This window comes from Tasmannia lanceolata, unplaced genomic scaffold, assembly GCF_043159265.1.
Source record: "Tasmannia lanceolata isolate RefF3 unplaced genomic scaffold, GAP_Taslan_0.1 ptg000011l, whole genome shotgun sequence".
NCBI classification, from domain to species: domain Eukaryota; kingdom Viridiplantae; phylum Streptophyta; class Magnoliopsida; order Canellales; family Winteraceae; genus Tasmannia; species Tasmannia lanceolata.
The window spans coordinates 3008796-3080884 of record NW_027518688.1 but is presented as its reverse complement, the minus strand read 5'-3'; the positions used below and the strand labels follow the sequence as shown (position 1 = coordinate 3080884).

The 72089-nt window shown below is 40.1% G+C and overlaps 1 protein-coding gene across 3 annotated transcripts; it reads left to right on the top strand.

Moving 5' to 3' along the window:
• The first annotated feature begins 20501 nt into the window (after window positions 1-20501).
• Window positions 20502-62727, top strand: LOC143886373 (protein FMP32, mitochondrial-like). Of its 3 annotated transcripts, XM_077390314.1 has the most exons (8): window positions 20505-21307; window positions 21404-21535; window positions 25374-25433; window positions 59996-60072; window positions 60153-60209; window positions 60581-60647; window positions 61090-61236; window positions 62201-62727. In XM_077390314.1, exons 1-7 carry the CDS (start codon window positions 21104-21106, stop codon window positions 61207-61209), a joined length of 717 nt encoding a protein of 238 aa, XP_077246429.1. In that variant the 5' UTR covers window positions 20505-21103; the 3' UTR covers window positions 61210-61236; window positions 62201-62727. The 3 variants fall into 3 exon arrangements, with proteins under 3 accessions (XP_077246430.1, XP_077246429.1, XP_077246428.1); XM_077390313.1 differs by lacking the exon at window positions 62201-62727 and having other exon boundaries at window positions 61090-61418; XM_077390315.1 differs by lacking the exons at window positions 25374-25433; window positions 62201-62727 and having other exon boundaries at window positions 20502-21307; window positions 61090-61418.
• The last annotated feature ends 9362 nt before the right edge of the window (window positions 62728-72089 follow it).

Below are 72089 nucleotides of genomic sequence, written 5' to 3'. Positions count from 1 at the left end.
TTTGCTTGGAAACTTGAACTTTCATCTTCCAGAGGCCAAAGGAACCCCCTAGAGACCTTCAGGATTGCGAATCAACTTCAAAACTCCCATAATGAAATGAAATCTACCCTAAAATGCATGGATGCCTAATCTAATGCTGAATACGGATTCAAAACTCGATGATACTACCAAATCTTTTTCTTTTTAAAGCGTAGCAAAATGGGGGTGTCTACAGTTACAAAGATCCATTTATGGATTAAAGCAATCATCCCGCAGTTGGAATCTTTATTTTGATCAAGCAGTCAAAGAGTTTGCCTATAAACAAAACGTAGATGAAGCTTGTGCTTATAAAAGGAAAGTGGGAGTGCTGTGTCATTTCTTATTTTGTATGTAGATGACATTCTACTCATTGGGAATGATGCTAGAATGTTGTCTAATACAAAAGTATGGCTATCTAGTATCTTTGCTAGGAAGGATTTGGGTGAAGCGTCTTATATCCTTGGCCTTAAATTATTTAGAGACCGTAAGACTTGACACTTGGACTATCACAGGAAGATTACATAGATAAGATATTGGCCAACTATCATATGACAGATTCTAAGAAAGGGTCAATATCTTTTAAGCATGGAATTAAGCTCTCTAAGAAGATGTATCCTAAGACATCAGAAGAGAAGGAAGAAATGAATAGAATTCCCTATGCTTCGGCAGTGGGAAGCTTGATGTATGCCATGCTGTGTACAAGGCCATATATTTGTTTCTTTGTAAGTGTGGTTAGTAAATATCAATCAAACCCAGGTCCAGAGCATTGGACAACAGTTAAGCATATCTTTAAGTACCTCAGAAGAACTAAACATTACTATTTAGTATTTGGAGAAGACGAATTAGTCATTTTTGGATATACTGATGTGGATTTTCAGTCAGATGTTGACGACATAAAATCCTCATTAGGTTTTGTCTTCACCTTAGCTAATGGAGCAGTTTCATGGAGGAGTTGCAAGCAAGACACCACGGCGGACTCCACAACTGAGGCAGAATATATCGTTCCGAGTGATGCGGCGAAGGAGGCGGTATGGCTACGGAAATTTATAGACGAACTTGGAGTCATGCCCTTTGTTGAGAGACCTATATTTTGTACTGTGATAACAGTGGGGCGATCACTCAAGCAAAGGAACCAAGGTCTCATCAGAAGTCAAAGGACGTCCTTCGTAGATATCATGTGACACGAGAGATTATCGACAGAGGGGATGTGACTATAGCTAAAGTAGCTTCAGTGGACAACGTGGCATATCCTTTGACCAAGTCCCTTAGTCAAAAGGTATTTGACAAGCATCTGGAGGGAATGGGTCTAAGATATATTCATGACTAGCTTTGAGGGCAAGTGGGAGATTATTAGAGTATATGCCCTGGAAAGCCAAGAGAATGACATTTTCTAATCAATACAGATTTATTTCATGACTTGAATGGGTATTTACATTTATGAATATGTGTGATGTGCTTATTTTATTGAGACATGTTCGTCCTGAGGTAGCATAGTAGAAATGCCATGCTTAAAGGATTCACAGATCTGAGGGAGCAAGGAGATATGGCATCTCGGTTCTATGCAAGCCTTAATAGTTCCTAGTTGGGAAAGAGACTGGACATTTCTTTCTGTATACAACTAGAACCAGTCTTGCCTGCATGCACGTGACGTGAGGTGACTTATCTTGGTCATCTGGGTAGTGGACCCTAAGCAAGAAGAGTGGGTGCGACGATTGGATCACGTAACCGAACCGGATCAAATAAAGAACAACTTGTGGACAAGAAAGTATAAAGTTGTTCTTCCAGACAGGACCCTTCACAAGTCCTTAGACCTGAGGGATCTTATTGGTCTGCCGGTCCGTTCTAAGGTCTTAGTCTATCTTATAGTGATTCTATCTTTAGAGTCACATTCAGATAAAGCTATATCTAAGAGCAAACCCTCGAGAGTAATAGTGATACTCAACAAGGGATTCTTCGCCCTAAAATTTAGGGATTGACATCTACAATTTTGTCAGAGCGGTAGGCCTATTAAATAGCCTGGCCAGGCGGATTTGATAAAATATTTATCGGAAAGTTTTATGAAATATTGAATTGTTTTCAAAGGATTTTACAAATGCATTTGGAGGCCGAATATCGCTTGACCAAAATATTAGAATATATACCCTGGAAGGCCAGTAGAATGATATTTTCTAATCAATAAAGATTTTTTCATGACTTGAATGGGTATTTACCTTTATGAATGTGTATGATGTGCTTATTTTATTTACACATGTTCGTCCTTAGGTAGCACAATAAAAATGCCATGCTCAAAGGATTCACAGATCTAAGGGAGCAAGGAGATATGGCATCTCGGTTCTATGCAAGCCCTAATAGTTTCTAGTTGGGAAAGAGACTGGACATCTCTTTCTGTATACAACTAGCACCAGTCATGCCTTCATGCACGTGACGTAAGGTGACTTATATCGGTCATCTGGGTAGTGGACCTAAGCAAGAAGAGTGGGTGCGACGATTGGATCGCGTAACCGAACCGGATCAAATAAAGAACAACTTGTGGACAAGAAAGTATAAAGTTGTTCTTCTAGACAGGACCCTTCACAAGTCCTTAGACCTGAGGGATCTTATTGGTCTGCCGGTACATTCGAGGGTCTTAGTCTATCTTATAGTGATTCTATTTTTAGAGTCGCATTCGGATAGAGCTATATCTTAGAGCGAACCCTAGAGACCAATAGTGATACTCAACAAGGGATTCTTCGCCCTAAAATTTAGGGATTGACATCTACGATTTTGTCAGAGCGGTAGGCCTATTAAATAGCCTGGCCAAGCGGATTTGATAAAATATTTATTGGAAGTTTTATGAAACATTGAACTGTTTTTAAAGGATTTTACAAATGCATTTAGAGGCCGAACACCGCTTGATAGAAATGGTATACCAAGAGTGGGCTAAGGAGGTAAATGGTGTCCACCTCTCGTATGACTCAACTCAGTAGATGTGGTTATGAAGAAAGGACTTGTACATACATGATGTGATTAGGGGTAAGATGATCTGATGGTCATCTTCAGGGTTACGTCTCGATGGAGGCCACTGACCTAATGCGAGTGTAGTTTAATTACAGAGCGATATCGCAGTGGGGCCCACCATAGGGTTCTGCAGGATTGACCATCGGATCCTTGCGACGACCCCACTCACAACTCGAATGACCCGATAACACCCAAATGGATCAAGGTTCCGCATTTTATGTAATTGTATGGACGGATATGATCCGTTAGATTAATGTGGATATTAATTAAATATATATATATATATATAAATATTTATTTTGATATATGTACATATACATGTCTTTGTTAAGTAAGTAACAAGAGACAGTAAGAGAATTTTTTGAAGACAAATTAGAGCCGTAATAACTCCCATTGAATGTGAGTTATTAATCAATTAAATTATTAATTAATTATTAAATTATTATACATTATTATGTATTATTAATTTGATTAATAATTAGCATAATAATGTGTAATCTAAATGATGATAGTTATTCCCAAACCGGTTTTGCAAAAGTTGCAGAATTAGAACGGAATTAAGAATTGGGAATTGGGATAGGACTACACATTTGGATAAGGTTTGTGGGGCCCACAGCGCTCCTCAATCAGTTGGAGAGCTGGGAAAAAGAGTCTCAATTGCTCAAGGACTTTGAGTTGCACTCAAACTCCTTGTTGGAAAAGAATTGCTAAATTGTAGGATCTACAAAGCAAGCAATTTGTTTCCAACACCAACTCTTATTAGATAAGGCCACATGGGCTGGAGGGAGGCCTTCATACACGTTCTCGCATGTATCTTTAGTGTCCCCACACGGCCTTGGAGGTTTGGGAGAGGCCCATTCACTCGAGGAGTCTCAATTCAAGTCGGTTTCTCATTTGGATTGGAATTGGGAGAGAGAAACAAGGATTTATCAAACCAAAACTCTACTTTATATATAAGAGAGAGGGGAGAACGAAATTTCAAGAGTGGAATACTCAAAAATTTGTTATCCCTTGTTCCCCCTTTGGAAAAATAGTTTTCCATCTTTCTCTCTCTCTCTCTTTATTTCTCTTCCAATTGAACAGTTTCAAAGAGAAAGGCCTCCAATCAATTTCTCTACTCTCTACAACAAAGGTACTGATTAGATCAGACCTTAAATAGGTGAATAAGAGTTATTCACATCCACAATACTCCGAGCAAAGAAAATGAATCCATCGGTTCAACTTGCGGGGTCCGCGGCGTTTAGAATGATCGCAACCGTTCGAGGAGTAGATCAAGCAACGTGATTACTTAATTTATTCTTCAAAGAAGTATTTATTAATGTTTGATTAAAATAATTAAGTAATATAGACTCTAGGATTTTGGGCAAAAGGAAGATCGAAAAGAAAATTTTAAAGTTCTATGCGATTTTTGTTCCACTGCGCATAGCGATCTTGCCGGAAGGGGATAACCTTCCTTCAAGTGGTATCAGAGAAACTGGGGCTCAGATTAGGGGATTAAATTAACCAAAGATAGATCATGCGGTATATCGCTGTGAGTCCGGACGTTCTATCCCAGCTATCTGAGGTTGTTAGTCTGTAGTGTTATTTAATCAACATATGGACTATTGTGTAAAGATCTATAATTTCGATCTACTCATTGTGATTTTTGATTTGATCAACCTTGATGGTTAAAAAGTATACTCGAATACGAGTCCAACGCATCAACAATCATCAAAATCCGATGAGAGGATTGGGTGATATGATTTTTACAAGTTAGGGCAAAAGTGCAGCCTTATGCTGATTTTTATTTCGAGAATTGCAAGTTTTATTTTGGAATGGCCCCAAAGTTGTGAGAAAAATTTATAGCCCAAGATAAAAAAAATTTCAAATATTAATTGGGTGTATTCTAAGCATAATCAGTAGCTAATATGGTAGTCCGAATATTTTTCTCCCACTTAAAATATTCGAAAATTTTGTTATTCTGAAAGGCATCCCAAAAACTACTGTTTTGATATTTTCTAGCTCAAACGGTTTCATTTTTAAACAAAAGTTTTTTGTGGTGACTTCTGACATCATAAGGAATGATTATATAAAGTTTATTTAGATGTCAGTAGTTTTTATGGCTGAATTAAAAATTATTTGATTTAATTTTAGCATGAGTGGATCTCTATTAGTGAAAAAATTAGGCAAATAGGATTACTCGACCTCTATCCATGATTGAGATGCATATGGATAATATTTGTGGATATTTATTATTTATTTTTATGGTTCGATATTGCTGGAATGTAGCCATTAAAAGTTCGCAATGTAATAATTAAAGGTTTTGTTGGTGTATGTACTCCCTCTGGGCAGTTGTACGGACAGCTGGTTTCCATGGAGAATTTCTTTTGATGTGCATGTTATATAGGCTAGTGTACGATACTAGGTAGTTTATTTTCATATTACATCAGAAGTAATGTAGAAAGAAAATCGCTCTTGAGGTGGTCAATAGAAGAATCAAAAGAAGGACTTAGACATGGTGATGCTTAGAGAAGGCTATAGATGATGGCGAACCTCGATTCTGTCTATTCAATGGAGGGCGGTCACATTCTTCATGATTTTTTACTGATCTAAGATACTTTATATGATGAAGTATATCAGTACTAATATCTTTGAAAAATCGCCTTGAGGTCGGCAGATTTTTCCTATTGTGAATAGCTAATAGTTGCCCAAATTTCACCCTTAATTTTGGTAGTATGGAATTATGGGGATTAACTAACTCTAAAATGGTTAGATAATTATAAAAAAAGGTTAGTGGGACAATCCCTATAAATCCAAGATGCCAAAATTAAGCTTATGGATGTGGTTGGTTTACTTTTCTGTGGTTTTGATGTGTGATGGATGATTGTATTTTCCTTTCTTTATGTATGTATTTCCATTTGATGGTTTGTTTTAGATGCATGCATAGGAATAAGTTTTTTCCACTTAAAAGAAACCCTCTTTATAAAATATTAAGTTGTAAATGGGGATTTAAATCGAAATGATTAATCTCCATGGCCTTCCATAACCTTCTATTGGTTGGCTAGTTTAGAGAATAAGACAGTCATATGCCAAAGCAGAAGCCGATCTTGATTTTCTATCTAGAGTAACTAATAGATTCCAATAAGGATACATGATACTTGCAAAATACATTAGTCATATGCCAAAGCAGAAGCTAGTATGTTTTGTAAAATGGTTCCGAGGCAATGGGTGTTAACTTAACCAAGCAAAGAGAGTTGATGCCCAAAGGATAGATACACTGCGATGCTTGGAGGCCAAAATCAAATCGGATATCATATTAATAACGGATAATTACATTTACACCCCCTCTAGTTTCTGACACATCCACTTCCACCCCTATAGTTTAAAAAGTGACAAATACACCCCTGTAGTTTCAATTTGTTTAAGGTTTGCCCCCTCAGCTGAAGGTTCGTCTATAGATTGAAGGGTTAGGATTATCCGATGGAGCTGATTTTTTTGGCACACTCTATCTATGTCAGGACCTATCAAATGAACGCTTTGGATCATCCAAATAATGTGGGCCCATACCCGAATCCAAACACTACCAAACGCTTTGGATTCGGATATGGGCCCACATTATTTGGATGATCCAAAGCATTCATTTGATGGGTCCTGACATAGATAGGGTGTGCCCAAAAAATCAGCTCCATCGGATCATCCTAACCCTTCAATCTATAGATGAACCTTCAGCTGAGGGGGCAAACCTTAAACAAATTGAAACTACAGGGGTGTATTTGTCACTTTTTAAACTATAGGGGTGGAAGTGGATTTGTCAGAAACTAGAGGGGGTGTAAATGTAATTATCCCTATTAATAATATGATGGATTAGATGAATCCACTCGTACTTAACAAAGTTGTTGTTAATGAGCATCTGATGCCTATTGGAGAAATCATGTTATTTCTCTTAATTTATGTATTTGAGGGGCACATAAATGTGATAAACAATGGGCAGTACCATTACAGCTAAAAAATCCAGATCTAATAGTTACATGTCATGATAAATATAAAATGGTTAGTCTTGCTAATTTTATGTCTCTTTCCTTTACAATAGACATTGCATCCTTCAATCCATTAGCTAGGATTTTTTAGGACAATAAACTTACTAGTCCAAATTACGTGGACTGGAAGAGGAACTTAACCCTAGTGCTCACAGCAGCGAAAGTTCATTGGGTCTTGACTACTGAGGCACCTAAGTTGCCTGGTCCCGATGCTCCCCAGGATGTCAGGGACAGAGCCACAAAATGGCATGAAGATGACCAAATGGCTAAGTGCTATATCCTTGGGTCGATGTCGAACGTGTTGCAACAACAGCATGTTGGAATGGCTTCATCCATGGATATTATGTACAATCTTAGGGAGATGTTTGGATAACAAAATCGCAGTGCCAGACATAGCGATTAAGGGCCTGGTTTTCACAAAAATGGTGGAAGGAACCCGAGTTAGAGATCATATGTTGAAGATGATGGGCAATCTAAATGAACTCGAAGTTTTGAGGGCCATGTTAGATGCTAAGTCACAAGCCGACATGGTGTTAGCATCCCTAGCACCATCATTCAATGACTTTGTCATGAATTACCATATGAACAAACTGTCAATGACGTTGATAGAATTGTTGAATCATCTTCAATCTACTGAGGATCTTCAGACAAAGAATAAAAAATCTTCTTTCTTAGTTGAAGCTAATGTAGTCTCAACTCCCAAACCGAAAGACAAGGAAAAAAGAAAGGGTAAAGGCAAAGGTTCCAAGGAAAATATTTCCAAAGTCAAGAACAAGAAAACTTTCAAGAAGTCAACTAAATCAAATGATGCATGCTTCCACTCTGAAAAAGTTGGTCACTGGAAGCGTAATTGCAGGGATTACTTTGCAACCAAAAAGAGCAACAAGACTTCTGAAGGTATGTTGCAAATCTTTGTTTCAGAAATCAATTTGATTGGTCCTACTTATTCCTGGTGTGCGGATACTGGTGCAACCTCACACGTACGCAATTTTTTGCAGGTGTACAGGAAAATCAGATGGTTAACTAAGGGCGAACTCTACCTACAGGTTGGAACGGATGCAATGGTTGCAGTCCAAGCTGTGGGTGATCTACTACTAGCATTTTCAGGAGAATATTTACGTTTAAATAATTGTCTTTATGTACCTTCCATTAGAAGGAATTTGATTTCAGTTTGTAAACTATTGATTGATGGTTATTCTACAAGTTTTAATAAAAGTAGTGTTTTTATCAAACATGGTAATTCCTTGATCACAGAAGGTACATTAGTTGACGGATTATTTATAGTAAATGCTTTAGAAAATGTAAGTAACATTGAGGATATTTCTATTCAGAATATTCCAAACCTATAAAGGGCAAGGAATACGACCAATCCTACACATCTATGGCATCTTCGATTAGGCCATATTAACCTAGATAGGATTACAAGATTGGTAAAAGACAGCCCATTGGATTCCATCCAAGTAGAACCTTTTCAAACTTGTGAACCATGTCTTCAAGGTAAAATGACCAAAATTCCCTTCAAGGGCAAGAGTGGAAGATCCCAAGATTTGTTGGAGATTATACATAGTGATGTATGTGGTCCCATTTCTCATCCGGCAAGAGGAGGGCTGATATACTTCGTAACTTTTACGGATGACCATTCAAGGTACGAATAATTGTACCTTATGCGACGTAAGTCAGAGACCTTTGAAAAGTTCAAAGAGTTCAAGAATGAAGTAGAGAATCAGTTAAATAAAAGAATAAAGACTCTTCGCTCTGATAGAGGTGGAGAGTATCTCTCGGATGAGTTTAGGGATTAGTTAAAGGAAAATGGAATCATCTCTTAATGGACCCCACCTGCAACACCAGAATTGAATGGTGTTTCATAACGTAGAAATAGGACATTGTTGGACATGGTCCGGTCTATGATGAGTTTTGCAAAAGCACCTCTGTTTCTATGGGGATATGCCCTAGAAACGGCGCTCTATGTCTTAAATCGTGTCCCAACTAAATTAGTATCATCTACTCCATATGAGATATGGACAGGAAGAAAACCGTCATTGAATCATATGAGGATATGAGGGTGTTCCGCACATGTTAAAAAGATAAGTGTTGATAAGTTAGAGATAAGAACCGAAAGGTGTATTTTCATTAGATATCCTAAGGAAACAAAGGGTTTTATATTTTATAACCCAAGTGAGCAAAACTATTTTGTAAGCAGGAATGCAGTATTTTTAGAAGATGAGTTCATCAAAGGGACAGGATTGCCTTGGAAGAGCAATCTAAAACACCAATGGAAAGAGAAAACACTGAGCAAGAGCCCACTATACCTATACAAACACTCCGACGTAGTAGAAGTGTAATCACACAACCAGATAGATTAGTCTACTTGGGTGAAAAACATGATATGATTTCGGATAAAAATGATAATGATCCCCTTAACTACAAAGAAGCGATGTTATACATCGATGCGGGAAAATGGATGGAAGCTACGAAATTCGAAATGGACTCCATGTACACTAACGAGGTCTGGACTTTAGTTGATCCACCAGAGGGCATTAAGCCCATTGGATGCAAATGGATCTTCAAGAGGAAGAAAGACCCTGACGGTAAGGTAGAGACCTACAAAGCACGGTTACTGGCGAAGGGATATAGTCAAAAGGCTAGAATTGACTATGAGGAAACCTTCTCACCAGTAGCCATGCTAAAGTCTTGTAAGCCCAAGGGTTCTCATGGGTTAATCACTCACCTTACCTTCTTATTTTGATGCTAGCAAACTAAATTGATTAGCATTTATGAACTAATGTGTTGCTTTGAGGTGTTGTGTCATATACGGGAATTTCATGTCATAATCGTCATTACACAACTCAACTCAACACATGGCTTGTGGATACATACACACATGATCAAAGAGCTTGCACCTACATCGGAGTCATCACCATTCGGAGATGACCAAGTTAAGAAGCTCAAGATAAAGATCTCTCAAGCTACCTAGCAAGTGTCAAGAAGAAACTTGGAGTTGAACAAGCCATTGGTGACACGTCATGCACCTTCCAACATGCATTGAAGATTGGAGGAGTCACAAGAGCCAAGACAAAGTTCAAGACGTTCATTCAAGCCGAAGAAGTCCAAGAGAGTACAAAAGAGCAAAGACATTCCAAGAAGACTCAATGGTATACACTTTGGAATGTAGTTTGGAGTTCTCTTGATTTTATGTTTAAATGCACCTTCAAGAGGTTTTCAAATTATTTTCATACTTAACTTTTTATGTTTGAAAACCTAGAACCTAAGCCCAAAGACCAAAGCCCAAAGCCCCTAGTTTTTAAAGTTAAAAATGAAATTTTACTCAGGGTCGGTCGACCGGGATATGCCGGGCGACCGCGGGATGCTACCTGGAATTCCATGACATCTCGAATTTTATCGAGCCCGGCGACCGGGCCAATCCGGTCGACTGTGGACTTGTTTTCTGAAAATCCAAAAAACATCCAGGTTGGGCTTCGCAGACGACTGCGATGGTCCGGTCGACTGCGATAGTGTTTTTTAGCCGAATTTTTATTCAAACATATTGCCCTCGCCTGGCGACTGCCCTAGGTCCGGTTGACCGCTACGGTATGAAATTTAAAATTTAAATAGAGAGCCCGATAGGGGCGGGCGACCACCGTGCCTCAGCCGACCGCCGCGGCCTGGAAATAGAGCCATTGGGGCTTGCGCAGGTTGACTTTTTCAACCCTGTATTTTACAGTTTTACCCCCAAACGGTCATATTTCCTTATGGGCTATATATAAACCTTTCTAAACAACCTTTTTGCAAGATCAAATCCTATCTTCTTGAACCCAAACTTTTATATAAAAGGTTAAACCTCTTTGAACTTGGATTTTTACATTCTATCAAGAGGAATTCCATAGCCTTTACATTTGTATCTATTTCTTGGAGAGTTTGTGAGCTTTTAAAGTTTGTAATCAACCTATTCTAAGAGGCATCAAGAGTTCTTTCATTTTATTTCTTCATTTGGATCCAACGGTCTCCGATTCGGCCCGTGAATGAAGGTGAATATCATCGTAAGAGGGTGTGATCCCTCAGCAAGGCTTCGTGCAGAAAGGGTGTGATCCCTTTGAAGGAGTTGGTGTACAGCTTTGAGATTCGCTCGTTGAATAATCTCATGTTTTAGTAGAGATCCCAAGGAGGTAAAACTTGGAAGAGTGGAGTAAGTCTTGTGATAGACCGAACTACTATAAAATCGTGTGCCTTGTGGATTGCTTCTTCTCATTTTCTCATTTGCACTTTGGTGATTGGTAATATCTACCCTTTACTTGTATTTATGTTTTATTGAACAAATGTTAGAGTATATAAATCTAAAGTAACAACTAAACCCTAGCTTTCAATACCCTGATTATTTGAACAAGGGTTAGACCATATATGCTTAATTAGTAACTTGATTTGAATAATTCATTTAATTATGTACAAAATTTTTAATTAACCAATTCACCCCCCTCTTGGGTTGTCACACCCGTATTTCATTTGGTATCAGAGCATAGGCTCTTAAAGAGATTTTTAAATTCAAAACCTACAAGAGATAAAGATCCGTAATAATCCAAATGGATTTTGAGTTAGGATAATCCTCTATAATTCCTCCATTCTTTGATGGAACAAATTATAGGAAAGTAAAAATGTTTGCCTATCTCAAATCCATAGATTTTGACGTCTTAGATGTCATTGAGAGGGAATTTTCTATTCCAAGGAAATGCACTAAAAATGATGCAAAATTATTTTTGTTCAATTAAAAAACCATTATTATAATATGTTGTAGACTGTGTCCCAATGCTTTTGATAAAATTTCATCATGTACAAATGCAAAAGATATTTGGACTAATCTTGAAAATTTATATGAGAAAAATAGTAGTCTCTCTTCAATTGATAAAAATATTGTTTCTGAACAAAAAGAGACCCTACAAAAATCTTTTACAAAGAAAAACTCTTTCCAACATTCAATTTTTTATTTGAAAAAATAAATTTAAAATTTAAAATCGGAGGTTAATGAAAGTTCGGAAAGAAATGAAAAATTAAATCATTTGAGCAAAATCTTAAAAAACAAAAATGATGACTTAATTAAACAGTACAATATCCTTGGAAAAGAAAAGGAAAGCCTTAAATTCGAGCCCTATTAGTTGCCTGGGGCTACCCCTCTACTGCAAAATACACTAACCAGACTACCCCCAGACTGGATAAACCACCCCCTTCTGCTACACTATTTATACACTATCTCACGAACTACGCTCGTTTGCTAGGCAAACAACGACGGATTTCAACAAAATTTTAAAGGGACCTAATTGGGATTTGGGATCCTAAACAACCCTAGGGACAAATTTGGGACTCTAGCTCACTAGTTTACTAGGGTTTCGATTTTAACAAGATGTTATTAGGGTTCTATCAAAATGGGGTGTCTACAGATGCCCCTCTTTGGTATAGCGTGCTTGTCACACGAATATCAAAGCTGAACAGACAACACATTTTGATCACCCCGAAAATGAAGTAAAATAAAATTTTTGGTTTTGACTCTAAAAAATGATACCACAAAGGTAAAACAACAAAAGGACTTTGCAAAGAGACTCAAAATCTAAAATCTTTAAGGAAATAACCTCTCACTAGCTCTCAACATGGCAACCATGACATCTGAATGAAATAGCCTCTCTCATCCCTTAACTATACAATCCATATCAGTCAACAATGGCTTTTATTAAAAATAAGTATACACACAAAAAACATTTTTTTATCAGTAAACCAAAACTTTATCAAAGCAAAATACAAAACAAATCACTCAAAGTGTAAAATCATACTCTAAACATTAACTTGTATCGATGAATAAGAGTTTCTACCGACAATCAGACCAAAAATAACTTGGCTAATTGTCAAAATTGATTTTATTGATTATGAGGCGAAATAAGAAAAGACCAGACTCCAAAACTTGGAGCTACTTCACCGAGAATTTCTTTCTTTATTAAATCTGTCTCTTTTAAAACCACTTCAAATGAGTAAAGAAAAGACCAGACTCCAAACACACGGAGCTACTTCACTGAAAATTTATTTCTCTAAAACCCTTCCATGATTAAAGAAAAAATCAGACTCCGAACACACGGAGCTACTTCACCGGAAATTTCTTTCTCTTTTAAAACCTCTTCAAATAAGCAAAGAAAAGACCAAACTCTAAACACACGGAGCCACTTCACCAGAAATTTCTTTCTCTATTAAAACCTTCCCATGATTAAAGAAAATACCAGATTCCAAACACATAGAGCTACTTCACTGGAAATTTCTGTCTGAAAACTTTTTCCTATAAAAACCTTTTCAAAGAAATGACCGGACTCCAAACACACGGAGCTGCTTCACCAGAAATTCCTTTCTGAAAATCTTTTCCTCTAAAAATCTTTTCAAAGAATGACCGGACTCCAAACACACAGAGCTGCTTCACTGGAAATTCCTTTCTGAAAACCTTTTTCCTCTAAAAATCCTTTTCAAAGGATGGCTGGACTCTAAACACACGGAGCTGCTTCACCGAAAATTCCTTTCTGAAAACCTTTTTCCTCTAAAAATATTTTTTCAAGAAATGGCCGGACTCCAAACACACAGAGCTGCTTCACCAGAAATTCGTTTCTAAAAATCTTTTTCCTCTAAAATCTTTTCAAAGATTGAAGAAATGATCAGAGTCCATACACACGGAGCTGCTTCACCGGAAATTTCTAACTCTAAAGCTTTTTTAAAATGGTGGAAGAAAAGACCAAACTCCAAAACACGGAGCCATTGGCAATTTCTTTCTTAAAAACTTAAAAAAAAAACAGTGAAAGGAAAAGACCAAACTCCAAAACACAAAACCATTGGCAAATTTATTTTTTTTAACTTTTCAAAAAGGGTAAAAGAAAAGATCAAATTCCAAAACACAGAGCCATTGGCGATTTTATTTTTAAAACTTTTCAAAATGGTGAAAGAAAATACCAAACTCCAAAATATGGAGCCATAGGCAATTTCTTACCTTAAAACTTTTTTTGTTTTATAAAAAGAAAACAGTGAAAGGAAAAGAGCAAACTCCAAAACACGGAGCCATTGGCAAAGAAAAAATTTAACTTTTCAAAAAGGGTGAAAGAAAAGACTAAACTCCAAAACATAGAGCCATTGGCGATTTTGTTTTTAAAACTTTTCAAAATGGTGAAAGAAAAGACCAAACTCCAAACATGGAGTCATTGACAATTTCTTACCTTATTAAAAAAAATTTACAAACTTTGATTGATCTCATTAGATGGATTGTCATCTCTTATCGAGAATAACTAGGAGTGTATGATCTTTGCTGAAAACCGGACTCAAGCAACTTGAAGGAATTTTTGAGTATTGACCTTTTAAAACGAGTGAAAAGCATTCTGCTGGGGTTTGATGATTGTAGGAGTAAATTCTAGACTCCGCTGGGGATTTGATTTTCTGAGAATTGACTTTGCATGACGTATAGATTTGGATAAGGAATTTGACTCGAAGAAATGTACTCAAATTTCTCTTATCTCTATTTGCTGAGAATAGCTATCTCAGTTATCTTTATGTGCTTAGTATCTTTTATGACCTGGTAAACTAGGTCATAAAAGATGCCCCTAATATGATGTACTTCCATGACAAAAGTCTTAAGAAAGCAGAACCAGGGTGATGGATGAAAATTTGAGTTTGCAGAGGTTCTTTCTTTGATATAGTGGGTAAAATATTCTCCACAAAGGCTGAATCTGAGAATTCTTTCTATCACTGCTCATGGCTTGAGGCTTGATGTCTTTGGCAGGTTTGAATAAGAAGTCTTTCGCCTTTCTTTGATTCCTAAGCTAGGATCTACTCTAGATTTTCTCCACATTTCGGAAGGTGTACTTTCGTTCTTCCAGTGCTAGACACTTTGGACTTTGAGAGAAAAACGGGTATTAACGAGGAACAGACTTCAAAGGATTCGATCAAAGAAAATTGACATTATTCAAGAGACTCAACTATTAAATGAAATTGACATTATTCAAGAGAAGTGACTCACTTTTGATTCACCCTTAGATCAAAAGTGTCATTTTTATGGTATGGTTAGCCACCATTGGACTAATCTTGAAAACCATGTCAAGAGGTTCTAATTTTCTCCATCAAGATTTCCGTCATGGTTATTACCCCCTTTGGATTGCTTAGTCTTAATGCCCCTCGTTTAAAAGGATATCAAAGTAAATCTCACCGACACTACTTGGATTCCAGGATCCTACCCTGTCCAGAAACTACTTCTCCATCTCATCGACTTCTCCCTTTGCAAGAAGTCACAACTAATGCTTTTCAGGTTTTCGGTCTAACAAACCACTTGTTTCAACCTTCGCCTCGAATAATCGCAACTCAAACTTTGGGATTCTTCATGACTGAAGAACTCCTTCTGTATCTCATCCGCTCACTCTTTATGTGAAGTCTTTGCCTCTGACTGGATTCATTTCTCAAGTTTTTCAATCCAACAGACCACTATCCTAACTTTTGTATAAGCCAACTCCATTAGTTGTCGACTTAGCAAATGCATGACTTTAGGCCGCCCTTTTGGGTTTTCAACGTAGTGGGTCTTCAGACTCTCGTTCTTTTCTTTTCTTTTTCGTTTGTCTTGAACCTTTGCTTGTTTCACCAGAAGGACTTTCTAGGTGGGCTTGGGCTAAAAAGGGTTGGATATTTCTAAAATTCTAAGGATTTGGACCGAATCTGGTCTTGTCAGATTGCCTACGTACCCAAAAAATGGAGGATCAGGTCCGCGTAGTTCTCTCTTTTGGGGTTTAGCAAAGAATGGTTTAGCTTTTAGCTTCAAAAAGATTGACAGGGAATAATTTTACTTTTATCCCAAAGGTTAACTGAACTTGGCATACCAAGCTGCCTACGTGCCCCTGAAAGTGGGGATCATGTCCGCGTAGTTCGGGTTCTTAAAAGAATGCCCTTGGTTTATAATGTGGTTGAAGGAATTGGTTTTAAACTTTTGGCTCAAAGGGTTCACAAAAGGATTTTAAAACGTTGGAATTTTGGCTATAACGGGTCAAACATCTAAGGATGGCCTCTTGATGCATTTGATTTACAAGCTCTTTTACTTAAGGTTCAAAGACTTTGAATATTTTTTTCGAGGAATCTAGCGATATTTTCAGGCAAGACTTCAATCTCGATGCTCCATTCTCATCTCAAGATCTTGAATTTATGCTCAAGACTCTACAACTCCTATTAGTCTCCAAATGGTGAAGATGGTTCTCATATGCTATCTCATTGACTCCCTCATCTGGGTCTTCGATATTCTTAAGAAATTATTTTAGGGACACATTCCCTTCTCCTGTTATTTTCTTTCTTTTGGATCTCTCCTTCCATTGGACATGAGAATTGTCCCAGCACTCTGAATACTATGACTTAAAATCCCAGCAAAATATACAACCCAAGTGTTCTTTTTAGGGATCAAGTCCTATGAATGTGACTTTGTATCTGAAAGTCCTCTCTCAATGACTTCATCAGCTTCACTTGATGCTTGATGTGTATCTCTCTCTCAAATTCTTGCTTTTCAACTTTATGTTTAAAATTGATGGAGCCTTGCTTTGCACGATGACAGGGCGTTCACCCGGTTTATCCTTAGAGGATAAAGCAAGACTACCCTGAACCCCTCTAAATAGGTTTATCAATTCTTTGCGCTCCTCGGAAAGTAAATGATCGAATTATAAACAATCATAAACTACAAAGTTGTAGAGATTTCAAAATTCTTCGAAATAAGTACTTACACATTAATTTTGGCCGAGAGATGAGTAAGTTATGTCTGTTTTAGTAAAATCAGTCTATAAGCTAAAGTTACAATTGTTTATTTATTTATTTAAATTAAATAAACATATTTCCTCCCATCCAATGGGATAAAAGCTCCATCCATATTTTCTATAATTCCCAAAATATCCTTATGGTTTATACTTAACCATTTTGGTATTCCCAATGTATCCCATAGTGCATATTCACTATATACAATATATACACTGTATATATCCTTTCAATGCATCCAATCCCACTAAACTAGTTCGTGTAAGCAACCAAATAAATGCAAAACCTCTATCTAATAGATTATAATAGATCAATCGAGTAGTAAGTGGGATCGTAGCAGGGATTTAACCGTATATCCTACAGAACCCACAAGGGGGGCCCACTGCGATTATTGCTCCGTAGCCAATGCTACAATCGCATTGAGTTAGTGGCCTCTATCGAGACGTAACCCTGAAAATAACCGTCAAATCATCATACCCCTAATCACATCAAATGTGCAAGTCTTTTCTCCAAGTCCACATCTACTGAGTTGAGTGCTATGGGGGGTGGACATTAACTACTCCGTGGGCTCACTCACGGTATACCTTTAAGTCAAGCAGTGTTGGCTCGCAAATGCATTTGCTAAAAATATTTTAAAACTTATTTTGTGAAATCCTTTTGATATACACTTTATCAAATCCACCTGGTCAGGTATTTTTCTAGGCCTACTGCTCTGACCAAAACGGTAAATGTTATCTTATAAAATAGGTGGAAAATTCCATGTCGGGTATCACTATTGACCTCGAAGGTTTGTCCAACACTCCAGTACTACCCCCTAGTGACTCCAACAGAATCACGGTTAGATAGACTAAGAATGAGAGACTCGCCAACAGACCAATATGACCTCTCAGGTCAAAGGACATATAAATGGTCCTCCTGTCTGGTAGAATAGCTCAACTGTCTCCTGTCCACAAGCTATTCTAATGTGATCCTATTCAGTATGCAATCTCATTCTCGAACCCATTCTATCTTGCTTAGAGTCCACAACCCAAGTGATTGAGATAAGTCACTCCACATCACGTGTATGTTGGCAAGATAGATGTTAGTTATATACAAGAGGAGGTGTCCAACCTCAACCCCAACTAGAAACTATAAAAGTCTGCAAAGTACCAGATTCTCATATCTCCTTGCTCCCTATGATCTGTGAATCCATGAGCATGAGTTTCCTACTTTACTACCTAAGGACAAATACGTGTCAATAACAAGTAGCATGTCACACATATTTAACTTTTACTTATCCATTAATTTTCATGAGAAGAAACTTTTATTGATTAACATGCGAAATATACTAGGTTTTAGGGCACCAACTCTAACAAACTGTATGTATTATGTGCAGCGATTTTCCTGCCCCCTATTCTCATTTTGAAAACGGATCATCAAACATTGTTAATGTACATGAGTAGTTCTACCAAATCATCATTCATCATATATTGTCATTCCGAGTCAATATTTTTCTATTACATGAAGGGATATTGTTAAGTGGTAGCAAATCACTAGCAAACACTCTTGTATACCATAAAAGTAACTCTACCCGCTCCATCTTCTTAACTCAGATTGTTAAGAGTCAATAGAATAAAAACAAGCAAAGACACAACAGTATTTGATCGGTGATAGACAACAACAAATATGCCAGTGATGTGTAGAGAACTGTGAAACTTAAACCCTTACTTTAACGCCAGCGTAAAGCATTCAAATTGAGCGTTTTGTTTGCTGGCCAACTTTACTAACAATATGCCGACATCCTTTATAAGATACCGGCATCTTCTAAAATACACCGGCGTCCCTACACCACTGGCATGTTTCTTTTTGCCGAATCATTTTCAACTTTTTTGTGTTATTTAAAAGAGCGAACGCCAACGGTATTTGATATTAAATTATCCAGTTAATCAATTTGGTTTGAGTTTTAGCCAATACTTATTGCATAATACTGTAAACTGCCGTTCGAAATGGAATTTACCCAGTCATTTTCTATGCAACCAAAAGTTCATATATAATATGAAATTAAACAAACAAGAAAGTTATATATACAATAGTCATCTATACACTGGCATTAGTCTCTAGAGGGACCGCGCCTTTGGACAAGCCTCAGAGTTGAGCCTTCAGAGCCCTGTTTTCCTCCTTGAGGGTGGCGACCCTCGTCTTAAGATCGGAGACCCTGGTCATTGGAGGAGGGAGAGGATTTGGATTGGAACTCTCCACCTTGAGGAGAGTTGCCTAGCGTGTCCTCTTGGCCACCGGCTCTCCAAGGTACTTCCGGAGGTATTTATTGTCCGGTAATGCTTCTGCATCTACAAAAGCGAATCCTTGCGAGAAGGAGAGATCGTATTACTTTCGAATCGTTCTTCAGACATTGTGTTGAGAGAAAAGAGTTGCAGACTTGCAATAGTTGGGAATGATTCGAATGGGATGGGAAAAAAGAACCTAAGGCACACTATAAATAGAAATAAGTTGGCGACGGTTCGAATTTACTGCCTCCTAGAACGATGCCTCATAATGATGGTGCCCTTTTCATCAGGTCATTATTCCTCTACAGGTACGCTACTGGTACAAGAGAGATATGCCACCGGTACGCTATGTGGACGCCACCAGTACAATCCAAGTACGCCACCGGTACAACATAGGTACACCATCAGTACGCCACCTGTGCGCCATCAGTACAATATAGATACACCACCGGTACAATACAGATACGCTAGCGGACTGCTGACCACAATGTGTCATTTAAGCCACCAAAAGGAACCTGGAAAGAGAATCATTAAAGTACAGTCTTGGACCAACATACGAGGATGATTGATATCATGTGAGAAGGGTATTGGGGTCCTTTTTCCACCCGTTTTTGAAGAATCACCGTGTTTGATGATTAATTTAAAAGATACCAAAATCCGTAATTACTCTCTCATTCCGTAGTTTTCGGGTCGAACACTAAAGAGGCCTAAAATAGAAAGAATCAGTGATTATCCAATGGCCCAATAGTAATTAAGTAGTACTAGCAAACGGGGGCGATGATTGTTAGACCTGGCAAACGCGACCCGTGCCCGCGGGTCGACCCGACCCACCTGCAAATTTGCGGGCATGGGTCTGAGTTTTAGTGACCTGTCAAAACTGACCCGCGGGTCATTTGGCTTTTTTAAGGGTAGTGATTTTGTCATGCTAATCTAGTTAGATAGGTTTTTTTTTTTCTAATGCAAAAGATGGTGATTTTATCATGCTAATATATTTTTTAAGGGTTTGATGCCTGAATAGGTTATGGCTGGCACCATAGGTTGATCCCAACCCTCCGATCTGAATGTTAGAGGGTTGATCACTTGATCCTAACCCTCTATGGATTGGAGGGTTAGGATCAACCTATTGAAATGATTTTTGGGGCACAACCTATTTAGGCTGTGGGCCATCTAATGGATGGTTTGGATCATCCCACGGTGCCGGCCATACTGCCCTCATCAAAATCCAGTGATAACATTTTCCAAAATAAACGACTGTTTGAATTTGCGGGTGACCCGCTGGTTGACCCGACCCACCCGCGGGCCACCTAAATTCTGACCCGCAAAAATGCGGGTCATTTCCTGACCCGACCTGAGTGACCCGCACCGGCGGGTTGACTCGGCCCGGCCCACCCGTTTGCCAGGTCTAATGGTTGTCGTCTCTGGCAACCAACTGTGTATTTGAGAAGGGCGTTTCAGTGTTGCCGTCAAAATCCACAAACCCACAAATATCCGATCCTTCAGCAGCGACTATCGGACCTGATTCGAATCCACTTATAAATCATTCATACCCATCACCAATCTTTCTTCTTCTTCCAAGGTCTCTTTTCATACATTCCTTTCTTTCTATTTATCCCCAGTTTCAATCCTATTTTTCCTACTTCTCTTGTTGCTCAAGACATCAACCCCACCACAATATCCCCTTTTACCGGAAATTTCCCCTTTCCGTGTTTTGACTGAATACCTTACCTTATGCCATGGAGGGGGTTGAATCCATGAAAATGATGAGACTACAATTAGATTTCCCTTCCATTCAATCCGACCTTCTTGATTTTCCTTTTTTTTTTTTTTTTTGCCTTCCTATAGCCATCGATTTAAAAAAATAAATAAAATCATATCAATCTCGTAGAACCCATTTCAGGTCTTGGATCATTCTCCAGATTTGACTAGGTTAGGGTGGCATATAATCAATTTTTTGGATTTTTGGAGAACGGAGACATTTTTTGATTGTCTTTAGTGCGTGGGTTTGATTATATCTTTTTGTTGTGAATGGTGGAAATGGCTGCTGCCGCATGTAAACGGATGGCATTGTTTGGGACAAAGTCAAGGGCTTGTACAGCGTTGAGGGATGGGGTCCTGCTCGATTCATCCATAAGGTTTTCTTCGAGTTATGACCAACGTTTTAGTAGGCAGATTTCTCAGCTTGTGAAACCTAATGGAAAACGGGCATTTCTCGTCGATACATTAGCTTTGGTAATAAGTTTTTATCACCATATTTATATTTGGATTGCATATTTTTTTGTAGTGATTTCTCATGTAAAATGCTTACAGACTTGTTTTCACTTGTAGGTTAGAAGATTAGAAGCACAAGGGGTTCCCTCGAAACAAGCAGAGGCGATAACTGCAGCCATAACCGAAGTTTTAAATGACAGCTTAGAAAATGTTGCTCAATCTTTTGTTTCAAAAGGAGAGATGCAGAAGGTAAGTGTTTCTGGTTCAGTTTTATTCCTTTCTGTTTTCCATATAATATTTGCTTGTCCGTTAGTTTTAAAACACCCCTGCTTCGTCTTGGACTTCCTCGAGTCAACTCCCTTGGCCGCGTTCTGCGTTTTGCCTTATCCGAGTCAATAAAAACTACTTTGACTCTCCCGAGTTATGACCGCGTCAACCGAGTATTCTATCCCTTGTCCGCGTCCACGCCGAGCGACAAGGATTTTCATAGCTGCATTTTGACCTACCTATGCATTTTTAAACACTTTCTTGTACTGCATATTGTCAAAATCCGTTGTTATTATTAGACATGTTTGAATGCACAATGTGTGATGGCCCTTTTCTTCAAAATGAATGGTGAGCCATCACCCACCTTGTTAACTACAAAAATGAATGGCCATTCACATAGACATTTCATCAAACAGTTCAATTGCATCAATTTACAGGGATTGTTTTGCACTTCTATGTCATTCCACTCACCAAAAATGGCTTTACACAAGAGAATAATAGAGCTATAGCTCTCATAAGAGAGATGATTGGGAAGGTACCAAATCAACAATGACAAAGTAGAGAATAAAAACATAACATTTGTGGAAGCTTGGGATAGACATCCAAGATGGGGAAGCTTGGCTGGATGGAGGGGGTGTTCTCTTGAATGATTGTGGAAGATGGGTGATCTCCAAGTGCACACTGCTGCAAGGAGGATGGGGGATAGAGGATAGATGGGATGCTCATTGCACCTTCACCAGGTAGGAGGTGCACTATCTCACAATCACGACTGATCGGCTACACTAGCCAACTTCACTTAGATACATGGAGATAATAAGCAAGCATAATCCCTTTTCCTTATCTAGCCAAGCTACTTATAACCAACATAAAAGGGGGTGCCCATATCAAATCAATGCCCAAGCAAAAATGTTCAAGATAGTGACTTTTGCACAAGAATGGACACAAGGGGTGCCCCTATCATTTCAATACAAGGATAGAAATTGTCCAAAGTGTGTCCAACTCATATCCTCTTTGAATGCTGGATGGGCCTTGCCCCACGCCCATTGGCCTCACAAGTGGACCACCTCCACATGATCCGATTCTACGGATGATATGCCCAATCACACAAAAGAGCTCCCACATGGCCCAATCCTTTCATTTCCATCCGATCCATAATACTTAATCAATGTTCCTAAAAAGGAACATTACAAATCTCCCCTTCCTGAATTGCTTGCCCCCAAGCAATTGGAAGAGAAATGATACTACAATATCATTGTGTCGTCCGCGATCGAATGGGAACCTCAGTGGTACATCGGGGCCATGCACTTGATGCTCTCCATGAGAATGGAGAAAATAGCGAAGATAGACCTTTCGATTGATGTTGGGGTCCCAAAGGTCCCACGATTGCTCTTCAAGACATGGAGCGATTATCAATTGAGCTCCTCTAGGTGGCATGCCCGTAGTGGCCCTTGGCAATGTGAGGGTCAACGAGAGTGGGACGTGCAAAGCAATATTCCTATCATGGAGCACTGACCGAATTGGTAAAACATGCACCTTGATTGCCTCCTCTACATATAGAGGAACATCAATAAGATGCACCTGAAGACTTGGTGAGTCATCCCTACTATCACTGTCATCATTAACAGACTCTGCACCATCGACCTTTGAATCAATGCTAACAATCTCGATATGCATTGGCATCTGTTGTATTGACGAAGGTGGTATTTGTGTAGGTGTGCAAGTCAACAAGGGTGGTGTTGGTGTAGGTGTGCAACCCAAGAGGGCAGTTGCTTCTCTCTCGACCGACGTTGTAATATCCTTTTGTAATATCTCTAGATTTGCATTGGCATCTGTTGTATAGGGTAAGGGTTGCAGAAATGGTGCTCTCAAAATCAGCATGCTCAGTTGCTGCTTTGAAATTTTCACCCCTCCTTGAGTGAGCTACCAACCGCTCCATTGCCTCGAGTAGGGTGCACCCAAGGCGGGCAAAACGTGTGTCGATAGCGGCGGCCAAACAAGCTACCACCCGCGCCTCTACATCATCATACTTTAGCTCCATTCCAAAGGGACTCCATCGGGGGTGCAAATCAGTCCTCTTATGGAGGATGCGGTCCCTCTAATAGCTCTAGCTTCCTCACTGGCCATCCAACAAACAGTTGGTGTGCAGCCCCGATTCAACAGTGTAGTCCCTCACAAACTACTTGACGAAGAGTTGGTGTGCATATTAAAAAACCTTGATAACTCCTTGTAGTTGCTCCTATACAACACTTGTGTTTGTAGAATCCAGCCCACACAATCACAACTTCATGGAGCAACGCTTGATGCCTCACAAACTTACCAACAAGCAATGGTTGTGCAAACTCCTTTATCCTCTCTCAAATCACCAAACAAACAATCGGCTAGCAAGTTTGAGCAAGAAGGGCGTGTTGATTGAGATGTATAGCTAGAGCTAGGCCAATTTGTAATATTCTTCATGTAGGCTTTTCTTCAAACACCTGGGGGTACCATGGTAAGTCATCCGTACAACCCACATGTGGCCAGTGTCACTAGCACATTTTGTCAAACAATTATTACTCTCACTGGCGCATTTCATCGAACAGCTTAGGGGTGTAGTTGACAGGGTGTTTCTACAGTCCAAAATCTGCCAGAACCATGTTCTTCTCTTGGGCCTTTCCTCAAACAGCTGGTGCCAAAGATGGAACGTCACTGCAGCTCAGAATTTGCCCATCTCAGTGGCGCATTTTGTCAAACACCTGGGCACTGTTGTTGGACAAGGTTCTATGGCAACACAAAGCTTACTGGATTTGGCTAGAATTCTTCGCAGCCTCTTTGTGACGTCCGAGGGCGACCAAGGATGGCAGGATGATGCTCTGATACCTCTGTGATGGCCCTTTTCTTCAAAAGGAATGGTGAGCCATCACCCACCTTGTTAACTACAAAAAGAATGGCCATTCACATAGACATTTCATCAAACAGTTCAATTGCATCAATTTATAGGGATTGTTTTGCACTTCTATGTCATTCCACCCACCAAAAATGGCTTTACATAAGAGAATAGAGCTATAGCTCTCATAAAAGAGATGATTGGGAAGCTACCAAATCAACAATGACAAAGTAGAGAATAAAAACATAACATTCGTGGAAGCTTAGGATGGACGTCCAAGATGGGGAAGCTTGGCTGGATGGAGGGGGTGTTCTCTTGAATGACTGTGGAAGATGGGTGATCTCCAAGTGCACACTGCTGCAAGGAGGATGGGGGATAGAGGATAGATGGGATGCTCACTGCACCTTCACCATGTGGGAGATGCACTATCTCACTACCACGGCTGATCGGCTACACTAGCCAACTTCGCTTCGATACATGGAGATAATAAGCATGCATAATCCCTTTTCCTTACCTAGCCAAGCTACTTATAACCAACATAAAAGGGGGTGCCCATATCCAATCAATGCCCAAGCAAAAATGTTCAAGATAGTGACTTTGCACAAGAATGGACACAAGGGGTGCCCCTATCTTTTCAATACAACGATAGAAATTGTCCAAAGTGTGTCCATCTCATATCCTCTTTGAATGCTAGATGGGCCTTGCCCAACGCCCATTGGCCTCACAAATGGACCACCTCCACATGATCCGATTCTACGGATGATATGCCCAATCACACAAAAGAGGCCCCACACGGCCCAATCCTTGCATTTCCCTCCGATCCATAGTACTTAATCAATGTTCCTAAAAAGGAACATTACACAATGCTTTTGGAAACATTGCGTTCTTAAATGATTGTACTACATGGATCAAACAATCTTTCCTATTTTTTTTAATCGTTACCCTTTATTGGTGTAGAGTGAAATGATTCAAGATGCCAACCTCTCTAAGTTCAAATCTAAAGTACAAAGCTCCCAGGTACTACTACACTTCTTATTCTGTATTCTTTTTCCTTTTCTCACATGGCATTATAAGCAATTTAATACTTTCAAAGCTTTTATATTGATGCATTCCTTTTCGCTGGAATGCACATCCATATCCTGTAGTTTCTTCATTGCTGATGACCAGTTCAGCTAAATTACAGAATAGTGATAATATGGATTCATACAGTTTAGATTCTTCATGAAGTTTTCCTTCTGCAATTCAACTGTAATGTAGATTTTGTTTGCACTAGTCATATATTAGGCAAGGCCAAGAATTCTGTTTATATGTCAAAGTATACTAAATCTTTCATTAATCATGACCAGCATAGACCATTTCAAAAAAGAAAAAAAATCATTAACAGCTTAGATATCTTTTTTTTTTGATGGGTGTTAACAGCTTAGATATCATCATTGCCTTCTTGGATTGCTTATTCAAAGAAGGTACCTTTAAAAATGAATAGGCAAATCCCAATCCATAAAGGAAATGCATACTTTTTCAAAAAGGTAAAGGAAATAAACAAGTGACTGAAAATCGGAATCGAATCGTAAATCGTAACAAGGTTCGAATCGTATCGAATCGTAGATCGGATCATAAATCGTAAGATTTTTTCAGATTTATATATAAAAATAAGAAAAAATATTAAAAATATAAAAAAGTAAAAATAAAGAATAAAATGAGTAATTATCTATTTTCCATTTGAAACTATTAAATTAAATATAAAATTCCATGATTAGTAATCCGAAGCACAAACCATATTCATCGCACAATAAATTACTAAACCAAGCACAAACTATATTCATCATATAATAAATTCATTATATAATTTATCACAAAAATAAACAAAGCAAATACTCAAATCTATAATAATCATCATACAAAGAAATGTCAGTAATAAACAAAGCATTTTGAAATGATTTTCATTTTGAAATCACAATCAGTTCTCAAAATTCAAAGCAGATAGAATGGTAAAAATCGTAAAAAGAAACGTAAAAATCGTAAAAATCGCATGATTCCAAGTCTAGTCGTACTTGAATTGTAAGATTTTTACGAAAAAGATTCTTCATCCGATTTGAATCGTTCAACCCACGAATCGATTTGAATCGTAAGATTTTAACAACAGAGGAAATGGACATATCCTCTGTTACCAGGTCTCAAAGAGTCAAAGACCAAAACCAAGATATGTGATATCACTTTTTAAGAAAAGCCATCTCTGATCCTCGATCGGGTGATGAATTTTTTAAATAAAACATGGAGGCTATGAAGCTCATGCCATTGTAAACTGCAAAGAAAAGAAAACAAATGGCTCCATAAATATGTGAGGTGTCTCCTCCCTAATGGATTAAGGATGTACTCTCTCTTAAGGCGTTTAGAAGTAGTATTCTAGCAGTTTAGACACTCCACTATTCTCACATTTGTCTTTCCTACCTGCCCAAGGGTTGGAATGCTACAAACACGACATGGATTAGACAACTCAAAGAATGATCTATATTGGTGATGTCACAATACATAAAGGTGTCGGGTTGTATATCAGATGATACAAGGTGAGTTTTTTGGTTAAATTAAAAAAAATTATAAGAATTTAGGGAACTTAAGAAGTAAGAAAAATATGTTTTGACTAAGGTGGTGTTGGCTCTAAAAGAAGGGAATTAAGTTTCTCACTTACTCTGTCTATGACCTCTTTATTATATATGTTGTTTCACTTCACATTATAAGGAGGATCCACATAGAGAAAGAGTACCAATGGTGTCTTGTAGATTCTGTTGAAGAATCAATAGATATTGCAACTGTTTTTTAGGTTTCGTTTCGACATTTGGGTAAATATGCAAACTCAAAAATGAATTCATTAGCCACATGAGGTGTTGGAAGTCCCTTATATCGACCGTGTACTTGCCCTTTTATGAGTCCAAAACTTTTCCAAAGTAAGGACTCCTGATCCTGACCACTGTCATAAACCAAAGGATTCCTAGTTATTTTGAGTATAGTTACAATTAAATATTGTTAGTTTCACATCTCCCAATCTCCTCACTCCTGCCCTCCCAATTATCACTCTCTCTCCCTACCCCTATCTCACCACTTGGTAAACCAATATTCCATGAAAAAAATTTCATGGTTGCCAAACATGGTCCTTGTTTGGGGAGATGACTATCCGAGACGTCTTCAGATGCCGTCGGCCTCCTCCTACGGTGGGCGTGGCATCTGGGTTTCCGATGGATTCTTTGATTTGCCCTTGTGGCTTCAACCTGGGCCTTACAGTGGTTCACTTCCAAAATTTCCTGGAAGCAGGATACCCTGCTCTAGAAGTATTTGAACCCTTGGGGATCCTTAATATTTGCTGTCGAAGAACTCTCAGCTTGTTTGGGCAAGGTGGCGACCTTAATAGATCCCAGTGGGCTCCTCCCAGATCACATTCAGGGTCACTGGGTAGTATTGAGGACAGGGAGACCAGAGCAAGACGTCTGGAATTTGGGGCCAGAACAAACCCTGGTCGAAGAGCCTCTGAATTTAACCGCCGGTTACCTTCCAATGGCAGTGACTGGATGTGTCCGAAATGCCAATACAGAAACTTCGGATCGTGAAATGCTCAGATCTCAAATCCAAATTGGCCTCAGTCATGGCTTGATGACCTAAACCCGGCCCCTCTCAGGCTGATAATCATGCCAACCCCTTACCCCATGAGGTCCCAATTACATTGGTGGAGGAACGAAAGAAGTACTTAAAGAGTTGTCTCATTGGGAGCTTGAAATTTGCATCCTGGTTGCTGGAAGACGTTTGGGAGTGGGCTAATAGATGCCGGGGCTTGCTGGAATTGCAGAAGCCCTTCTTTATCAATTCTGTTGATATCCTTTCTTGCTTTGTGTCAGAATCCCAGGCGATTGCAATCCTCAGGCGTGGAGGTGACCTTTTGGGAGGATTTCTCTCTTCCCTTTAGCCTTGGTTCCCGGCTTATAACACGGGAGCTAGAACTATTAGGATCAGATTTTATGATATCGCTCTTCACGCCTGGTCAATGTCAACTGTGGAATACCTTGGGCAGCATATGGGTCAGGTGATCCAAACCCAGCTCTTTGGTAATCACAATCACTGCATGTCCTTTGCATTAGCATTGGTCTTAACTCCCTTGTTGAAATCTTTACCCTCATCCATTAATCTAAGAGTGGAGTACTTCACTTATTGTATTGGAGTTAAGATGATTTCTGAGGATAGCATTAATAGTATGGCGGTATCGGTTATGTGAGAATCAAACAGTAAAGATAATTTGGACGTTAGTGAGAGCCTTGAACAGATTTTTGGTGTCCAGCTGCCGGCGATGGCTGGTTCACCGGAAAAGGCGAAAAGCACTAATCACGATACCTACGATCCTTACAGGGAGCCGTTGGTGGGACCTGGTTTGAATTTTGAATCTCCCAAGCTTACCGCCATCATCTCTTCTAGAATGTCAGAGAGCAGGAAAGCTGATGTGACTGGAAAGTGTGGTCAGGCCGAAAGTGGATCGACAAGGAAAACATTAAATGCATTGTCTCGTGGCGAAAAAAGAAAGGCCTCTCGAAAAGATGTTGCTGATAGTTGTATTTTAACCTCGGCAAAGGAGAAAAAGGCTCTAAAGATAAAAAAACTAGATTCAACAGTGACAATAATAAAAATTCTAAAGTCAAGCACCTACGTACAGGTAAAGCTAACGCACACCGTAAAAATTCTAATTCGGAAATACAGGTACTAGCTACTCGAGGCGGTCTTTCAGTTTTTACGAGAAAATTGAAGGTGTTGTTAGGAAAGAAAATCACAGGAGAAGGAGACTAATTGTTGAATCTCAAGAGCCCCTCCAAAATTTTGACGCCATTACTTCGTCAGCTATGTCTGGGAAGGAACCGGCCTAGGATGGAACTCTCAGCCCATTCAGGGCTTTTCGTTCGAGGATGGTGATATCGATCTGCTGAAAGACCTCCGTTATAATGAAAAGCTTGCTAGGAAGGAATCGGCCACCCCTTGTGAGATTTCTTTTAGCCCGCTAAAAAGGCGCTGGGCCCAGCTAAAGAAAAACTCATCCTCTATCAATAGTCTTGATCTTAATTTGGAATCGATCAGTGATAAGGATTTGCACGTTCCTCTCCTTGATCTCCCCATTTTCTGTAAAGTTTTAGAAGAAGAAAGACGTACCCGACGGCGTCTTTGGGAGGAGGAAAGAAAAAGTGTTATCGGAAACCTGGAAAACAATCGATCCAACCCGACTCCGAAGGTGGCGGCTGCCCCGACCATCTTAGGACGGATTGAAGATCTGCGAGCTGAGAAGCCCCAAGTCTCTAAGGACCCTAAAGGCAAGGCAAAGCAGGTTGATGATAACTCTGAAGATTCTAGGAGCAGGGGATCATTCTCGAAAGAGTTCAATGATTTATTGTCGGTGGGGGATGTTTTTGGGATTACATATGAGGAAGACTTGGGGGCAGCAATACTCTACTTGTTGGTGATTGCCTTAGTTGTTGGCTGATTTGTTCATGGAATTATTGAATGTAAGTGGTTGTCGAATTCATGCATGATACTTGGATTATTGTTGGTTGATTTGTGGTGGCTGATTAGGTGGTTAATTGGTCAATTTGGTGATTTGTGACTTCGTTTCTGATGTTAGTTTGCTTCATGTGTTCTCTCACACATATGATTGTCTTACTGGAATATTTCGTGGTTGTGGCTGTTTTTATGGTGGTGCTTAGTTGTTGGAGGTGTTGATTATTTCTTATTGGTGATTGGTTGTTGGATGTGTTGGTGCGTGGTTGGTGGAGGTTCCTACTGATTATTGTTGGTGTTCTTGTGGTTCTCGAGACGTTTGGTCGGTGATCAATTGGCAGATATTTGTGTTGCTGCTGCTGTTCGCTGATCTGCTGTTTTTTTGTTATTATTGGTGCTTTTCTTATGGATACTGTTGATCCATCGTTGGAGCCTACTACTACCCTCAAGGTTGTTGTGGGCCACTCTTCGTCATCTAGTTATTCCCATGTGGAACCTCCCATTCAGATGACTACTATAAAATTGGATGGGATGAATTACCCCCTGGAAAATGGTTGTTTACACGTATCTGCTTGGCCGTCGGAAGATCAGGTTTCTTAAGAAGCCACCTCCTGCTAGCACTGACTTGTCCTATGATCAGTGGTGTGAAGATGATGCTGTTATCCGCTCGTTTCTTTGGAGTTGTATGGAACCCCCTATTGCTACTTCCTTGATGTAGCTTCAGTCATCGAAAGGAAATCTGGGACCAGACCGCTACCATGTACTCTGGTACGGATAATCTGACTCGTATCTGTGATCATTTTTCTGAGTGGTTTCGTCTTGAGAGAGGCGACAAGCCGGTGGGGACTCACTATAGTGATTACCTTGCTCTGTGTCAGGAACTTGATTTATTGTTACCCTTTACTGTAGATCCTGTTGTTCTTAAAAAGCTCCAGAAGAGTTAAGGGTTGTTCGGTTTCTTGATTCCTTACGACCGGACTATCTTCAGCTTCGCCTGCATATTGTTGTTCGGTGTGGGGACTCACTATCACTGGATATGGCTTCTCTCGTGTGCAGCGTATGCGTGTGATTCAGTCTAGTGACCCACAGGTGGATGGGTCTGCTCATGTGACTTATGTTGGAGCTGATTGTGGTTGTGGGGGTGGTCGGATTGGCCGTGGGAGTGGCCGCGATGGTAGTGGTCGAGGTCGTTGAAATGGTCGTGTAGGTGGCCGTGAGTCAGGGGGAGGCCGAGATCGTGGTGGTGACGGCCGAGGATCCCGTTATTGCACGCATTGTTGTATGGATGGCCATAGTGTTGAGTATTGCTACGACTTACATCCTGAGCTTCGTCTCTACAGACCGTCGAGTGCTTCTGTTGCTATGTCTGATAGTCTATCTGCCTCTGCGACTTCCTCATTTACGCCTGATACTATGGTAGTATCTCGTGCAGAATATGATGAATTTGTGCGTCACAGAGACAAAGGGAAGCATCCTGTTGCCACGTTTGCCAATCAAGGTAGTCCCTCCTGTTTTCTCTCAGGTACTCTTTCGGATCATGGCTCATTGGTTCAGGAGCATCCCATCATATGACTGGTAATCCTAACATTGTCTCTTCCTTCCAGTCATTTCCTTCTATTGGACCTCGTACTGTTACTTTAACTGATGGAACTACTTCTCCTGTCTCTGGCATGGGTGTAGTCTCCACCTCAACGGGTTTTCAACTTTCTTCAGTTCTTTATGTCCCATCTTTTCCTGTTAACTTGTTGTCTGTTAGTCAATTAATAAAATCTCTGATTTGTTCTGTTTCTTTTTTTTTCTTCCTATTATGTTTTTCAGGACATGAAGACTGGGACGAAGATTGGCTTGGGCCGTGAGATCGATGGCCTATATTACCTTCACTAGGCTGGAGCTGGTGTCGCACTTTGTACTTCGGTTGATGCATATCAGTGGCATTGTCGTTTAGGACACCCACCTGCTGATATGCGTAGAAAATCTTCTTTTGTTTCAGATACTATTCTGTTGTTTCATTGCGAGTCGTGTGAGTTGGGGAAACACCATCGTGTGTCCTTCCCCTCTTTCTGGGTTATTCTCGTACCCAGAAAGGTTGTAAGTGTTGCAGCGTTCGCCTTAGGAAAACGTTTATCTCCGCTGATGTCACCTTTTTTGAGGACCAATCATATTCGTCTGACCCCCCTCTTCCTGTATTTGTGGACACACAAAGTGTTCCAGTCCCATTTGTGATGAGTTCTCCCCAATCTATCTCACTGGCAGCCCCTGATCCTCCTCTAGGTCCTTCAGAGAAACCTAAGGACCCTGAGGTGCTAACTTATATTAGGGGTTCTTGACAGGTGGTTTTCCCTATGAATGCGACATAATCTCCACCTGCTGCTACAAATGAGGCACCATCTCAGCCAGCTGATCCTCCTCCGCAGTCAGATTGTTCGGCTTCAGGTATTTGTTTTCTTCCTGATTCATCCATTGCCACTCGTACTAGATCTTGCACTGTTGCACATCCTATTTCCAAAATTGTTTCTTATGAGCATCTTTTACCTTCATTTCGTTCATTTGTCTCTAGCATGTCTTCTGTTACTTTGCCTAAGTCTGTTACAGATGCCCTCAATCATCTGGGTTGGAGGGCTGCCATGGAGGCAGAGATGGCTGCCCTTCATTCAAATAAAACGTGGCAGTTGGTTCCTTTCCCTTCTGGTGCACGACCTGTTGGGTGTCGTTGGGTCTTTGCTATAAAATATCTTCCAGATGGGTCTGTAGAGCGCCTCAAAGCTTGCCTTGTTGCAAAAGCTTATACTCAGACTTTTAGTGTTGACTATCAGGAGACGTTTTCTCCAGTGGCTAAAATTCTTTCAGTATGGGTACTGATGTCTTTGGCTGTTAATCGTGGATGGACTTGGATGTAAAAAATGCCTTCCTACACGGCGATCTTTCTGAGGAAGTTTATATGGAGCAACCTCCTGGGTATGTTGCTCAGCGGGAGATGTGCACCTCAGTATGCCGTCTTCAGAAGGCAATTTATGGTTTGAAGCAATTACCGAGGGCTTGGTTGGGTTGTTGGTTCAGTAGTGCAGTTCTGCGTTTTGGGCTGAAGCAGTGTGCCGTTGATCATTCCGTATTCAGTCGCAGATCAACAACTGGATATATCCTTCTGATAGTGTATGTTGATGATATTGTGATTACAGGAGATGATAGAGTGGGAATACAAAATTTGAATCCTTTCTTCAGAAGGAATTTTCCACTAATGATTTGGGTTAGCTCAGATATTTTCTTGGTATTGGGGTAGCTCGCTCTCGTCACGACCTTTCTCTATCGCAAAATAAATGTGTTAGACATTGTAGAGGAGACTGGATCAACGGGGGTGAACCTGCAGCTACTCCTATGGATCCAAATGTGAAACTTCTTCCTGATCAGGGTGAGTTGTTGGATGATCTTGGTAGATACAGAAGATTGGTTGGTAAGTTGATATATCTGATCGTCACCAGGCCAGACATAGCGTTTGTAGTGAGCATGGTTAGTCGTTTTAGGAGTGCTCCACGTACTTCCCACTGGGCAGCTGTCATTCAGATCATCAAGTATCTGAAGGGTACTCTAGGTAAAGGCTTATGTTTTAGAAAATATGGACATGAAAAGGTAGAAGGGTTCAGTGATGCAGACTAGGCAGGATCACCTGTAGACAGAAGATCAACCACAGGATATTGTACGTTTGTAGGAGGTAACTTGGTGTCATGAAGGAGTAAAAAGCAAGATGTTGTCTCTAAGTTAAGTGCTGAGGTTGAGTACAGGGCTATGTCTTATAGTAGTGGGGAGTGTCAGAAATTGGTTTTTCATTGACTTCTCCATCACAGTTGTATTGTGATAATAGAGCTGCAATTCATATTGCAACTAATCCAGTATTCCATGAGCGAACCAAGCATATTGAAGTAGACTGTCTCTTCATTCGTCATCGGATTCAGAGTGGTGAAATTTGCACTGTGTTTACTAGATCTACAGAGCAGCTTGCAGACATGTTTACCAAACCATTAGGATGTGCGAAGTTGATAGATTCTTATAACAAGCTTGGAATGTACGATATATACATTCCAACTTGAGGGGGAGTGTTAGAAGTAATAATAATAAAGGCAAATTGGGAATATGTAATATATTACATATATATATATATATTAATATGCATATGGGGGAGAGAACAATTAGCGTTCTCTCCCATTCACGCTTCCCCTTCTTCATCTCCCTCTCTTTCTCACATGTACACCACACACTCTTTCTCTATCAAGTAGTTTAACAAATTCTTCAAATTAAATAAATGATTCTCATCCAATGTGAATAAAGCTCCATCCTATAATACCCCTTTGATTAACACTTAACCAATTTGGTAATCCCAATGTGACATAGTATACATGCACTATGATATACGTTACCTTTGCATGAAGTGCAACAAAACAAGTTCGTCTGTGCAATCAAATAAATGCGGGACCATATCTAATAGATACAATTGATCATTCGAGTTGTGAGTGAGATCGTTGTAGTGGTTCAACGGTCGATCCTGCAGAACCCAATGATGGGCTCCACTGCGATCTTGTTCCATAGTAAAAAACTATCATCGCATTGGATCAGTGGCCTCCATCGAGACGTAATCCTGAAGATGACCGTCAAATCATCTTATCCCTAATCAATCACATCCAATATGTTCAAGTCCTTTCTCCGTTCTCCATTTACTGAGTTGAGTCCTAGGGGGCGTGGACATACACTACCCCCTGGGCCCACTTTTAGTCAAGCAGCTTAGGCCCGCAAATGCATTTGCTAAAACCATTCAAAATATTTTCGTAAAATCATTTGACAAAACAATTATCAAAACCACTTGACCAAGTATTTTATAGGCCTACTGTTTTAACCAAAACTGTAGATGGTACCCTCATGTATATGAGGCGGAGAATTCCTTGTTGGGTATCACTGTTAGTTTTATAGGTTCGTCCACGATTCCAATACCACCCTTAAATGATTCCTAAGAGAACCATTGTAAGATGGACCAAGATAACAGGACGGGCCCACAGACCAATAAGATTCCTCAGGTCAAAGGACGTGAAAGGGGTCCTGTCTGCTATAATAACCTTACTATCTCCTGTCCACAGGCTATTCCAATGAGATCCAGTTAAGAGCGCAACCCCTATCGTTGCTCCCACTCTTCTTTCTTAGGGTCCACTACCCAAGTGACTGAGATAAGTCACCCCACAACACATGCATGTCAGCAAGAGAAGATATCCAATCTCCACCCTAACCAGGAATTTTAAGGTTTGCAAAGAACCGGAATTCCATATTTTCCCGCTCCCTATGATCTGTGAATCTGGTATTCCTACTTTGCTACCTAAGGTATTATATGTGTAAAATCAAGCACATCTCACATATTAACAACCTAGCACCCAAAGATGTCATGAAATAATTCTTTATCAATGAAAAATGCAAGGTACACTAGAATTTAAAGTAATCTCTCACTGACTTTAGATCTAATCGTGCATATATCTAAGACCCATTCCCTCAAAAGGGACTTAGTGAAAGGGTTTGCCACGTTATCCGTTGAAGCCACCTTTGATATGGCAACATCTCCTCTGTCTATGATCTCCTGTATTACATGATACTTCCGAAGGACGTGCTTGGACTTCTGATGAGACCTTGGTTCCTTTGCTTGAGCAATAGCCTGCTGTTATCACAATACAGCGTAATTGGTCTCTCAATAGAGGGAACGACGCTAAGGTCATCCAAAAACTTCTGTAGCCATATTGCCTCTTTCGCCGCTTCACGGGCAACGATATATTCCGCTTCTGTGGTGTCTTGTTTACAACTCCTCGAAGATATCACTCCATTAGCCAAAGTAAAAAACAAAGCCTAAAGAAGACTTCATGTCATCAACGGTAGACTGAAAGTTCGCGTTGGTAAAGCTAGAAATGACTAACTCGTCTGCTCCATAAACCAAACAATAATGTTTGGTTCTCCTAAGATATTTAAAAATATGTTTAACCGTCGTTCAATGCTCAGGACCTGGTTTTGAGTGATATTTGCTAACCACACTTACAGAATGACAGATATCTGGCCCTGTACTATGGCGTACGTAAGACTTCCCACAGGCGAAGCATGGGGAACATTATTCATCATCTGCTTCTCCTCAGATGTCTTTGGAGACATCTTCTTGGATAGCCTGATTCCATGCCTGAAAGGGATTAATCCCTTCTTGGAATCTGCGATATTAAACCTTGCCAATATCTTGTCAATGTAATCCTCTAGTGATAGCCCAAGCTTCCTACTTTTTTGGTCCCTAAACAATTTAAGTCATAATATATAAGAAGCTTCACCTAGATCTTTCATTGCAAATGTATTGGAAAGCCATAACTTTGTGTTAGATAACATTCCTATATCATTCCCAATGAGTAGAATGTCATCCACGTATAGAATCAGAAAGGTTATAGCACTCCCATTGACCTTCTTGTATACACAAGTTTCATCAACATTTTGAGAGAAGCCAAATTCTTTGACCGCTTTATCAAAATGATGATTCCAACTGCGAGATGCTTGCTTTAATCCATAAATGGATCTCTGCAACTTGCACACTTTCTAATTATCCTCTCTAGCAGCCTCAAAATCCTCTGGCTGGACCATATAAATATCTTTCAGAACATTTCCATTCAAGAAGGCGGTTTTACTTCCATCTGCCAGATCTCATAATCATAATGTGCAGTGATAGCCAACAAAATCCGGATGGGCTTTAACATAGCTACAGGCGAGAAGGTGTCCTCATAATCAATTCCAGCCTTTTAAGTATAACCCTTTGCTACAAGCCGTGCCTTGTAGGTCTCCTCACCTTTCCATCAGGGCCCTTCTTCCTCTTGAAAATCCATTTGCATTCAATGGGCTTAATACCCTCTCGTGGATCGATTAAAGTCCAGACCTTGTTCCTACATAGAGTCCATTTCGGATTTCATAGCATCTAACCATTTGCTCACATCGATGTCTAACATTGCCTCTCTATAGTTAAGTGGATCCGTTTCTTCTATGTTTGGATTACCTTCCTCACCCACATGGAGATATCTACGGGGTCTTCTGATCTCCCTAATACTATGTCGAAGTGTCGGAGTAGGCTTATTAGATTCTTGCTCAGTTTCCACATATCTCTCTATTGGATTAACAGATTGCTCTTCCAAGGATATCCTCTCCATCTCACCTGCATCTTAGATGAACTCTTCTTCCAAGAATGTGGCATTCCGGCTTATAACACAAATTTGTTCGCCGGGTTATAAACTAATAACCCGTTGTTTCCTTAGGATAGCCAATAAAGAGACCTTTCGGTTCGTATATCTAACTTGTCAGCACTTATGTTTTTAACATGGGCAGGACAACCCCAGATCCTCATGTGATTCAATGAGGGTTTTCTACCTGTCCATAACTCATATGGAGTCCTTGTTATTGACTTAGTTGCGACTCGATTAGGATATAGAGCGTTGTTTCTAAGACATCCCCCCAAAGAAACAGTGGCACCTTTGCAAAACTCATCATGGAACGAACCATGTCTAACAGAGTTCGATTCCTTCTTTCTGACACACCGTTTAACTCGGGTGTGGAAGGTGGAGTCCATTGAGACGTAATTCCATGTTCTTTTAAGTAGTCCTTTTCAAGGGTCACAGACTTACGTCGCATTAGGTACAGATATCCGTACTTTGAATGGTCATCGGTGAAAGTCACAAAGTAGACAAACCCTCATCTCGCAGGATGAGAAAGAGGTTCACAAACATTTGTTTGTATTAACTCCAACACACTTTTCGCTTCTTCCACTCTTGTCTTTAAAAGAAATTTTGGTCATTTTGCCCTGTAGACACGATTCACAAGTTGGAAAGGGTTCCACTTGAATAGAATCTAATGGACAATCTTTCACTAACCTTGTAATCCGCTCTATGCCAATATGACCTAATCGAAGATGCTAAAGTTGAGTTGGAATTACCGTGTCCCTTGCCCTTTTAAGGTTCGGAACATCAACGCTTGGAATACTCTCAATGTTACTCACATTCTCTTTGGCGTTAATCAGATACAAACCATCTATTAATACACCTTCCACAATAATAGAATTTTCTCTTTTAATAAAAGCTGAAATTTTATTAAAATCTACTAAATATCCATCTGAAATAAGTTTAGAGACAGAAATCAAATTCCTTCTTATAAAAGGTACATAAAGACAATATTTTAATGGTAAGTATCCCCTAGAAAATGCCAAATAGTAATCACCCACAACGTGAACTGCAACAATTGCATCATTTCCAACCTGTAGGTTGAGTTGGCCATCAGTCAGCCTTCTGCTTATCCTTAACCCCTGCAAAACATTGCAGATGTGTGAGGTCGCACCAATATCTACACACCAAGAAAATGCAGGACCAATCATATTGGTTTCAGCAACAAAAACTTGCAATATACATTGAGAAGGCTTGTCGCCCTGCTTGTTAGCTAAGTAGCTCCTGCAGTTTCGCTTCCAATGTCCAGGTTTGCCATAATGGAAGCATGCATCGTTGCTCTTGGTTGACTTTTTCTTGAAAGTTTTCTTGTTTTTAGCCACTGGAGCCATATTCTTGGAGGCTTGGCTTTTCCTCTTCTTTTCCCCTTACCTTTCAGTTTGGAGACTAAAGGTACATTATCCTCAGCTATGAAGACACTCTTCTTGTTTACCTTCTACAGATCTTCAGTTGACTGGAGTTGTTTTAATAGCTCAGCCAACGTTATTGTTAACTTGTTCATCTGATAGGTCATTACAAACTCTTTGAATGACCCTGGTAGGGAAGCAAGAACAATTTCTATGTTCGTTTCTGCATCCATGATGGCCCCCAAGATGTCGAGTTCATTAAGAAAACCCGTCATCTTTAACATATGGTCCCTGACCGACCGGGGTTCCCTCTACCATCCTAGTGGATACAACTATACAAGGCTCTTTATCGCAATCAGTATAGTTGTGCGATTCTGCTCTCCAAATTATTCTTTTTGATTAAGCATTATTTCTGCTGTTGTAGCATTCCATCATGTTGCTATTGCAGCACATTGGACATGGAGCCAAGGATATATCACTTAGCCATTTCATTGTCATCAGCCCATTTCTGTCTCCTGTCCCTTTCAATCTCTTCAGGTTCAACAGTGGTAAGAACCTAGTAAACTTTTTCAGCTGTTAAAACCAGCATCAAATTCCTTTTCCAGTCAATGTAATTAGGGTCGGTTAACTTATTATCCTCTAGGATTTTAGCTAGTGGGTTGGAGGAAGCCATTGATCTACATTCAATGAAAAAGGAGAAGCACATATTAGCAAGACTACCAAGTTTAAGTTCATTAATTTCATGAAATATTTCCATCGGATTTGGGTTTTCAATCTACGATGGTACCACCCATTGTACGTCTCATTCACCGGTCCCTCAACCTCCTGAATCAAGAGAAATTTGTAATTTCTCCAATGGGTATCGGAAACCTATTCATAACTTTGAACAAGCGGATTCTTCTAATCCATTATGTCTCACATAATATTCGATTTTCCTTTTGGCTTCCAAGCATCTCGGTATGTTTATCCTTTGGGCTTTAATACCCTTTGCTTGGTTAAGTTAGACCCATTGTCTCGAAAAACAATGTAAATTTACAAAAGCTTCTGCTTTGGCATGTGACCTTTGCATTTTTGCATGTTTCCCTTATCCCATGGGAATCTAACGGTTACACTAGCTAAGGGAATGGAATCAGCTTTTGTTTTGGCATGTGACCGTTCTATTCTCTTGACTAGCCAACCACTAGATGGCTATGGAAGGCCATGGAGTTTAATTCTTTCATTCTGAACCCCATTTATCAACTTAATATCATAATGATGGTATTTTTATAGTGGGAGTGTGAATATACTTGCATGTTTTAGGCAAACAACAATCCAATGGAATAAAACATACATAAAACAAGCATAAAGCAATCATAAGGCATCCATCACATGAACACATCAATCCAAACCATAGGCTCAATTTGGTATTTGGGTTGTAGGGAACTCCCACTAACCTTATTATAATAAGGGTATCCCAATGACTCCACATTACCAAACCGAGGGTGAATTTTGGGCAACCAAGCGCTTTCGCACTAGGGAAATTCATTGACGTCAAGGCGAAACATCCTTAAATATCAAGATATATGCCTCAACAAAAATTGTAAATAAATCAACGACATTAGCGTGCATGTCAGTCCTTGGGCGAATAAAAAACCGCCATCATCCGCCAGACCATCTGAAGCATCTCCATGCCACGGTTGATTCGATCCGTCCCTTGGCCTCCAAGTCAATGATCCAATCATCAATTGAGCTTATTTGAATATGAAACAAACTACCCTAGTGTCCTACACTAACCTAGGTATTTTATACGTCATGATCAAATCTCCATGGGAAACTAGTTGTCCGCCCAATTGCCCAGAGGGAGTGAAACAATTAAATAAAATTATAAATAATACATTGCGAACAATATGTGGGACAAACCACGAATGATAAAATAAATTACTTGCACATCAGCACATAAAATCATAAATTAACTCATGCTTGCAGTGCACAAGTTGAGGTCCAAACTCCCTTTCTGCCCAATGTTCACCTTTAGCGATCATTTAACACTTTTAATGAGTTGATTAATTTTTAATTAATATACAACCATTCTGATTTCCATTAGAACCATCATAAAACACTTTTATATGATCTAAGAAATCACTATAAAAAATTTTGCGCGAAAATAAGATCGTTTGATGGGAAAAATAAAAATTTGTCCTGTACCGGGGACGTAATCCTGATTGCATGACCTTTCGATTAATTTTGAGTGGGATTCAATTATCCGAAAGACCTATAATGGTTCTGATCATGCTACAAATTCCCCAATACATTGTTTGGAAAGTCCATGTCTGGGTTACAGGTTTTTCAAACTTGTCTGGGGTGAATCAAAAACCCGTTTCAATTTTGGCACCAAAATTTCAGAAATTCTAGCAAATTACATGCAACTTTGAAAAATCGTATCTCCCAATCCGCCTGTCGGATTTCGATGATTCTTGATGCGCTGGACTCGTATTCGAGTGTTCTATCCAATCATGTAAAGCGATCATCCGAAAAAAAATCCAGCAAGCAGATCAGATTCGTTGTTTTCTCAAACTGTCTTATGTCTATTAAAATCACACATGACTAGGAACCTCGGATAGCCGGGATAAACCTTCCGGGCTCACAGCAGGTAACCGCATGATCTATCTTTGGTTCATTAGCCTCCTAATCTATTACCTAGTTTGCTTTGATACTACTTGTTAGAAGGGTCGTATAACCCCCGGGCAAAATCGCGATGCGCAACGGAATAAAATCGAATAGTATAAAAATTATTCTTCAATTTCTCCCTTAGCCCAGGATTTCTAAGAACTAGATTATATTTTGATGATAAAATAAATTGATAAAAAATACCTCTATAGAAATTACCATGAAGAAGATCGTCCGCTTGATCTACTCCCCGAATCGCCACGAATGAACTTTTTGTCGTGGTTACCGCAAGTTGATTCGATGGGATCCTTTGATCTTTACACAAAGGGATATAACAACTCTTGTTTTATTTACGGATCTGATCTAATTCAGATCTAATGGATGGGATTATCTCAATTGTAGATGGAGCTTTAATGGTGTTGAGTAGAAGTAATGGAGAGAGAGAGAGATGGAGATGGAGAGACATTTTTAACTTGTGGGAGGTTTTCCAAAAGCAATTCTCTTTTTTAAACAAACATCGACCCCTTTTTTTATTGGAATATCCAAAAGAATTTTGCTACTTACAATTCCTAATAAATCTCTAGTTTATTTTATCCAAAATTGCAAAGCAGCAAATATAATTTGATAAAATAAACTTCACTCTTCCTTGGACGTTTTACACGCCCAAGTTGGGCGTGTGAGAAGCTCATGGGATTTAGATAAAATCCCTATAATATCTCCAAAGTCATCTATTTGCTATATTTTCTGAAATTGGTTTCTAAATGTAACTAGGTTTCGTAATAACCATATGATCCTTGCAATTTTTCAAATCCTAAAAGATCTCAAATAAGATCTTCCCTCTTTATTTCCAAGGAAAGAAGTTTCCTCTTGCAACTAGTATTCCTTTTTAATTATATTAAGATTATAATAATAATAATATCTTCACAAAATTCCATTTTAGGGCACCTCGAATAACAACTTCTCAGTCCTTCCCCCCTTCCAGTGGGAAGCATACCATGCTCTACGTAGCAATAGATTACTTCACTAAGTGGATGGAGGTTAAAGCGTGGCCAAGATAGACTCCAAGGCAACAGAGAAGTTCTTCTACCATGATGTAGTATGCAGATTACTTCACCGAGTGGATGGAGGTTAAAGCCGTGGCCAAAACAGACTCCAAGGCAACGGAAAAGTTCTTTTACCATGTACTTTGCAGATTCAGAATACTCAAGGTCCTTGGTAAGAGATAACGGCAAGCAATTCGTCAGCGCTCAATTTAGAAACTTTTGTGAAAAACTCAACATCGAGCAATGCTTCACCTCGGTTAGGCATCCCCATGCAAACGACCAGGTTGAAGTTACGAACCAAACTCTCCTCTAAAGCATTAAGAAGCGCCTTGAGGGCGCCAAGAGATCCTGGGTGAACGAGCTTCCCAACGTACTCTATGCCTACCAAACTACACCTCGAACCGCCACAGGAGAGTCACCATTCATCTTAGCCTTCGGGTAGAATCTATAATCCTAGTGGAGATTGGCATCCCATCCTTCAGAGTTGAAAACTTTGATGAGCGTCATAATTGTAGACTCTTGAGGAACAGCCTCGACCTGATAGAAGAGAAAAGGGGAAAGAAAGGACCCTGAGGGCTGGAGACCTCGTCCTTCGGCGATCATAGGTCTCCAACCCTGGAACTTCTGAAAACATGCCCCAGGTGGGAAGGGCCCTATAAAGTCACCGGGGTTCTCCGACAAGGTGCCTACCAACTGAAATTTCTTGGTGGAACCCCGATCCCTCGCACTTGAAACCTGGGAAACTTGAGGAAATATTATCAGTAAGTGGTTTGTTCAAATTAAGGTAGGCTAGCCCTGCTCGTGTTTGTTTGCCTCTTTTTCTAATGTCCAAGAAGAGTCCTTATTTGATGTAACGAGGCCTCCGCCTTCTATTTTCTAAATAAATAAGAGTTTATCCGAGAAAATGCGTCCCCGATATCTCTCCCGAAGACCTCCACGAAAGCTAAATGGATAAAAGTGCCAAAGAACAAAGCTCGGATCCAGCCTCTTAAGGTCAGGTATTGCGAAGCTCTTCCTGTCTCCCGAAGATCTCCTAAGAAGCTCCACGGATAAAATCACCAAAGGAAGAAGCTCGGATCCGGCCTCTTATTTTTAAAAGTTCTAAAGGACGAAACTCGGATCCGGCCTCTTATTTTTAAAAGCGCCAAAGGATGAAGCTCGGATCCAGTCTCTTAAGGTCAGGTATGGTGAAGCTCTTCTTGTCTCCCGAAGATCTCCACGGGTAAAAGCGCCAAGGGACGAAGCTCGGATCCGGCCTCTTTAGGTCAGGTATCATGAAGCTCTTCCTGTCTCCCGAAGATCTCCACGGAAGCTCCACGGGTAAAAGCGCCAAATGATGAAGCTCAGATTCATCCTCTTAAGGTCAGGCATCTCGAAGCTCTTCCTGTCTCTCGAAGATCTCCACGGATAAAAGCACCAAAGGACGAAGCACGGATCCGGCCTCTTAAGGTTAGGAATCGTGAAGCTCTTCATGTCTCCCGAAGATCTCTACGGAAGCTCCACGGATAAAAGCGCCAAAGGACGAAACTCGGATTCGGCCCCTTAATGTCAGGTATTGCGAAGCGCTTCATGTCTCCCGAAGATCTTCACGAAAGCTCCATGGGTAAAAGCGCCAAAGGACTAAGCTCGGATCCGGCCTCTCTAGTTCAGGTATCTCGAAGCTCTTTTTGTCTTCCGAAGATCTCCACGGAAGCTCCATGGGTAAAAGTGCTAAAGGACGAAGCGCGGATCTGGCCTCTTAAGGTCAGGTATTGTGAAGCTCCTCCTGTTTACTGAAGGCCACAGAAGCTCAAAGTGAGGGGAAGAAAGTTCGGATCCTACCCACTAAGGTCAAAAGTCTGGAGACACACCTTAATAATCTCCGGGATAGGTCTCCTGGAGATTGCTAAATTATAGTTGAGCGCCAAAGAAAATAGACCATGACAGAAGAGAGATCACTTCATCTAAAAGATTAGTCTTACAAAGGGGGGCTTGAAGGCCGTTTTCATCGTTGTCAAATTCCACTAACTAAATACATCGAGTGAGAAAGGACAAACTACACAAATTACATCAAGTACGGACCACGGAAGGAATGATAAGAAAAGCCTCGGAAGACATCAAAATACATGAATGTTTGAGCTTTGTAGATCAGTCTGCCCTTGTGATGGGTGGGTCGAAGGTGAAGCTGACCCATTGGAGATTGCTATGAAGGAGCTCCGGGAGTGCAATATACCATTTACCCTCCACCAGAGCTAGTGATTGAGGAAGGAGCAGAAGAGGATGTGGAAAATAATATGGCCCCAAGGGGTTAGCTTGCACTCTAGTCCCTTCAGGAAGGTCTCCCTCTGCCGTTTTCTCCTCTCCTTTCACTGTCTGCTCCTCGTCCTCCAATTATGCACCGGGGGAGGACTTCACTCATTTACTGGGAACTTCAGATCAATCCTCAGAACTTGGTCCCGGCAAGTACTATAGCGCCGATCCTACATAGGCAGGCTTTGGTACGTGACGAAGATTTTGAAATCCTCCTATCTCTTGAACTTCTCGACCGTCCCAGCCCTGATCTCTTTGCTCTTCTACAAGGCCTTGGACAACTTTTCCTCAACCTCGTCCCTGAGCCTCTTGGCCATCTCGACCTCGAGCACCAAGGCCTTGATCCGGCCTTCGTCCTCTCCACCAAGGCCTGATTCTTTTTCTGCAAGTCTGCAATCTTCTCTCTCAGGCAGGTGTTCTCGGCACAGAACTCGAGCATGCGATCTGAAAGCCTGCCCCGCCCCGTAATCACCGACTTGCGAGAAACATGAATCAAATAAAAAATCCCGAAGTTTTACGCAGGGTAATAGACCTTGAATGAATAATATATACCTGTTTTGCTAGATGAAGGTACCCCTTGGCGAGACGACTAGGGAAAAGGCCGCGAACTTCGGTCGCGTCCATGGGAAGCACCCCCATGAAGGCCATCTCCGTGGCCGCCCTTAGATTATGAAGCACTGGTCATCAACCTCGACCTTCTAGTCAGGCTGAAAGACAGAGCCTTGCATTTGAAGCTCCTCCTCCTTCAACCTCTCCTTGACGAAGAGCAGTTGGGTTTTCTCGCACCCCTCGACTTTTGAGGATGAGCCCCCCGCCGAGCCTTTGATGAACTAGGGAAGGGCAGAAATCCCCTCTCCGGCCTTCACCTTCTTGCTGGGGGATGCCCCCCATCTGAAGGATGGCTGCTTGTGTCGGGAAGCCTCTACCCCTTGCCAGCGGTTTGCCCCACCATCATCTCCCTGGCTTTGGCCATTGCTGAAGCTAAAATTGTGGGGCTAGTGGCCTTCTTGGAGGCCAATCTTTGGCAGGCCTCATCAACGGCCGAGGGATCCAGAAGGGGAGCAACAATCTTCTTAGAGGGCATTCCTTCACCAGGGAAAAGATCAGACCTAAGAATGCCAAGACCATGAACAAAATGGAAGGTTAACTAAAAGATTACCACTATGATCACCTCCGATCTCCGACTCTTCGTCGGCATCAACAAGTACGTACCCAACTTTCTCTCATATTTGAACTTCGTACAGTCTATGGTAAAGCCCTTAGAAACTTCTTAAAACATTGCCGCCTCTTCGCCCATCAAATCTGGTAAGGACTTCAAATCCTCATCTACCGGTTTCTCCCATTTGGTTGGAAACGACCATGACACCCCTGAGGGAGGCTTCACAAAGAAAAATTCACTCTTCCATCGCTTTATGAAGAAGGGATTCCCGTCACCACTTTGATTACTCGGCAATGGGTCGAATACAACCATCTCTCCTCCTTGCTAAATTTGTTCACTGCGAAACAACTTTGGAGGACGTTCACAGACGCCCAGGTCTCGAGCTTCGATATTTTCGCCATGAACTCAAGTAAATTCCGCCATGCATTGGGGAGTAATTAGGTCAGAGCCACTCCGTAGAAAGACAGGGCCAGATCCACAATATCGAGAAGCGAAAAATCTAAGCCCTTCTCGGAAGACCTCCGCATAAAAGGCCACCTCCCCCTCTCTGGAACTCTCACAAACCTGCTCTTCGCTTGTAGGAAGACGGAGTTCATATTCTTCGGGAATCCGGTACTTTCTCCGAGTGTCATCGAGGTCTCCTTGTGTCAAAAGACAGTGGGAACTCATAGGGCCTTCCGGTCTATAAGACCGGCTCTCCCCGTCGCTCTCGACCTCATCAGAAGGCTCAGCCTTGACAACTTTGCAGCTAGCCACCCCGTGCCTAATGCGTGGAGTTATCATACATACCTCACACCACACTCATCGCATGCCGATGAAGCCCTCAAAATCCCTGGTTAAGACCCCGGGTTTGACCCCCCTTTTCCTATTCCTAATACGGTTGGCCATTGGCTCCAGATTATTTTCTCTACGCCCACCGCCACTCTCCAAACCCCCACCTTCGCTAACCATCGTCGTTGGAGAGGAATCTAATTCGATAACGGAGATGCTTGCCTCAGGCTGGTTCTCAAAGCCCGAAGAGATCGACATATCAGAAAAGCAAGAAAAAAGAAAAGCAAAGGGCGAACGAAAGGGGAAAAATACTCACCAACGAACAAGGCGGGCCCGGAGAAAAGTTGCAAAGATTCGCTGAGAAAATGGCCGAAGGAATGCTAACGCTGCTGCGGGAGATAACCAGAAACGACAAGGCTAGCCAGAGAAGAAAGAAAACTCGACGGGAAGTTCAGGGCTCTCTGACAATGACAAAATGCGAAGAATAGAAAGGTAATAACTCCCTTTATATAAAAGGAGACATCCTGCATGAGCGAATGGTCCCGTCGCTTCGGGATACTGGTGACCCACACGTTGCGCTACATGAGTCGCTTCTGAAAGCCATAACCATAACTCTACAACCGTGCCTTCATTAATAGGAAAATGCCATTTCACCGCCAACACCGTTAACGCTTCCTGAAAAGACACGTGTCTAAATATAACGCGCTGCAACGTTTCAAATTCTTGCCAAAAGAGATTGTCGAAAACATAAGTATTGGGATCTATTGACGGACCTTCTAGCTCTCTCTTAGTCCCGATTGTCCAAGGGTCGGAATTCAGACCTCACAAAGCTTGGAAGAATAATGGCTTGTAAAGAGTGCCGATCTAAGGTTGGCACTAGAGAACAGAGACCTCCCTTCGACCTTCGAACAAGAGTACTTTCCCGACCTTCAAAAAGGCTCGGAGTAGTGGGGGGCAATATGTTAGGGGTAAAATTGGGAATCCACCGAGACCTTGGCACGTAGCAAAGGCGTGCCTTCTGGTCCCCATGTCCCTGTCTGCTGCCCCCCTGACACACGCCGTCGCAAGATGTGAAAAGGGGACTTTCCATATGACGTAATGCAATCATCACCCGTCCACCAGCAAGACTACGACACTTAGCACTCATACCGAGTTATGGTATAGGAGCTCATCTTCCTATTAAAGCCGCCACGCTCAAAGGTACCAGTCTCCATTTTTTTGGACCACTACATCTTCAACATTGGAAAATCTTAGATAAGCTCACTCTCACTTGTTATTTCCGTCATTTGGTTTTAACCGTGGTGCCGATATCTGACTTGAGCGTCAGTGGCTTCCTGGAGACAAAGCTCCGGGACCCCTAACGCTTTCTCTATGAGTGTAGATCACAGATTGGAGCCCTACAAACCTTCTGATCGAAGGACCAGATTTCGGCATCATCAACCAGAAATCCATTCAGAGTGCTTTGTCCCCACTTCTTGTTCCGGACTACTTTCTGGAACAAATTTCATCCAAAATGGATTGGTGTTGAAAGCCATGAATCGATGTGACCATTTCTAGTTCGCTATAATGTCTGCGAGGATATTCCATAATCTAAAGATGGATGGTAACTTCCTAGTTCATTAGCTGATCCGGAGGATCATGAAAGTAGTAGTAGGATAATGTCCATGGTTACGTTGTTTAAGCGATATATCATAATAATCCTTGTTTCTTTTTCCATCTATCTCTATATTATCTGTTACTTTCGTTAAGGCGCATTTAGATGCCCCTATATAGTGACATGGTTAGCGATCATGTTTATGACTAGAAAGCTGCTGTCCAAAACCCAATCTAACATCACCACTCTTCTTAAGCCTCCCGTTCTTGCTGCTCTTCTGTTTTGCTTGGAAGCCATTGTGTTAATTCTGAAATGTTCCATTTGCTGCATTTTAAGTGTCACATAATAGAGACATACATTACTTGAAGAGATAACCATGCCCCTACATAGTGACATGGTTAGCAATCACGTTTATGACTAGAAAGCTGCTGTCCAAAACCCAATCTAACATCGCCACTCTTCTTAAGCCTCCCGTTCTTGCTGCTCTTCTGTTCTGCTTGGAAGCCATTTTGTTAATTCTGAAATGTTCCATTTGCTGCATTTTAAGTGTCACATAATAGAGACATACATTACTTGAAGAGATATTCATTGACTTCAAAATCTTCACTACATTTGCAACTTTGAGCCTTTGAACTTGCAGGATGGAGATTTTTTATTTAACCTAAAACTTCTGTTGCAAGGGTCTTTTACTTGTGGCGTCACTAGTTTAAGCCCTCTGATTCCATTGATTTATGGCATAACTCAGATTGATCTCTGAGTTTTTGGTTGTTTCTCTTGCCAAAGAACCCATTTGATTTTAAAGTTTATGCATGTTTCATTTAGTTTTCGGGGTCTTCCTATATCACGTAGCAACCTAGGGATGCATAATATACATGCAGCTAATATGATCCCTTGTGCATCAAACTTTGTTGGCTTCTAGTAAAGTAGCTGTCTAACTGGACGTAACTGATTGGCTGGGAAGGCCTTGGAGGGTTCTCCTTTAGGAAGGAGAGGTGTTGAGCATACAAAACAACTAATTGAATGGAAGGAGTTAAAAAATCAGGGAAGATTTGAGTTACTAGTATTGGTAATCAAAGAACGATAAGTGAAACTCTTAAGGGTAAATGGCTTTCGAGGTTCATTGAGGAGGCCTTATAGAGGAGAATGGTGGTAGAATACTAATGGGAAGGAGGTTTCATAAGTCAATGCAGTAGTATTTCTAAACGTGAATGCGGGACAAAACGCAGCCAATCTTAGTTGACTCGGTCTGGTGTGACCAAGTACTCTGTCAACTCGGACGAGTCAATGATTATAGCTCGGGTGAGTCAAAAGGAGTTTTTATTGATTTACTAGGGAAAACATGGACTCAAACAAGAACTCGACCAACGTAAATGGGAGTCGACTCTGGCGAGTTGACAATTGACACAAGGAGTTTTGAAATTGGGCATTGCCGGTTGAGGTTAGAAGTAGATGCTTGGGTGCTTGGAGTTCTATTAATAAAGTAGTCAATGTGTTCAAGAAGACTACAGGCAAAAATGATATCCCGGAGGTGTCTGCATGTATGTCATAAAAAAAATTAATCAGTGGCTAAAACGATACCTCGGTGGTGGCTACATGTACACTGTCTTGTGAATCCCCATATAGGAAGGCATTCTTCACATCTATCTGGACACGTGGGCACGACTAATTTGAGAGAAAGTAACAACCGGATGGAACTCATATTGGTTACATGAGCAATTGTTTTATTGTAGTCGATTCCATACGTTTGTGTATAACCTTTAGGTAGTAGTCTCACTTCATATCTGTTAACGGATCCATTAGCCTTGTGCTTCCATGTTCATTCCCTTCCTACTGGTTCTTTTCTTCCCAATGGACCAACCATTTCCTAGGTCTGATTTTTTTTTTTGCAACCTCTTCATTTCTTCTCACATTGCGTCCTTTTCCTTCAGTTGGGACATATTGCCTTTTCAACGTTGTTGAGAACGAACAAGAGGAAATAAAAGAAATATAGGCACAATATGTTGTGGAAAAAGAATCATACACAACAAAGTTAGAAAGCTTGTCGTCTCTCTCCTTGTAGCATTCCGCTTTTTGTTAGCCGGTAGTGCAGGGGAAATCAGTCTTTCAAGTTCCTCTTTCTAGTCCCGCTTTCGACAGCTAGGCACTCGTGATAGTCAGGCTTAGGTTAGGTGTTCTTTCGAGCAAGCTCATTACAAACGTATGATCATTACGCTTCAACCGGGTTATTCTATTCCACCTCTTATAGAGAAAAGAACTTAAATCAAACAAATTCCATTTTGAGAGATTTGAAAAAGCACTTTCTCGTTGAAAGGTTCGATACATCTGCCCTTTCTCAACGCATTTCTTTAGACAAAGACTCCGTTTTCTCCTCTTTCTGGATTGTGGATAAATAGATAAGTTTGTTTCTTTATTTCTTTACTTTATTTCCATTTCACTCAAATAGTGAGTTCGCCATTTTTAAGCGATATCTATTATATATATTTTATATATAAAGCTCTAGGATTGCGTAGGATTCTTCGGCTACCGCAGCGGCAGTCAAAGTAAAAGACCCAACCAACTCTAGCGCCTTGACGCCTGCCCAGTGCCAGAAGGTCAAGGAACTTGGTGACCTGATGACAGGGGAGCCGGCGACCGAAGCCCCGGTGAATGGCAGCCGTAACTATAACGGTCCTAAGGTAGCGAAATTCCTTGTCAGGTAAGTTCCGACCCGCACGAAAGGCGTAGGGAACGAAGTAACTAGAAGGATTTTTTAAAATCCCCTCTTCTAGAGGGATCATCTAGAAAGTGAGTTGTTTTGTATGCATTCATATTCATACAGAAAAACTGACATAGATGTTATGGATCGATTTTTTTTCTTTGAATTTGGATTTGCAATGACTCCCCTTTTTCCACACATCGTACCGTAAATATTTTCTCTTTTTTTTTAGTTTTGTTTACGCCTTTGAATGTGTTTCACAACTCAAACTCCTTCGGGGGAGGGGTCAATTTTGGATCCGGGAAATGTCGAATAGGTTCAAGAGATGAGAGAATTAAGGATAGCTACTAGAAAGACTAATCCAATCCATGTATGATGGAATCATCAAAGATTTTATCTTTTCTAACTCTGTCTGTAACTCACTAGAGGCTCGGGAAACAAAGACGAAATAGGATTTCCTTTTCGTGCCATATGCGCTTAGACTTTACCTTTTCCCCTTTATTCCTGGCTCGAAAGCGAAAGGAAGGCCCAAAGGCTTGATGCGCCTGTGAAGCAGGGGAAGGGGAAGCAAAAGCAGTTCTTATTTTTTGCCTTCACTTAACCTTCAGCTTGAAAAGCTTATACTTTATCCGTGGTGTTAGATGACTTACTCTACAAAGACAGCAGAGTATGTCGGGCAAAGAAAGGCGTCTCGCGGTCCTTCATGACATTGCAGCCATTAAAGTAAGGGAGGAGTATTTCACACAATTCTTCTGGTCATGCCTGATCCGAATATTGTAAATAAGGATGTCTTCGTTAATCGCTCAATTCCCTACCACACTTGACTCGAGTGGGATTGCCTTTATTAGCGACTTCTTTGAGGGTTGGATGTCGATACACCGCCCGGTAGCTGCTTTAAGAGAGGTGCCTTCCTTTGATAGATATACCGCTTCTTGGCTGTCGACCGCAGCTGCCCCTTATGTTAGAGCGCGGGGGGGGGGGGAGATCAAGTTCCTTGCCAACTATTGACCCCGATCTCTTTTCATTTGTTTTGGGTATTACCAAACCTAGCCTAGGGTACTTGTACCAGAAACCGACACAGGTGGGTAGGTAGAGAATACCTAGGGGCGCGAGACAACTCTCTAAGGAACTCGGCAAAATAGCCCCGTAACTTCGGGAGAAGGGGTGCCTCCTCACAAAGGGGGTCGAAGTGACATGGCCCGGGTATTTCTTTACAAAATTGTGCTCAATTTCATATGTGACAATTCTGCCAAGATCTCTTCGTTAGTTGGGGAAAGAATCAGCACGGATCAGATTTTTATGGATAATCGTACCGCTATAAAACAATCCATAGGAGGAAAGGCCTCCTCTACTTATTGCCCATTCGCCGTCCAAACCTCTTGATATATCAAGAAATTGGGTATTGCTCCTTCAACGCCTCATATACACTAACACCGAAGTATTATCCATTTGTAGATGGAGGCGAAGACCTTGGCTCTGGCAGAGATTCTGACTCTCTTGTTCCAGGATTCAGCCAATTGTCTCGATCGTGGGATATCATTGAGAAATAGGAATCAGTGTTATCAAAGGATTTCCGGAAGATCTAGAGGTAACTATCGAGACTTTGGACTATCCGGGCACATAATTCGCGAAAGGTTTCATGCATGTTTGTTGCCGGGGGCAACAAGGCCGGGATCGGCGAATGAAATATGCTGGATGTCAGAAAATTGGAAGCCGGTGAGGGGGAAGTCCGGATGGATGAAAGCAACGGGAACTAATCAATCAGTCTATTCTGTCCCATAAGCATCCGGATGGTCTACAATCAGTGTTATTCGTATACCCTATGCCTGATTTCGCAACTGAAACCCTTTCTTTACTATCCAATGGTCATAGCTGTAACTGTGCCTTATGGGCTTCGGTATTAACTCCGCAACTGCTTACACCCGGATCTGCTTAAACTCCATGGGTAAGGGCACCGGGGAGAGGGAGAGGTTCCCCTTAGGGGATACTCGACCCAACCTGGCTGCTCTAAACAGATAGGTAACGGGAGGGGAACGAACAAAGGACTAATAAATCCATCAAATGAATCGTAATAACAATTGAAATGATCGAAAAAGATATGTGAGTTAATATATGTTCTAAAGTCGCAAATATCATAAAAGAAGATGACTTACCAACTAGAGCAAGTAGTCACTAAAGACCACAAGCCCCGGGTTCCATGTTGCCGTGCGTATAGTAATGGGAGATGAAAGAAGACAGACCAGAAAAGGTGAATCACTGGTTCGTTTGATCAGGTGCAGTTCTGTACTGGGCAGGTGCTCGAGTCACTCCCTTTTGTCCGCAAAGAAGAATCCCTTGTCTTGGGCCGATGTTCCAGATCATTAACTTTCAGACAAGGAAATTTCGTACGAAAGACGTCTAGTTCGCTCAGTCAAAGGAAGAGGAATGGGACGATAGCCCAAACCAGCCCAACGTCACCACTACCCCTCGCCGAAGGCTAGCTACTGCTTTCACTCCAGAATAGATGTATTCGCCTAAAGTGGCTTTGATATGTTACTCACAACAATCGGATTTTCGTCGGGATCTAATCAAAGGATCCATGAATTATTTATCATATTACATGACTTTACCATGGGCGGATAGCGGGAATTGAACCCGCTCAACCTCGCTATCACATTGATTCTTTTCTTGCCGGCCCTTCCATCCTTCATTCCATCCATGATTGGTCAGATCAGTTCCATAAGATAGCTTGCCCGGACCGGACTTGAAGTCTTTGGTCGGGCTGCAAACTGCCAAACAAAGAGACCGATGAAACCGTTTCATCCCTACTAATCAAAGGCTTCTCACCATCGAATCCATTCCAAGAAGCAACTTCCTTAGGTATGGGATCGTCCCCTATTGATGAATCAAACATCCGTTATGTTCATCCCCGTCTACTAAAGGGAGGGGCCGATGCCTATACTGCTTTGGTTAAAAAAAAGCATCTATTAATTAAGGGCTTTCTTAGGATGCGATGAACTGTGGCATTTTTCTTTGCACAAGGCAATTGTAACGTCTAGATCACTAGGAGATTTGATTCAATAGGACTAGACTCAACAATAGGAGGAAGAAGAGTAGGATACATAACAGTAGGACTTAGTTCCAGTGTATTTTCTTAGAGTGGAGGATCTGCTGCTGCTTCCTGTCCTTTATGGCATTTCACATGCACTTGTAACTTGTCAGCTCCTTCAAATCCTTTTGGTTCAGCCCTAGGATCTGGGACAAGAAGTGGGAAACCTCTCTTCTATACATCTACTATTCCCATCTCCCGTAAAGAGAGGCAGGAGATGAATAACGTAAAAGGGAGGTTGCTCGCAACAATCCTTAAACCATTCATAGCTGCCAATATTTCAGCCTCTAATTGTCAAAGAATAAATGTCTGTTTCCTGTATAATATCCTTCATGTTATCAGATCTAAATACATACATTGACTTATAAAACGATTGATTTGCTATTTTATCATGCTAGTGCATCAAGTAAAGACAACTATCTTGGGAGAAATCATCCACAAATGAAATAAAACAACAATAACCATCTATAGCAACAGTGAGGGAAGGATCTACACATTAGTATGTACAGTATGGAAAAAGAAAACAATTTTAATTGCTTGATGGAAAGATTGATCTCCAATCATTGGACCATAGTTACCGGAAGCTGCCAAGTTGGATGGAAGCTCGCTTCAGAAGCTAAAGTCTTATCGCTTCCTAAATTTAGGGAAGCGCATTTTGCGCTCGCTTTGTACCCGTTTCCTCTTAATTAGGAGTATCCTACCTGTTTTTTTTTAATGGTATGATATTAATAAATAAAGCAAGAATTACAGAAGAAAAAACCAGCTGAGAGGGTCGACAAGATGAGAAGACATACATGAAAATACCACAAGGCAAAAAAAAAAAAAAACATCAACGAAAAGCATCACCGCAGCTTGGGGTTGGGGGGGGGAGATCAAACAACTCCAGCTCCTGCCTCCCCACTCCGCCTCTAGCAAGGCCGTCCACCTCAGAATTAGCCGAGCTCTTGACATGCTGAAATGCAACAACTATTCCTCCAATCTGGTCTCTAATCTCATTGATCCAACTGGCGAATCTCCAATGGGGAGATTTGCAACCCTTCAGCCATTGAATACATTATGCAAATTTCCCTCTACAAATAACTTTGCCAAGTCAAGAGACTCAGTGAGTCTACCACCCTGTAAAGCCTCTCTAATCTCTGTTTCATTAAAATCCGCTAACCCAGTCGGGCCTGAGAAAGCCCAAGTCACGCCTCCCATCTCGCCACTGAGAAGTCCACCAGGATTTCCGAGACTAGATCCATCAAAGTTGATTTTAAGGAAGCCTGACGTCAAGAGTATGCTTGCTGTTTAGGTGATAATCTTTTCTAAAAGAGTGCCTTCTCCTTATGATAATGCCCAATAGGCATATTTAAAAAAGAGTGTATTTAAGACTTAAAAGCTCATCGTTAGTTTCAAATGTAACTCATGTAGATCTTTTTCCAAAAAAAACATAACATTAAATCCACATGGATGAACCATTTGAAACTATAAATCACTAAAACTTGTAATTATAATCAACTGTGAAATATTAATCCTTCCTTCCTAACCTGCTATAACCCTACACTTTCTATACACTTGATAGCTTCCAATGAGGGTTATTTCATGCTTCATGTTGATTTTCAATGACGCTTCCCGCATGTTTCCTCATTGCTTCTTTAGAGCTTTTCACATCTCACATTTTCTTTTTTTTAGACCCGTCGCTTCTCGCACTTGCTTCCCACTATGGAAAGTGCAAAATATGGTCTAGACAATGAACAGACATCACACTACATACATGATGGAGAACTGAAGTAAACATCTTATGAAAGAAATTCTTAATGATTGAAATGATAGATGGTCCTACCAGATATGACGTATCTTTACCAGATATGACGTATCTTTATTCGATCTGTGTGTACATTGACCATGACACTAGGCTGAAAAGCTGAAGCCTGTGGTGGTGGAGAATCATGTAAAGAAAATTGGGTTCACGACTACTTCCAGTCATCTTCCTGTCATGGTTTTGAGCATCCACCAACACGTGTCCATTTTTAACTCCACAAATCGTAGGGTTGGGATGATCCTATGGAGCTGATTTTTTGGGCACACCCTATCTATATGAGGGCCTATCAAATAAATGCTTTGGATCATCCAAATAATGTGCCCCCCCCTCCCCCTATGCGCTGGATCTCTCTCTCTCTCTCTCTCTCTCTCTATATATATATATATATATATATATATATATATATATATATATATATATATATATGGGAAATGATATCTGCGCCAAGGTGTTTCGATAAACAAGCGCTCCACTTGTTTGTCGTGCAGTATTTAAAGGGATTTCAGAGGATATTACGGTTCTCAAAAAGCTCTTTAAACCCTTTAAATACTACACGACAAACAAGTGGAGCACATGTTTATCGAAACACTTGGCGCAGATATCATTTCCATATATATATATATATATATATAGAGGAATATGTTCGTGCGCTTGAGCGTTGGAACCAAATGGTGCGCTTGAGTGCACCATTCACATGGGTCCCACAATTTCTGTGAGGATCCAAACCATTCATTTGCAAGGCCCTATCATAGATAGGGTGTGTACCAAAAATCAGCTCCATTGAATCATCCTAACCCCTCCAAAAGTGGAGGGCAAAAATGGGCAGATTTGTGGTCTGTCCATTTTGACCTCCACAAATGGATGGGTTAGGATGATCCTATGGAGCTGATTTTTTGTACACACCCTATCTATGTAAGGCCCTTTCTAGTGAATGCTTTGGATCATCCTAACAATGTGGGCCTCATTGGTTTGAGAGCTCAAGCTCACCATAAGGTTCCAACGCTCAAGCTCACAATCCTTTTCCTCATATATATATATATATATATATATATATATATATATATATGAGAAAACGGTTCCTACACACTTGTGTAGATAAGTTATCTACACACTAGCTTAAAATATAGTGGGGGCCCACATTGTTTGAGTGATCCAAACCATTCATTTGAAAGGACCTCACATAGATAGGGTGTCCACAAAAAATCAGATCCATAGGATCATCCCAACCCTATGATTTGTGGAGGTAAAATGGATGTGTATAAGCCTTCACAAATTAGTCCATTTGTTTTGCCTCCACAGTTCGAATGGTTAGGATGATCCTATGGATCTGATTTTTTGTGGACACCCTATCTATGTGAGGGCCTTTCAAATGAATGAATGGCTTGGATCACCCAAACAATGTGGGCCCCACTGTATTTTAAGCTAGTGTGTAGATAACTTATCTACACAAGTGTGTAGGAACCCTTTTCTCTCTATATATAAAGAGTTCCTACACCCTAGTGTAGATAAGTTATCTACACCCTAGGCTTAAAATATAGTGAGGGCCACATTGTTTGGGTGCTCCAAAGCATTCATTTGGTGGGCCCTCACATAGATAGGGTGTGCCCAAAAAATCAGCTCAATAGGATAAGTGACTCGAAAAGTAAAAGAAATAATACGATCATCAGCCATCAAAACACATGAAATATCTATGTTTAAAATGAATCTTGTTATTTGAGACCTGTGAGATCATGTCACTAGGATTTTTAAAAACTTTTATGATTTTTACAAGATTTTCATCGCAAACTTGCACAAAGTATCGTCACTTCCATGGGAGGAAATCTGGCCCAAAACCGAAATTCTATTCCTTGCTCCATGTCACAAAGTTCTAAAATACAATGATCTGGAAAGTAGGTTCCACAACAACTCAAATATTTTGTTATGCTACGAATTGACAAAGAAATTGTAGATAAATGGGGAACATGAAAGGCGGACAAGATTTGTATCATTACTATTTTTAATATGACCCTTTCCTGCTATGGAGGAGAGCGATCTATTTGCAATTTTCACTGTCTCTCGTTGATCACATGGAGTATGTAGAGAATAGAGTGAACATTAACTCTCATGTGGGAGGCTCCTAAGTCAATAACTCCGAATGGATCTGAGGAAGAAAGACAAACACGATGGGTTGAAGCTTGGGTCGATAAGTGAACAAAAGAATTGAAAGCCGAGGCACTTCAAGTTAATAAAGTAAAGATGATGTTCAGTTTCATCCTGGGCAGCAGATGCTGCATCCGAAGAGGTGGCGGCTGCTGTCCGGAAATCTGAATAGCACCAACAGAAGAGAACTAAGGTAGCCATCACATTGGTCATCGAATTGGATTGCTTTTCACCTAACAAAGTCATATCATCTCCCTCGAATGATAGCTTTTCCCACAATAGTCACATTTCAGCTTGCTTTCATCATTCGGAGCTCCATTGGATTTTTTATTTCCTCCCTTATTTCCAATTTGGAAACATAGGGAGAATGCTTGAATATCATGCTCTGAAGAAGGGATTGGTTGAGGTTGCGTCACGTTCTTCCTACTGGCTTCACTTTGAACAAATGAATAAACTATATGTAGGCCTGGAAGTTCATCACTTCCCAATATTTGTAGATGAGTTATCTCATCTTCAATATTTAGCGCAGCTCAAAAATCAAATATCCTATTTTACTCAACCTGTTTTCAATGCTTTTCTCTATTTATTGGAGGATCTCAACCCAACAACTCATAGTGGTTTAACTCTTTCCACAATCCATAAAGAATAATGACTGGCAAGTCTCATCTCCCCCCTTGAAGAGGTGTTTAAATCTCCTGCCTAAGCTGATATTTATGCAATATTTTCCCTCTAGAAATAGGTTCTATCTGCCTTATCCCTAACTTCCTTTGTGCTCTGGAGAAATAAATATCCACGACTGATATGAGGCCACATTGAATGTAAGAACCAAGGCATTACTATCAACTTTTCATACTCACTTATCAATCATCCTCCTTTTGTACCTTTGTTCGACCAATAACATATACCAATTTACCTCATCTGTTGATATGCATATTAGGGTACTGAGACCATTCGAGATAATTTGTGCTATCCAACTTTATTGTTGTGGTTTTGAGCTTCTGGGAATTATCTTCATAGCTGCCCATGGCAGGATTAGTTCCCGGGGCTCCGCTACTACAAAGGTGGTCTTTAAATTACTGCTAGGTGATATCCTTTCTAGAAGATTTATTCTATGTCTTATATAGTGCAAGATTTATCCATCTTCGTTAGGGTATCTCTCCTGGTCATTTATTCTAGTATGCGGAAACCCGACCTGACCTACAAACCTGCTGACCTGATCGGGAAAATAAAATCCCCAATCTCAATAAAAAACTCCAGATTTCTCAATTATTATGTCTCTCCCCATTTCCAAAAAGAAAAAAGAAAAAGAAAAACTCCAGATCTGATCACAAAAGATGCAAATCTACACAAATAACTCCATATCTGATCTTTTTACCATTTTCTGTCTTCAAATAGTCATCAACTAAAGAAAAGCACGACGGCATTCTTGAAGGGAATTTATAGTATAAATCTGGAAGGAATAAAGAAACACAGTTTCCTACTTGGCCATACGGCTGCTGACTTCAGCCATACGTCCTGATGACATCTTGGGAGAATTGTAGCAGCCAAAGCAAAGGGAAAAATGGCGGATTCCCGCTCTGATACCTTGCCGTGATTCTTTGATGGCGTAGAAAAGAAGAGAAGGGAAGGGAAGAGACAAGAGAAGAGTCTCACAAGAAAAACACGAACTGAAAAATCTCTCCGCCCTATTCTCGACTTTCATTAAACTTAAGTCATACTTATCATAATGACAAGTATGACCCTGAGATTACAATATGATGTAACTCATCGTAACATTGCTATTCATTAGAAAAGAGAATACTCTTACAGATGTTGCAGATTTTTGGAGAACCATTTTCCTTCGTGCTTGTGAAAACTGGCATAATAGCACGTATCTGTGGATATTTTGTGTTTCACGTTCCTCTAAAAGGAAATGACATCTTCACTGTTGTTTTAGTAATGATACTCTTTATTGGCCTTATCTCATTACCTGTTAGAATCTGCTACAGTTCCCAAAAAGTTATCTAGTGTCTACAACCAATCAGATTGTGTTCAATAAAGTTACTAGTGCTATCTTCAAAAGTGCAGATGCCATTTTCCTTTCAATAGCCCTCAAAAACTTTGCTTTGGTTTCCTCTTAACAGGTGATGTTTTTTGTATATAAATGTGCTTCCATTGAGAATATACATCGATGAAATCTGTCATCTGCCAAATCTTGGTTTCCAATGATGTTACTTCTTCTCGATGCAGGAGCATCATTTTTCATTGTTGCAACGTGAGACAGAGAAACTCCGAAGCGATATAGAAAAGATGCGGAGCGAATTGAGGTAAGAAAATGAAATTCATGTCTTCGATACGTGTTGATTACAAAGTTCTGATTTGATAAAACCTTTATTTTCTCGCATAGGTATGAGATTGACAAAGTTACTGCTGGACAACGCTTGGATCTAAACCTTGAACGAGGGTAAGAAAATGAATGTCTCTTCCTTTTTTTTCATGGTTATAACTTTCATGGCGTAGCCTCACCATTGCCATAATTGAGCAAAAGCCTTCTTTTAGTTGGCAGCAACTTCAGGCTGTCATGTATAGCGTAATCATTCTATAGCATTGTTTGGCCACTTAATACAAAAATGTGTTGGCAAATGAAATTGAGAATGAAAAAGAAAACACAAACTCCTATCTGAATTTGGACTAATTAGAGCACACCCCATGTAGAGTTAAAGCATGAAAGTGTGATATGACCATCAGATTCAGAATATTGCTTGAAACCATTCAAGTTCTTTGATTTCTCACTAGTTTATTTTGTTCTTAACTACTGTTAACCGCTGAGTTCAGGCGCATTCGAGATGAACTTGCCAATCAGAGTGCAGAAACCTCCAGCCTCACCAACAAGCTTGACAGAGTGAGTTTTCTTTTCTTTTTCTGTTTGGTATGGGAAATGATATCACCACTACCGTATTTTGATGATTGCACTCGTCACATTATTAAATAATACAGTGTGGCCCGTACCATAGGATGATCCAAGCCGTCCATTAGATGGGCCACAGCCTAAATAGGTTGTGCCCCAAAAATCATTTCCATAGGTTGATCCTTAGATCGGAGGGTTAGGATCAACCTATGGAAATGATTTTTGGGTAGGATGTGGCCCATCTAATGGACGGTTTTGATCATCCTATGGTGCGGGCCATAGCGTACTTTTTAATAATGTGAGGAGTGCGAATCATCTAAATACGGTAGTGGTGATATCATTTCCAAGTGGTAATTACGATAGATAAAAATTACTTGTAATTACATAATTCGGACATGTTGCATCTAATTTGGGTATTACTGAATCTAATCCACAGGAAATCCATTCATTGAGGGCCCAACTTGAAGCGGCAAAATACGATGTGATAAAGTACTGCATTGGTACTCTTGTCTCCATCTCTGCTGTTGGGCTTGCTGTAATCCGCATTCTGATGTAGAAACATTCTTCAATTCCAAGATTAAAGGTGACAACCAAAAGATATTATAAATATGTTCATTTTTTACTGCGGACACTAGAAGCTGAAAATTTTAGATCCGTTTGGCGATCCACCCCTCGGAATTATTCCAACGAGTCCGGAAATTATCTTTTATACAATTTTTTGTAGTCCCATTGAGTGTTCATCTATTTGCTTGTTATTTCCTCCGATTTTCTATACATTCACTTCACATTTGTTCATGGCAGCATTACTCAATTTTTTTCCTTGTGATAAAATCTAGAATTGACGGGCTATCAGGAGATGATTAGGAGCTTTTGAGGGGGATTTGTGGGAGTTAATATGATTAAATTTGGTGACGTTGAATAAGTTTTCTTTGGAGGGTCAGTTCCACTAAAATCAGTCATTCACTTTTTGGTAACGGCTGAGATTTACAAACGGATGGGATACCGAAACATGCAAAATTGGGCCAACGAATTTTCCATGGAATATTTTTATGGTTGCCAAACATGCCCTAAGATTTGAGATTCATCCTTGGATTTCATTATTTCCACCTTTTCCTTCTCTCTTCCCAGTTGTCACTATCCGTTTGCTTCCCTTACTTTCTCTGCCATCCTTGCATGACTCGAAAGCGGAGTAGCGAAGGGATGGCACATGTATTACTTGGAAACAGTCATTATAGATTTGCTGACTTGAAAACTTCATTCCTATGGTACCTTAGGTCTTAGTGGGTTAAAAATTATGCTGTGGGTGATCCTTGTGTGCTAGTTGCTCGATTGGTCTAGGAATAATTATCAAAGTTAATGGTGATTTTCGTTAAAAGGCTAACTTTTGTTGAATGGACTTTTCTTTCCCTAAATTGTTAACTATGCGTTAGGAAGAAAAACTCTTTTTCGGTTTCATTTGTAGTGTAATGAAAGTGATTTTGCTTCGACAATATGACTTTTGAGGGGACTAGTTTGAAAAACGCCCCTTACCTGGTATTTTTTGACAGGAGATATCACTTTGTTGAGGGTAAACTTGGTCCTACATTCTATGATTTCGACACGTGGCAGAATATGATCCGACGACCTAAAACAAATCATCCATCGCTCTCCGTTCATAACAAACCACGTGGTTCTTTTGAGCCACGTCAGCTGAAGTCGTTACAGATCTAATTCAACGATCACTTGATAGCGACCGATGGCTTTATTTCGGAATATACGGCAAGAATGGTCTAGATGGCAAAGGACGAAAAAAGAGATGCCACGTAGGTGATACACTGAAGTGAAGATGTATGATCCCTTCTAGTATAGAAGGGGACTCTCCCGCTCATTTGAGAGGGAGTACAACAAGGAGAAGGAGAACATTCTACTCAAAAGAAAAACTTCATCTTCTTCAATAAGCTTTACGATCTGAGATCTGATTATGGAGAGATAGGTACTCTGATTAGTTTTCTCTTCATGTGTATTTGATCATTTTGCTTTGAATCTCAAATGTATTCTTTAGATTTCTGCTCTACTAATAAGAGAATTTTGTGCATGAGATCTTAGTTATTTAATGGATCATTGTTAAAATTTTCTTTAAACCGTTCGATCTATAGGCAGGAATTTGACGATAACATTTTGGCGCCATCCGTGGGGCTCATCATCATTCTCCAGAGCAATCTCCGACGATGAAGAAACCTAATTCAAAGCAGACTGATAAGATGATCAGTAGGAGTCAGGCTAATCAAGGTTCATCAAGCAATGTACCTCATATGGAGGAATCTCCGGCCGAATCTACTTGAGAGAAAGATCTTCCGACTAAAGAAATGTATGAAGATCTCTCTCGCCAGGTTGCTGAGATCCTTCGACGATTACCGCCGTTGCAAGATCCTGTAAAGGAAACTCATATTCCAGAACATCGATCTCCATCAAAAGCAAATCTGGATGACAGTGAGGATTCTCAAGAAGATCGACATCCTCGTCGGAAGCGCCAGAAGGAGCGTTCACCTTCCGTCTCCATTACAAGTCTGATCCGGACAGATTGTGAGGCTGATTCACCAAGTTACCGCCGACGAACACAACAAAAGCATCATTCTTCGCCAGTCCTCGAGATCCTTTGCCTGCTGTTGCGAATCGCCAGATCATGAAGGATCTGCCTATTCCGGTATCAGATCCGAATTTTGATCATATAGCTAGGCTAGAAAACCATATATACGAGGTGCGCTAAGAGCTCAAGGCTCCATATAACGTAGATCTCCTTGACGAATGGGAGAAAGCGACAATTACACCGTTCACGACAGAGGTGATGTCAACGTCGGTAGATCCGACATTTGATCTTGCTCGTTTCACGTCTTATGATGGAACGACCGATCGACGAGTGATGTATTTACGAGGAGCTTCTGACGGCTTCATGTTCAAGGCATTCTCCTCACTTCTGAAAGGTAACGCTAGCACCTGGTACTCCAGTCTGAAACCTAATTCTATTGGATCTTTCCATGAATTATGAAACAATTTGCTTTCTATTTTGCAAACAATAGACCTCATCGTAGGCCAGCGGATGCTTTGATAGCATTGCGTCAATCGAAAGAAGAAACTCTACGGAGTTTTATGAGTCGATTCAATGCACAGGTGGTGCAGATCACGAACCTTGATCTTGATATAGAGATCGCCATGCTGAAATTCGCAACTCATAACTGAGATTTAAAGCTTTTGCTTCATGTCGAACCTCTACACACTTTGCAAGATTTAAGGACAAGAGCAAACAGGTTCGTCGATGCGGAAGAGTCACTGGAGTTAGATAAAACTACGAATGATAAAAAACCGCAGGATAAATGAAACACGGGTGTGACAACCCAAAAGGGGGGGTGAATTGGTTAATTAAAAATTTGAGCTTAATTAAATAGATTATTAAAATTAAATTACTAATTAAGCATTTATATTCTAACCCTTGTTCAGATATTCAAGATAATGAAAGCTAGGGTTTGGATGTTACTTTAAGCCTATATGCTCTAATCCTTATTCAATAAAACATAAGTGCACGTAAATGGTAGAGATTACCAATCACCAAAGTGCAAAGAGAAGGAGAAGAGAAAGAATCCACAAGACACACAATTTATAGTGGTTCGGTCTATCACAAGACCTACTCCACTTTTCCATGTTTACCTCCTTGGGATCTCCATTAAAAATATGAGATTCTTCAACGGGTGAATTTCCAAGCTGTACACCAACTTCTTCAACTCCAAAGGGGCACACCCTTTCTGCACGAAGCCCTTCCGAGGGATCACACCCTTTTATAGCGATTCACCTTTGTTAATGGGCCGAATCGAAGACCCTTTGATAGAAATGAGGAAATAAAAGATAAGAACTCTCAATGCCTTTTAATAGGAGGATTACAAACTTTGAAAGCTCACAAACTCTCCAAGGAATAGATATAAATGTAAAGCCTATGGAGATCCTCTTGATAAAATGTAAAAATACAAGTTCAAAGAGGTTTCACATTTCAAATAAAAGTTTAGGTTCAAGAAGATAGGATTTAATCTTGCAAAAGGTTGTTTAGAAAGGTTTTGATAGTGTATATATAGCCCACAAGGAAATATGACCATTTGGGGGTAAAACTGCAAAAAACAGGGTTGAAAAAGTCAACCTGCGCAAGCCCCAACGGCTAGTTTATCAAGCCGCGGCGGTCGACCGAGGCACTATGGTCGCCCGCCCTTATCGAGCTCTTCTTTTTAATTTCAAATTTCATATCGGCGTGGTCGACCGGCCCTTGGCGGTCGCCCGCCAAGACCAACCTGGAATGGTTCTGTTTCGACAGAACCATTTTCGTGGTCACCGGGCTCACCCAGGTCGACCGGCCCGGTAAATTTCGAGTTGTCCTGGAATTCCAGGTTCCATCCCGTCGTCGCCCGGCATAACCCGGTCGACCTGGCCTGTGAAATTCCATTTTTTAACTTTAAAATCCAGGGGCTTTTGAGCTTTGGTCTTTGGGCTTAAGTCATAGGTTTTCAAACACATTTTTGGGTATGTTGATGGTTTTCAAAGATGTAAAATGTTAAGTATAAAATCCATTTGAAAACCTTTTGAAAGTGCATTTAAACATAAAATCAAGAGGACTCTAAATACATTCTAAAAATGATACCGTTGAGTCTTCTCGGAATGTATCGGCTCCTTCACACTTTCTTGGACTTTTTTGGCTTGAGAGAACATCTCGAACTCTGTCTTGGCTCTTGTGACTTTCTCTAATCTTCAAATCATGTTGAAAGGTGCACGAAGAGTCACCATGACATGTTCATCTTCAAGTTCCTTCTTGACACTTGTTGGGAACTTGTAGGACCTTCATGTTGAGCTTCTTGACTTGAATATCTTCAAATGAGTATGCCTCCAATGTAGGTGCAAGCTCTTGGTTCCTTTGCTTTCTTGATCCACAAGCCATGTGTTGAGATGAGTTGTGTAATGGCGATTATGACATGAAAATCCTGTATACAACACTACATCTCAAGGCAACACATTAGTTTATAGATGCTAATCAATTTGAGTTTGCTAGTCATCAAAATAAGAAGGTAAGGTGAATGATTAACCCATGGGAACCCTTGGGCTTACATTCTCCACCTTTTTTATGATGGCAAACAAATTGATTAGGAAGGTAGGAGATATCAAGATAATAATTAAGACATTACGCATAAATATGATATAAACAATGGAGTAATTGAAATACAGGTGTGACAATCCAAGAGCGGGGTGAATTGGTCAATTAGAAGTTTTAGGCTTAATTAAGAGAAGATTAAAAATTAATTTTTTAATTAAGCACTAATCAATTTAACCCTTGTTCAAATAATCATATTAGTGAAATCTAGGGATTAGACATTCTAATCATGCACATTTGCTAACCCTTGTTCAAATAGATATTATAATGCAATTTGGGGTTTAGACATTCAACTTAAGTGCATTTACTAACCCTTGTTCAATTAAAGCATAAACGTAAGTAAGGTTAGAGATTACCAATCACCACACGTGCAAGAGAAGGAAAGGAAGAGAGAGAGAGCGAGAGAGACATTGAACACAAGATTTATAGTGGTTCGGTCTATCACAAGACCTAATCCACTCTTCACGTCCATGCGTGAGTTCCACTATCTCGATCCTCCTTCAAGGCCGGATCAATGAGCCATTACATTACAAAGCTTTTCCATTCTCAAGGGCCAAAGCGAAGCCCATCTGCACGAAGCCTTCGGCGAGGGGACACACCCTCATATGCCGTCTTCACGATTCTTAACGGGCCGAAGAGGAGACCCTAAATGAAGGACAAATAAAATGAAAAACACTTAATGCCTCTTAAATAGGCGGATTATAACTTTGTAAGCTCACATTCACTCCAAAAGAATAAGCAAAGAAAAGCCCTACGGAGTGCTTCTTGAAAGAATGTAGAAATGAAAGCTCAAAGAGGTTTTGCTTTTGATTTTCAAAATGAAGCACAAAGAGAAATGGGATATTTTCTTTCTCAAATGTTCAAAAGCTTATAGAGATAGGTTTTAATCATGTATATATAGTCTATTTGGAAATATGACCATTTGGGGTAAAACTGTAAATAACTGGCTTAAAAAAGTCAAGCAGAAAACACCCCAACGGCTAGTTTGCCCGACCGTCGTAGTCGATCGAGCCACCGCGGTCGCCCGCCCCTATCGGGCACCCTTTTATATTTTCAAATTTCTTATCATTGCGGTCAACCAGCCCCATGGCGGTCGTCCGGCGAGGCTAACTTGTTAGCTCAAAAATTCGGCTAAAAACCTATCTCGGTCGACCGACCAACGGCGGTCGCCCGCCCAAACCTATGACGGATTGTTCCTGGATGTCCAGGGACACCTCCGTGGTCGCCCGGCATGCCAATATCCGGCAAGTGCTGGATTTCCAGCTACCTTGGCGCGGTCGCCCGGGAGACCCCCGGTCGATCAGCCCTAGTTAAAATTCCATTTTTACGTTAAAGCTTAGGGGCTTTTGGGTCATGGTCTTTGGGCTAAAGTCCTAGGTTTTCAAATACATTTTAGGGTATGTTAATAGTTTTCAAAGATGTAAAAAGTTAAGTATGAAAGCCATTTGAAAACCTTTTAAAAGTGCATTTTTACATAAAATTAAGAGGATTCCAAATATATTCTAAAATGGTACCGTTGAGTCTTTTTGGAATGTATTCCCTCCTTTGCACTTCTTCTGCTTGGGTGAACATCTTGACCTTGTCTTGTCTCTTGTGACATGTCCTCCAATCTTCAATGCATGTTGAATGGTACATGAGGTGTCACCATGGCATGTTCAACTCGAAGCTCCTTCTTGACACTTGCTTGGAACTTATGGAATCTTCATGTTGAGCTTCTTGACTTGATCATCTCCAAATGATGATGTCTCCAATGTAGGTGCAAGCTCTTGGTTCCTTTGCTCCTTGATCCACAAGCCATGTGTTGTGAAGAGTTGTGTAATGACGATTATGACATGAAATTTTTATATACAACACAACACCTCAAAGCAACACATTAGTCCATAAATGCTAATCAATTTTGTTTGCTAGCATCAAAACAAGAAGTTAAGGTGAATGTCTGAATGATTAACCCATGGGAATCCTTGGGCTTACATTCTCCCCCTTTTTTATGATGGCAAACAAATTGATTAGGGAGGCAGGAGATATTAAACAAATATATGAGTAAGCATTTAAATACAATAAATAATGAAGCAATGATCTCCCTCACTATATGCACAAGTATAATAAATGAATGTAAAGCATATGGTGCGTACACAGTTGGACTACCTAATCAATTTCCAAAATTCTCTCCGTTTTTGGCAGCAGCAAAAAGGTAGGGATATGCAAGTGAAAGTGCAGGTGGGGTGTCAAGATGAATGATAGCTTATATAATCTATCTATATGGTAGATGATATGACATTTAAGCTCTTATGATGCTTATCAAAAGATAAAACAAATTAAAATGCATGATAAGCAAGATTTTTTTTTGTTCTAAAGATTTGCAATTTTGGCACAACTGTGGGGGCAATAGATCATTTGAACATATCATAATGATCTATATAATCATGAGTATATAACTATTTAGCTCACCCCCTATGTATTTGTTAGAGGCCCCAGGTGAAACCTATGTTAGGGCATGACAAGGTAGAATTGTTGGAAAGGTGATGGGTTTTAACTTTGAACTCTTGGGTAATGAGTAGACAAGTCTCTTCCAGAGCATGGATATACTCTGAACTTATAAAATAACTTTAAGCACAAGTTTCTTACCCTAGAGATTTGAAATTAAAGCTCCCCCTGACTATGTGCAATAGACTAAAAGTAATAGTTCAAGCATAGAGGGCAATTGAGCTGCCACTTTACACCTTTAACCATTCATTATTAATCCATTCAAAAGATTTTTTCATTTAAAATGTGAATGGAGGAATATCAGACAGAAGATATACTAAATGAAATGAATATGGTCTGATATAAAAATGCACATGGATACAACAATAGATAAGTAAAGACCATATCCATGGCAAATAATGTAACATGCATATATAGATAAAATAAAATAAAGTTCTATATACATGAATAAAAAATGGAAGAGATTTTACAATTAAAGCTCAATTTATAATATAATGATTTCTCTCCCAAAGAACTTATCATGTATATGGGATGTCTAAAGTAAATCATACATGATAGGATCAACCAAACATAGACATGTGGTATGTCAGTGTAAGGCACATCTATGTTTGAAAATGGGCATAGATGAAGAGAATTACTGTAATGCACTTCTATGACCCATGAAATTGCAAAGGATATGCTTACAAAAGTTAGGCATGATAAGCATATATCTTGCAAGGAAGGTTGTTAAGGAAGATTTCGACATGATTAACGATCCTCTTGGAATTGGCAGATCTGTTACTTCTCGAGATGATTTGAAAATCTCTCGAAGAAAGTAAAACTGAACTGCACATCATTCTTTCCGAAACTCTTTCAAAATAACTTAGATGAGCTCTACAATACTCTATATATAGTTAGAGCTCTCACGCAAAGCCTTTCGACTCTGTCAGATGAGTTACGGAGTGACTCTCCAAGAGAGAAATGATTGAGATACAAGATTACTGATGAAAGTTTAGAAGAAATTCAATCAGAGCTTGATCCTTTCATCCATGTCCTTAATGTTGGCAACCTTAACACACTTCCAGGCTTGAGGGACTGTGTACTTGTCTTAAATATTTCTTTCTCAACAAAAGATCATCCTTGAAGGGATTTAAGAAATGCACATGCCAACCTTTAGAGATGAATCAACAATTTTCTTAGTCTCTGCTCATCCTTCACTGTGGAAAGAGATGGGATTGGACAGAGGAATATTGTGTACATCTACCATCTTATTACATCTGGCACGATGGAGAGATACAGGTACCTTAGACAAGCTGTGAAGAGTCAATTATCTGAATTGGTCTTTTCTTTCGCAGACAAGCGAGCTGATGAGTAACGAGACATGACAAACTCAAAGATATTAGGAAAGATACTTTGCTAGCTCAAAGAATTAGCTCTCCCTCAAACAATTGTTATTGGCCTTAGATGAAAACTATAGGATAAGGCATGACAATACACAATGGCTATAGACATGTCTCTAAATGTATAGCCATTGGATCTTATCATGATGAAAGATGTTCTTCTTCAAAACACATGATAAGAGATAACTCATAGGAAACAATATGATCAATTAAAGTATGATCTTATGAGGGAGTTCTAAAGATTCTTTTCAAACTCCAGAACAAGATACTTATCATTGGAGGTGATGATATCATATGAGTTCATCCAAGATAAGTATAAAGCCTAAGATGATGAGGCATTGAAGCACAGGCAAAGGGATTTTGTCACAAATAAGAGATGATCTCAAAATGTAAGCATAAGACAAATCCCAAACTCAAATGAACCAATGAGGCTTCAAATGAGTGCACTTACCATATGTAATGTGATACCCATATCAACTTTACATATGATAAGAGGGAAATGACAGACAATACATGTAAAGCTCCCCCCTTTGTTAGAGACTCATACATGGTATGACTCCAAAGGGCTGTCCTAACATAAAAGCACCAGAGGATTTAAGGTGAGCTACAAATGCATGATTGCTATAGGTAATCATATGATACTAAAGGAAATGACAACCTAGCAAGCCATGCCCCCTACATATGTGCATAATATATATATATATATATATATATATATATATATATATATATATATATATATATATATATATATATATATGAGGAAAGTGAAGCTACACCGCCGGTGTAGCTAACTTAGCTACACCGCCGGCTTAAAATACAATGGGCCCACATTGTTTTGGTGATCCAAAGAATTCATTTGATTGGCTCTCACATAGATAGGGTGTCCACCAAAAATCAGCTCCATAGGATCATCCCAACCCTACGATTTGTGGAGGCAAAAATGAACGTGTAAAAAATGAACGATTTGTGAAGGTTTTTACACGTTCATTTTTGCCTCCACAAATCATAGGGTTGGGATGATCCTATGGAGCTGATTTTTGGTGGACACCCTATCTATGTGAGAGCCAATCAAATGAATTCTTTGGATCACCAAAACAATGTGGGGCCATTGTATTTTAAGCCGGCGGTGTAGCTTCACTTTCCTCTATATATATATATATGTAACAAAGAAAAGGCACATATGGCTTATCATGGTTAAGATGTTGGTTAGAAGCCAAAGTAATTAGGTGTTTTAATTAAGATTAAGGTATAATCTCCCTCTTAACTAGTAAGAAGGCTAAAAGTACCAATTAAGTAGCTTTTAACTTTAAGGTTTTCCATCTTTACCATAAGCTAATACCATTCAGGGGAAATAACTATAGATTTTATATACATATATCAATTAAGCATAAATCTACAGAACTCAGACAAAATATGAATAGTCTATAGAGAACAAGTCTGAGAGAGACATCCATGGTCCATGCAAGTGATATTCTATCACTTATGGGTAAGCATGAGTAAGATATGATATTTTTAAGCCTCCATGGATAGGCTACCATGATTGGACACAAGGGTGTAGGTCCAACCAACCACTCTCCACAAATCATTAGATGCAAGTTTATTCTATGTCAAGCAAAGTTTGACACATTTAAACTTTTCTAATTGTGGATGCTAAGTGCACAAGTAATGTGATTTTGCACTGAGGTGGATTTTTGACAAGAAAAGAATATGATCATTAAAGCACACTAAGAATATAGATACATTCCAATTAAAACTTTCACCCTTTATGGGTATCTACATTCATAATAACAAGATATATCAATTAGGCTCATATATTCTAGATACAATGAATAAATCAATAAATAGAGGTATCTAGAATGAATGTGAATGATATAACAATTTAGTAGAGCCCATAAACTAACTCATTCACTGATCAGTTTAGAGGGATACTTTTGGAACCCAAATCCCTTTGGTTCCATCCAAGTTTGTTTGTGGGAGTATACCTTTTCTTATCCAAACAAACTTGTTAGATTTTACAATTTTAAGCTTGCACTCAGAATTGTGATGTACAAATCTACCACAATAATTACATGAGTAATGATTGGTAGATGAGGAGCAATTAGAATCATAAGACTTTGAAGTATGTTTATCTTTTTCTTCATGAAGTCTTTGATTCTTAATGGAGAGTTCTTCATTTTCTTGTTCTTCATTTTCACAAACATATTTATATTTTTCAATAACTTCAATGTTTGTGTTTTCAATTGACTTAATTTCTCGATTCTTTTCAAACTTTCATTTATTTCCAATTTCAGATTTTCAATTTGAATTTTCAAATCGGAAATAGAATGTTTGAAAGAACTTCTTTTGCAAAAGATTTTTCTTAAGTCTCTTTTTGTCTAGAAATTTTATCATTTGAAAATAGACAAATAT

Coding starts and splice junctions, on each gene's coding strand:
- LOC143886373 (XM_077390314.1), top strand. CDS start 21,104: ATGGTGGAAATGGCTGCTGCCGCATGTAAACGGATGGCATTGTTTGGG. Junction 25,434..59,995: donor CTAAAGTACAAAGCTCCCAG/GTACTACTACAC, acceptor TTCTCGATGCAG/GAGCATCATTTTTCATTGTT. Junction 60,648..61,089: donor TCACCAACAAGCTTGACAGA/GTGAGTTTTCTT, acceptor TCTAATCCACAG/GAAATCCATTCATTGAGGGC.